This window comes from Wolffia australiana, chromosome 6 (assembly GCF_029677425.1).
Source record: "Wolffia australiana isolate 7733 chromosome 6, ASM2967742v1".
Taxonomy (NCBI): domain Eukaryota; kingdom Viridiplantae; phylum Streptophyta; class Magnoliopsida; order Alismatales; family Araceae; genus Wolffia; species Wolffia australiana.
In genome coordinates, this window is record NC_135840.1 from 16,021,601 (window position 1) to 16,081,498 (window position 59,898).

Here is a 59,898-nt window from a genome sequence, read left to right on the forward strand (position 1 = left end):
ACGACCAGTATAGCCCACTAGCGCCACATGTGCCAAGGACTGTGGATGTGCTGCCCAGACTGGTCGTGCAGGAAGAGTACTAACCCGCCCAACAGGCCGTAGCTTCCAAACCAACATTAGAGCAGCGAGAGCCCTATGGGCCAAATTAAGTCAAGCGACACCAGCCCACCCGTTGTCACTGTGAGAACGACGATAGAGATCACAAACGAGAGGCACACCGTGCCATGATGCAGAAATGTGTTCGAATTGAGGTTCCCGTCAACGAGTGCACGTGGAATCCAACAGATTACATAGACTGAGGGTCTGGCCTAGAGAGTTACTTCCAGTTGTATGGTATGGATGAAGACTTATGTGTCTCATACGCCGAGGTCAGGCTTGGAGGCCAGGCCAATATATTATGGAAAAATGAGAAGTATGCTGCGAGATGACGAGGAAATTCTCCGATCACTTGGGAAGTCATGTTGAGGAAGCTTAACTATGTCTCTAAGTTCTATATGACATGACTCCTCCTGAAGGGGATGGATCTCAAGCATGATAAACACAAGGTAGGTGACTACATTGAGGATTTTGAGGAGTATTGTACGTGTTGCCGCTTCAACGATAGCCCACAGATTCAGATCGCACTTTTCGTGCATGACCTCTGTCCAGAATTAGGGGCTAATGTGTTAGAACAGCATCTGCCGATAGTGGACCAAGCCTATAGTTTAGTGGAGAGCAATAAGTTCTCCTTCGAGGACACGACCTCGGCGGCGACCTCCACCTCTTGGACCTTATCCACTACCACGGCTACAACTATAAGCTTGATGGGGGACAATCTAGCTTTGAAGACCCATTCTCAACCACTCTGTTGAGTGAGGCTGATGTGCGAGCCCTGGCCTTCAAAGTACTCAGTCTCATCAATGGGCCACGAAAGATGCAATACATACCTACAGGTTTGTGCATGTGTGAACCCACGGGTAGACCTGTTAGAGGGTCTTTCTCTCATAGGGGGCCCTAAGCCCTTGTAATTGAGCCTTCTACCCATTATTTCTAAGGGGGAAGGCCCATATTTACCCCTATAAGAGGGGAGGGCGGCCATAGGAAGAAAGAGAAGATTTGGTTTTAAAAATGTGACTTCTACTTTTTTCGTCCGTTGTTATTTTTCGTTTTATTTGTTTTGATGTATGTAAACGGGAGATCTCTCATCACGAAATGGTTTCCCCTCATTTGTCCCAATTGGGCATCCTCCCTACCGTTTATAAAGGAAAGCATGCCCAAGGAAGCTCTCAGCAAGAGTGCATTTTTAAAAAACTGAAAGTTCCTTCTCGTTTGAGTTCCCATTTTCTCCCATAGGGAATTATCGAATTACAGTCCTCTAGACTAGATCATGGAAGCCGCTTGTTGCCAAGATGTCAGATTCACCGTCGTTGAGTCGTAACTCCGCCGGAAGAATGAGGGCCACCCACTTCTTGTTGACTTTATTGCTTCTTGAATTTACTTGGAGTTTTTCTTCCAAGATTTGCTTTCTTGCACGCCAACTCCTTTTCAAGAACCTGTCACAATTGATTCTTGCCAGCCCATGCCAGTCACCATTGTCACCATTGGATAGCTCTATCATTCATACGTCGGCGCCTTCCATCCTCCGCGGCCAGCATAACACGAAGCTGCCTCACAGTTGAGATTCTTCATCTCCTAGGCTGCTATTCTGGTTCGCTAATGGCCGACACCATGGATATCCACCGAGAAGCCTTGACCTTAGAATCATTATCTGGCATATATCATCACCAATCTTTATAGCTCAGAATTACAATTCTATGACGATCAACCTTCAAGAGCATCGCACATTCATGCATACTCCCACCTATGATAGCCATTCGTTAATCTTGGTCACCGACTGCCAAGACAAAGGTTCAGCTACCTGACCTAACCTTTTGATTGGTTACCAATCTGCCTGGATGGATGAATTCTACACACTTGGTTGATCATCATCTTGATGTAAGCCAACGTCCCTGTGCTTGATCGTCGGTTAAAAATTGGTTTTGCAATGTTCTGCACTATTGCCTTTGTCCTCTTGCCTCTAGTGGACCCTTGGTTCAACATACTAGCACATCCTCAATCCAAGCCAGAGTGATATTTCCCACTAGTTGTGTTCGTCCTCCTCCAACATATTCACATCGTCATCACCGACCGGTCATCATTAATAAATTAAGCTTCATCATTATGACTTTGCTCTTCGGTCGTATCGCTTAACCTTACAGGTCGTATCGCTTCCCCTTCTATTGAAGTATCATTAATTCTTTCTGTGATATCCCTTTATAGGCTCCTCTGCCTGGGAATTTGACTCGTTGTTAGGGCTAGCTACTTGTGTCGAGTGAATTAGGATTTATTTTGATAATGCTAAGGTCGCTGCGACCAGCTACGGCCGTTGTGATTAGCCGCAACTACCACAACTAGCGTCCGTTGTGATTAGTGGCAACTGCCATAGCCAATTGTGACCACCACGACCACCGTAGCTAGCGGCCGCAATCATTGCGACTAACCGCCACTACGGTAGTCAGCTGCCATGATCGCCACAGCCACCCGCGGTCGCTGTAATGAACCACGACCACTACAACTAGCCATGCCCCCCTCGACTAGCCATGACCAAAGTGACCAGTTGCAACTGCTAATAGCAATCACTACCGCCACTAGTTGCCACTATTGCAACTGCAAGCCGTAGCCATTGTAGTTGCTAGTGCAGTCGGGCCACAACATGCCCTCCCATCTGGCTCTCTACTAGTTGCACTAGCCATCACACCTCACTCTTGCGCCAGTCCCCACGCTCCCCACCACTTCACCTAGCTGCCACTCTCAACACTATGCCCGCCGCTGCATCCTATGTTGCATCGTCGCTCATGCAAACCTTTAGGCTTAGCATCGGCGATCAAAATGTTTTCTTGTTTCTGCACTTGATTGCACACAATGCATAATTCACAAGTCCTAGCATATGTACACATTTAACTTGTCATTTCACCGTAGGAACCTCGATCCTATACGTAATAGTCGGTTGGACAATGGTTGGACGCGTAGCACCATCCGAGGAGACTACACGTCAGATTCAGAATGGGAAAATGACTCTGATAATCATGATGTTCCTTGGGAAGATCGATTTTACACCCCTTGTCTGGGCGCTTACTCGGATGATGATGACTCAAACACCTATCAGGAGGACAGAGAACTGCACTTTCGTGATTGTACCACTCTTTAGGGACTGAGATTGCCCTGTCGGCATCTATCCCCGCGATGCCACTATTTGCGGAACGAGCCCGACTTGTGGGACGATCTTCACCCTGCCACCCGCACGACACTGCACTGTTGCAAGTGTATCCGCCTCCGTAGGAGTACACTTTGGTTATCCATATTCATTGGGACACCCACCCTACGTGCATTATGCGCCCCCTTACTGATGGGGGACCATTGCGATAACAGCGACACGGGACGAATTCAACCGCACCGAGCCGCCCGTGCCAACGCTCGCGACCCCGACTTCAAGTATCCGGCAGAAACTCATTCGTAAGTTTTCCTTTGTTGTTTGATTGTAATTTTTAATTTCGTTGGACAATCGGATTGGGCCGTTGTATTGGGCCTCGTCCATTACCTTTTTATCATTGTAATGCTTGTTTAGAGGACTTCCTCTCGCAACGGTTTCGTCCTCTAGGAACAGCCACTTGGCACCCATCCTCCCTATATAAGGGGATGGCATGCCCAAGTGAGAGACAGACCTTCTAAAGTTTGAAAGTTGAATGTTCATTTCTTTTGTTCCGTCTAGGAAAGAGATTAGATAGTTTTAGAGTTCAGATCATGGAGATCATGTTCTTCACCAACGCATCGCTACATACGTCGAGATAACTCCGTGTCACGCCACGTTGACAACGGATCTTCTTTGCTCTGTTTCTTTGAAGACTCAAGTTTCAATATTTATTTTCTTGGTGTTTGCTCATCAAGAACCATCAAGAAACTTGTCTGTGGTTTCTTCTTGAAGAATCAACCCCGCCGAAGGCCACGCCGCTCCGCTCAGCATCCCCCCTTCATCCTTCCACGCTGCACACCCGCTGCACTGCATGCTCTTCGCACCGCCGTGCCATCTACAGATACTTGTCGCGCTCGTGCGCGCGCGACCCACGCACGCCGCACAGACCGCACGTGCCATGCCCCATCGCCTCGCACCGCGCAGCCTCTACGTCGTCGCACGCCACAAGCGCCGTCGGCCTCAACTTCCGCCGTTCCACAACCTGTGCCACGCCCTCGCCGTTGCCAACTTGCTCTCCTTGGTGTGCCCCCTTCCCCGCGCTGCTGCACTCCAGATCCTGCACTCTGATGACACCGTTAGTTGCTGCTCTACAGTAACGTCTCTGACCCACGATCTTGAGTCAGTATTATTATCTCTTGTAGTGTCGTCTTCCGCTATCGATTCCTCTTTGGCTTACTAGCGTTCCGGGAGAATAACGTTCCATTAACATTGAATTGTTGAATAGGATAGCCACCATTTGTCGAGAGGTAGGAACTTCTTTGCGATAGACGATTAGAATCCCTGATATAAAAGTTGTGAACTCCAACAGGCCGTAAAACGCCTCTCTCGTCATAGGCGTCCTAGTGGTTCAAAGGGTCATTGGGAGTCTGTCACAATCTTTTCTCATTTTGAGGAGTTATCGTATTTTCCCCTTAGCCGACTGCCCCTTTTATTGCTCAGTTAGAGTCATTTTGAATTTGCATATCTCATTAACAAAATTATCGAACTCCTCTCTTCATTGTGACGTAATACATGCCGCTGATCCCGGAATTCCACATTTTACATCACTTTCTCACGAGTGTTGACACGATCATATCTGCCTCCGACACCTTCCCATGCTTATGACCCACATGGGTATGGATACTCCTATGTGTCGTCATACGCGTACGCCCCGTAGTACCCCATGCGGCACTACCATATGGAGCACCACAAACGCCCTTGGCCCCACCTGAGTACTCATGCCTTAGGTGTAGATGCATCCACAAACACACGAGGGCCACTAGTCCCCTCGGTCCCTCAGACAACAGGGGCCCCGTATTACCAAGCTCAGACCCACGCATTGTCATACAGCTAACAAGGCCTTCCTACACCATATACTTATGGGGTACCTCACGCACCTCAAGTACAACACCCTAGTATGCACTGGCACCAACCCACAAGCCGTGTGATCCTTATGTGGCATACGATATCTCATCATCACCTCATAAATCACCGCCACAACATGCTTATCAGCTATGACCATCGATAGGGCATTATGCTACCCGGCCTCTCTTGTTTATCCTCCAATAGTACCCGCTCCTTACGCGCTGCGCTGTATGCGCCCCCAATCCAATATGGGCAGTATGCCCCACCGGCACCACTAGTGCCTATCACTCAAAGTGCACCTAGGGAACATCATATTATGGTCTCTTCGGATCACAAGATGCCTTTGACCATGACTCGCTTTCCTAGGGCCGCTGAGCTTGCACTAGATACCTTGCAATTTTTGCATGATGCCAAGACTTCAGAGGATATGCGCAAATGTAGGAGGGATGACTCTCGCGCAATGATTCAAATGAGTGTCAGACAGGACAATTCAATCTACCAGACATGATCCCATCATCATCACTCTTCTAGTACATCGGCAGCATAGCTTGCCACCCCTACCAGCCCTACACGGGCTCACTAGACTGCACCATCACATGCTTCTGCGATGAGATCCTCGAGCCCCACTCTTCTGAAAGCTCCCCGGGCCTCTACTTCCCCTCCACATGCCACTAAGACAACCCTATTCAAGCTTCCACAACAGTATTGTCACGTGGCTCTACGACAAGATTCTTGAGTCCCAATCTTGTGGAGGGTCCTCGAGTCCCCCATTGCCCCTCAGCGGGCCATCTAAGGCCACCCCCACATGGGCTTTCCCTATAGTACCTTTGGGTTTTTCGATGACGAGGTCCCCAAGCTCTGCTCATACAGAGGCTCCCCAAGATCCTACTGTCCTATCGAGGGCTCTCGAGACTGCCCCATGTGGGCTACTCCTACTGCACCATCGTTTTCATCTGCGGTGAGGTCTACAAGGTCCACTCCTTTATAATGGGTCCCAACTCCGATTGTTCCATAGTCGGTCCAATAGTCTCATTGTTGCCAACACTATCATTGGCTCCACACCCTGCCACCCCTACAGCCCCACATCGGACCCTTGAGGTCGTCCTCACATGGGCCTCACTGACTGCACCATGACATCACTCTACCGCGATACCCCCCACCTCTGGACCTTTACACAGAGGTTTTGATTGTATTTTTGTGAACTTACTACACTCCATTGTGGGAAGTAACTTCACGACATGGGATTTTATAATCCCAAAGACTGCATTCACCTCCAAGTTGCTGATGAACCACCCTTAATGCAGGACGGCTCACGAACACGGCCTAGAGAGAGAGAGAGGTTTAAAAGGGAGGGAAAGAGGCAGAGAGTAAGAGAGAGAGAAGTAGCACTATTGTGGGAGGAAGAAGGAAGGCGTTAATGAGAGAGGGAAAAATGACAGGAAAGAGAGAGAGAGAGAGGGCTGGTTATATCAAGCGTGGCTGAGGGAGATAACGGGAGAAAGAGAATACAAACGAGAGAAAATAGAATGCGTAGAAAATGGAAAAGAAGAGAGCATGAATTATAGATTGTGTGATTGAGAGAAGGTTTTGGCGATAGGAGAGGGAGCATGCGGCAAAGAGAGGATACTCGATAGAGAGATACCGACAAAGAGGGAGCACGACGGAGAGATAGAGGTATCTGAAGAGAACTAGAAAAAGTGTTAATTGAGATAAAGACTTGGAGAGAGAGATACTATTGAGAGAGAGGGTCCAATAGGCAGAAAAAAAGATTGAGAGAGGGAAAGAGACAGTGCGATAGAGAAAGAAGGGAGAATCCAAATAGAGAGTGTGATTGAGAGAGGAATAGCACGGGCGAGATGGAGAGAGAGCGTTACTAAGAAAGAGATAGAGGGAGACAGAGATCGGGCGAGGGAGAACGCCGCGTAAATACAGAGAGATACGGCGAGAGTGAGCACAGCAGAGAAAGATGTACGAGTTACTAAGAGAGAGAGAGAGAGAGAAAACATGAGAAACATGAATAGAAAAGAGGGAAAATGCCAAAAAGAGTATAATATAGAGAGGGGTAGTACGAGAAAGAGAGAGCAATTTGAGAGAAAGAACAGGAAAGAGAAATGATTGAGATAGAACGGGAAGAGAGAGGGTGAATGAGAGGGAAATCTAGAAAGAGAGACAATTGAGAGAGATAACGAGGAAAGAGAGAGCAATTGAGAAAGAACTAGACAGAGAGACGATTGAGAGAGAGAGAAGGGAAGAGAGAGGACAAGTTAGAGGGAGATCTAGAAAGATAGACGATTGAGAGAGATAATGGGGAAAGAGAGAACGATTGAGAAAGAACTAGAAAGAGAGAGGGGAAAGAGAGCAATTGAGACAGAGAGACAAAGATAGATAGAATGCATCCAATAGAGAGGGGGAGAGAAAGAGAGGGAGAACGTGATACAACAAGAGTGAACAGTAAAAAGTGAAGATTGAGCGAGGGAATGCGGTAGAAAGAGAAAGAGAAGGGGAATGAGAGGATGAATGAAAGGTCGTCAGTGGCTGGTTGACTAAAGGAGATGGCACCAGGTGGGCCTCATCAGCGGCAATGGCGGCAGCAACTTCCGGCGGCGACGGTGGCTGAGGAAAATGCAATGGGCAAAATCTTCTCAAAGAAAATCTTTTCTTCAAAAAAAATTTACCACCTGAAATAATGAAAGTTTTGGGATCTTATAGATCCATATCGGGAAAGAAGAAAGTGGGAAGCATGGAGGGCAAGAGGGTGGCAGTGGTTGCTACTCCAACAACATCGATCATCCACAAACGTGGGGTCATTTGTCATGCAATCTCCACTAACCCTACCAGACACATCCAATGTAAATATGTTATCAGCCAGATACCACATAAGCCCCCAACCCCACACCCTTAATCATGCATATTAAGCTATCAGATTACAGAGTTGCATTCGGCCATCATGAGAGAGAGTCACATCATAACATTTGATGGAGCACGCCAGCTTGCTTCCTCGGAGACGACTTCTGCCCCATCCTTCTCATCATCGATGGCCCACCGGTTAGCGTTCCGCCCGACCGGCATGCCAAAGCGCTAACGAAGACACCCAGCTTCAGACATCCTGGGTGGAAATATCACTCATTTCTTTATCATGTTTTGGTTTCTTTCACCCTTTTCATCTAGTCGCATTTGTGTTTTTCTCGTTCTCGTTTAGTCACCTTCATAATACCGTGCCTGGCATTTATATGCGCACTTTTAAGTTTTTCTTGTAATGGATCCTAGTCATTTTGGGCCTCCTCCCCTACCCTTTTTACGATTTGTTTCTGTGTCTTTTCATTTGGTTGTAATGGGGGCCCACTACATAAGGCCCCCTCACCACCCCCCCCCCCCGCTTAATAGGGTATCATCCCCCCCCTTTTAGGGCCCATTAAATCCCCTTATAAGAGAAGAGTGGCGCCCTAGGAGAAGGTAGACCAGGTTTGTTTTTTTTTTGGTTGAATTCTTGATGGATCTGGTCTCACCGTGAGAGAAAGAATGACGGGGAAGAGAGGAAGGGGAAGAAGAGGAAGGAGGAAGGAGGGGAGAGGAAGGAAAATTGGGGCAAGGACAGTGAGATAGAGGGAGGAACTCAACAATTTCCCCCCTCTGTTCACTTTCCCCCCATTCCCGTTTGCCCATTCAGGTGGATCGCGCTCCCTCCGCCGCCATGACTGATTGTCTTCTAGGCTAGCAAGAGAATCGAGGGGGGGAGGGTCCAGAAGAGAGGAGAAAAAGGTGGGAGAAGAAGAGATGCAAATTATCCCTCTCTTCCCCTCCCCTCTCATCTCTCCACACCCTTATCTTAGTGACCCAGAGCGAGGGCCGTCATCGCTGAGAATTCCACTGCGGAGTTGAAGGAGAAGAATGGGAAAGGAGGAAAAGGGGAAGAGGGAAAAAGGGAGAGGGAAAAAAGGGAGTGGCTATCAAGTTTGTGAATCCCCCTCCCCTTTTACCATTCTCCTTTTCCTCACCTTCGCTGATGACATAGGCGACGCCCGTCAACTACTCTAACCGCAGGTGACTACTCCTATTCTCATTCGCATTCTCATTGCGCTGATCTTGATATATTATCTTTTGCAGTATATTGTCAAATCGGCTCCACCATGCTCGGGCTAGATAGGTGAGAGAAGAAGTGAGAGAAAACTATGATAATTGAGTATCTAAACGGTACGGGTCGAGTCCATACGTTACATGCGAGCCCTTACGGATTGATTCCATTCAGCGTCATAGGCACCCTCATCCCTCTTACAAGGCTTGAGAGGCCAGCGTCACCGTCACTCGGCAACCACTTTGGAGCTTAGAGTTTGGCATTCTCATCGAGCGGGAGCCTGGGAGTATGATCACGTTGGCGCATCATCTCATTGTAGTTACATACCCATTAGGGTTAATCCATCGGACGACAGCATAGACGACGTCCAACTCAACTATCAAGGTAACCGAGCATCATCTTGATACCGACTGGACTATGTCCTAGACGACGTCCGACATCAAGATTCATGCATACATTGCATTCCCACATCAGAAGTATGAACTCGTAGCCGATTTACATTGACACCCAGTTAGTTGTCTGAGAGTGACTTGGATATGGATAGGTTGAGGCCTAAGAGATACTCTCCAAGGGTCGCTACGATGCAACACACTAATAGTGTTGAGCCTTTCTCAATAGTCTAGACGGTTGGAAAGATCGCATGTGTTGCGAGTATTCCCCCCGATATATTCCATCATCAACACGTCCTGCCTTGTGTTGTGCCATCGCATGCTGCCTATTTGCTCCACTAAAAAGCCATTCCCTTGTGGCCCAGTAGTCTGCATTCAATTGTGAGCAAGTTTGCTAGTCCACCCTCCCCATTTTACGCCCACATATGCATGAGAGAGTAGAGGTGGTACTAGGGGAGATAATTAACATTGCAGGGAAAGCTGGCGCACGACAATTGTTCCTGATTTGGTGGGGGGTCACCCCCCTTGATGAACAACACTTGGAAAATTGAAGACAAGCTCTAACAGCCTGTTTGGATTACCTACCCTCAAGACGATGTAGTTGGTCTCAAGCTCGACAGAGCTGAGCTTCCCCACCCTGGGAGGATGATGTGGGAACATCTAGCTTCGAAGAGCCGGTCTCAACTTCTCCGTCGAGCAAGGGCTGACACGGGAGACCTGGCCTTCAAAGTATTCTACCTCGTCAACAAGCCACAAAGGTTGCAATACAGACCTACATGTTTGTGCGAGTGTGAGCCTCTGTGTGAGTATGTTAGTGGGTCTAGCGTCCATTAGGGGGCCTTGAGACCTTTGTAATTAATCCTTTTCTCCTTTATTTCTAAGGAGAAAGGCCCATAATTACCCCTATAACAGGAGAGGGGCATTGGAAGACGGAGAATATTTCGTTTCAAAACAATGTGACTTCCGCTAATTTTACTTCAATTTAGGTGTATTTAATTATTTTTTTAGGTTTTGTGCCATATTAACAAAAATGCAACAGTGCACTAGAATCAACGACGTCACTGCCCCCATTACCGGCAATTGCCCTTCACCATCGTAGCAGCCAGGTGACCCCGTAGTGACTAGCTGCACCCGAAGCAACCAGCCATAGCCGCTAGTCGCAATTGCAGCAATCACAGCCACAATCGGTGCAGCTACCAACCGCGACCGCTATAGCCGCCGATCGCAGCCACTACAATGGCCAGGGCAGTAGAGTGGCAACACCTATCACTGCGCCTTGCCGATGTGCCCACTACCATGCCTTGCCATTGTGCCCACCGGCATGCCTCGCCGCCGCACGCGCCACTACGCCTCATTGCTGTGCTCACCCCTGTTGTGCCCGCCACCATTGCACCCGACGCCGCCGCTCTTTAGTGGTTACATCTGCTGCTCGTTAGCGCCTGCTACTAATGTTCAACAATGCCCCATTATGGTTGATACATATGTTTGGGCCATAATGAGTTCGGTACGCTCAACGTCTTCCTTTGACGTGGCAAGTTATTTCTTTCAATACATCCCGATCGTGTCTCCAAACCTGGGGTTAGGTTAGTGATAGATAGAAATATGTTAACGCGAATAGGTTTCTATCGGTACAATCTTAGTTGGCATATTGAACAGTGTACACACGAACGACAATAGTCGTACTCACACCATCAGCCCTCAACCTATCCTCTGAGTCATCGAAAGCCTAGTGGCATTCCCAGGTCACGCTTATCATAGCCTAGTGCTTGTTGGTGTCCGTTGACGTTGGATTTATAATTCTACGTGATTCTATTATCGCATTATCACTTGCATTACACCCACATCATTCGTCTCCACTGCATGACATGACTGACTTGCCTCTCCTGGTGGAGTAACATGAGCCGTTCGACCCTAGTGTGTATTGTGTTACACCACAGGTCATCACTGACCACCAATTATGAAACGGGTTCCCACTATCCCTAGGAGCACCGCTTCTCCCCCATCGACGATCACTGTGGCTCTCACCACCTCTTCTATCATCTCGACTGCTCGCGCCCCAGCCATAACCCGCGAGCAGCTGTAATGCTTCAAGTGTAATGAATTGGGCATCATAGTCTGATTACCCCTCCCTCCTTTATATGGATATTAGTGGGAACCCGATTAACCCACCACCAGAGGAGGATGTCAAGGTTCACGTCTATATGGGTGAGTGCCCCGGGGACAAACTCTATGAGGAGCATTTAGGATACATCCAGATTACTCCCACTACTCCGCCTTCAACTTCACCAGTAGTGAACCATGGGATCCAATAGGGTGTTACATATTCCAACACCCTAGAGTTTGACTTTTGCTGCACCACACGTGCCACCAGCTAGGACCCCGATGGTCACACCCACCGGCCCTCTTTTGCCCCAAACACACCCATAGTCAGCGACCCCCGGTACCTTCACAGCGTCGTAGACTCCTATCCCCACGGTCATACTACAACCCTCGATGACTCAATCTGCATCTACCCCTGCCAATCTTGTGCATCGTACCTCAATCTTCTGTGTCTACGTCAAGCTCGAAGGATATACATGCAACTAATCATAGATAGTGGGAGCTGCATCAATGTAGTCTCCAAAGATTCGGTGACCAAGCTAGGCTCACTTTGATGCCACACCTAACTCCTTACATCGTATCTTGGATTGACGCTTTCACTCTTCTAGTATGATAACAGTGCCACATACCGTTGAAGATGAGTACTTATGGCAAGCGCATGGTGTGTGACATCCTTCCCGTGAAGATTGGCAGCATCATACTAGGACGATAATGGCTGTACGATAATGACCTCCAAACTGTCAGGTCAAGAAAACATGTGCTTATTCATATATGAAGGACGTGGATTGATATGGTATACATCGGTACGAGTGCCTACTCAGCTAGTGCTGACAGGCCCAACATCAACCCCCATCTAAAGGCACTGTTGAACACTAACGGGTGCATATTTTGATGAGAGCCTGAGTGAAAGCGAAAGAGCTTACCTGTATACTTTGATCTCGTCCTCGACATTCCCTCTGAGGAACTACCTCGCACGAGCAATGCTCCCAAGCTGAAAACACTCGTGGCCAACTTCTTTCTTCCCCGAAGAGCTCCCCGACAAGCTCCCACCCATGCATAGCATTCAACATGCCATTGACCTCATTGCGAACGCCTTGCTTTTACACTAGGCGATAGATAGTATGGAGGAAATACAGCCCATAGCTTCAACCTGAGAGTGTCTAGACTTTTATGAGATTTTTCAGCTCCAATATCCACCTTGTGGTCACCAAATGTACAGGAGAGTTGAGACAATGTCTCTGTTCTCTATTTTCTACTCAATATCCATTTTCCAAATTGAAAGATGTGCCGATCTATGAGCGGATATTTTTCAGGGAAAACACTAACCCTTGTGATGACCATTTCCTCCTATTCCAACATATCAGATGATCTAATCTTTTCAAATCAACCTTCGCTTTTTCAAAGACATCATCTAGTGGGCCTTCTGTGTGGCGTACAATGTTTAGCTCCTTGCACTGCACGGAACAAAGTGTGTCCCTTCCGGGATATGTGCTAAGTCCACCCATCGTTGTATGTATCTCCATAGCCCATGAAAAGAATGCAACGTGGGAGTGAGCCCAAGGATTTAGGCCAAGAATAAGTTTTTCGCCATCGATTACACGCATAAATCTAAATGGATTGGCGTCGTGGAGTCATGCAATGCACATTCTGTCCATTTGAAATCAGGAGACGAGATGTCTGTGCTTAAGTGGATACTCATTTTTAAAGCATTCAGGAGACCGATGTATTTTTTGACAACACTTTTGCATTGTTGGTTTATTTCACTTCTATGGAATGTCCCTCTCAGCAACTCCTCTCTAGTTTTGATGCAACTACCCTATTGCATTGTCTGACTTTCTGTGTGCATGCGCTTCAACATTTAACACGCTTATATCTTATTATTCGCGCAAGCCCGAGGATTTAATCTGCAAAAAAGGTTCGTCACTGTGGCTGTCGCACATAAACATAAATGGGTTGCCATCGTGGATTCATGCAATGGACATTTTATGTCGATGCCAAAATCAGGGGATGAGATGTTTTGCACTTAAATGAGGCTTTCTTTTAGAGCATTTTGGAGCTAGAAGTACGTCTGCAACTATTAGACATTCTTCGATTCTCTGACCTCTCTAGGGTGTCCAAGAAACTATCCTATAGTGTAGTGGGACTTTCCTTACGTGCACACATCGAGATTAAACACATTTATTCTTTATTATTCATCATATCTGCACAAGTGCAGACCCATTCCACATGCAAAGGCAAATCGTGTCAAGCAGATCGCTCGGTAATAGCAGCTCTAGCAGACCATGAGGATGCTCTTAAAGTCATGGTGACCACAGCGTCGGGTCTCTCTGCTGAGGTGGATGGATGGGCCGTTGCAGTGGCGACCGGTGTAAAGACGTGCCCTCTGGCCCTCAGAGAAGACAAAGTGGAAGCCTCCAGAGAAGCCCCTCAAGGGAAAGCAACCGCAGCCATTGACGTCCTTGGTTTGCCCTGCGCAGCCGGGGCCCGAGAAGGCAGTCAGCGTGCTGGCCAAAGCAGGGCCAACAATGGCAGCCGCCACGAGCAGCACAAGGACAATCGCCGCAAAGACAGGGTTGTTGGAGGGGCCCATCTGGATTTGAGGCAAGTGTTTTGAAAGGCGAAGGAAGGCAATAGGGCTGTTTTTTGAAGATCTTGGTCTGGGTTGTTTTGAGGGAATGTTTGAGGGGTATATATAGATTCATAGGAGAGGGGGTGATACATTCTTGATTATACAAACAAGGAACCATCTGCAGAATATTTTCGCAGTGGCGGATCCGCATTGACAAGGAGGGCGCCAATATATAGATATATATATATATATATTTCATCGTCGTTTGTCTTTGAAGTTTTGTTGGTGGGTCAAGGTTAAAACTGCGACACTTATCGAGATTCAGCAAGCAGGAGAAGGTTCTTCTCAGAGTTTGATTTTTTGCGCGAACGTTTTACCAATGTCTCTTCGAGGATGTCTGTATATTTTCTAGAGTCCTTGCAGCAGGCAACGCTGATGAGTCATTGCCCCATGTCAACACGCGCCAGAGGGCTGACCATCCTGTCGGATCAAGACACTCTACGTGACTATGGTTTGCCTTTTTGTTGAAACTCGTTGAAGAAAACAACGACCAGATGGAGTAGATCCAAACCCAAGATGCTACGGTAGAAATACGGAATCAACTCAGACTAGATAAGTATGTCGGTGTATAGAGACAGATAATAAGAACCTCTTTACGTCACTGGTGTGATGTCAACCTGCAAGGCTCTCGGTGCAGGGCACTGGCTTCTCGTGTGGTGTAGTAGAGCAACTCCTTTTTCAACTCCCAAGCCAAGGGTGTAACCACCAAGGAGGGCTGAAGATAAAACAAGGGAGATGGAGAGAGGAGAAGACAAAAAGAGATAAGAAGAATAAACAAGAAACACTTGATGGCTGCAAATTTGGATTAGGGTTCAAGGGGAATGAACACCCCTTTAAATAAGAGAGAAATGAGCCCCCAAATGGGCCATTTCCTCACAAAGGACAAGAGGGGAGGGGGCGCACCTCGATTCTCGTGCCCCCTCCCTTATTGAGGCCTGACAAGTCACGCCCCCCTTCTCTCGCATTCCCGCGGTGGGGGGCTGACAAACCCCAACACTCTTTTATTTTCCGCTAGAGAATACCGTCGACACGGCAAATCTTGTTGATCAAATAAATAGGCCGCGATATTAGAGTTCACTTATCTTTTTAAAGGCCCTTTAAACGACTGCTTTCAAATAAACAGGTCTTTCGTCCGACCCTGCGCAGCCCTTGGGCCACATAATAATGACTCAAGAATTTCCTCGGCATTCTACAGTTTTTAAGGAACCAGCAAATGCCCACGCAGCCGCACCCCTTAGGTCGTCACTCTATGCGGACCGAGTGGTTTTATTTGGCGTAAAGGTCAAATGATTTGGCAGTAAAACTCACTATTTTTGAAAACTTTACTCTTCGTCCGACCTGAAAGTGCAAATGAATATCGAAGCAGATATACGATTGGCCGCCGATTTCTCCGTTTGGGTTTGTCGTGGTATACGGATCAACGTCAGGTAGAAGATCCCTGTTGTACTGAATGCCCTGCAGCCAGCCTCCACTTCATGATAAGACGGTAACAAATTGCCAGTTATTCGTTGTTTTGGCGGCCGAAAATAAGGCACCTCTGGCACAGTTATTTCTAGCAGACGAGCTGGTGGCAACAGCATCAAAGCATCGACACCGGAAGCGCCACCACCATCATCCGAAAGTCAACGCCACTGCTAAGGACACGCCACCATCGTCACTGGACCAAGTCTGCACGCCAGCATCAGGCACGTCTCCACCCAAGCACGCCCCTTCACACGTCCTGACACGTCACCAAAGGCAAATCTAGAACTACCCCCTGACGTGACAAGAAACCACGTCGCTTGTCTTTATTTTTATTTATATTAACTGTATTTTCTCTTTCCTCCAAGGCCTATATGTATAGGCCAATGTTCCAAGAAACAGTTAGGCAAGTCATAATTCAGGAATTGAGTTTTTGAGATAAAGATTCGATTCTAGAGCAAGAAATCAGGGGAAATGAGTGTTTAGAGTGTAAAAGTGAGGGATTTTAAGGGTAAATGGATGGACATGATTGGGAAAATATAAATCTGGGTTCCTAAAACGTCAATGCAATTATGTGAGCCATCAATGCTTCCTCTCAAGTCCGGATCCTCATATTTCTCTAGGATCAGGCATTTTCAATGCAAAAAAGAGACGAGATTGAATGAAAACTGCAACAAACATACATTAAGCAAGTTGAACAACCTGGATTCTGAAATATGCCTTGTCCAGCTGGCCAGCCACTTGCTAGAGCATGTCCAGAATGATGGTAAATGAGGGAGAAGAAAATATTTATATATTTTAAGAATTAGGAAAATACATGGTGGCGACACCGTCAATGCACCATCTTCGGACGTGCCGGCATCGTCATCTAAGATGTCCCGCATCATGACTCATCGCCAACATCAACTGCAGAACTGCCCTCATAATGACCAAGTCAACGCACCGGCATTAAACGTGTCCCCACCTACACACAGCACGTCACGAATCATGACACGTCGTCAATCCCAAATCCAAAACTGCCCTTTGATGTGACATGATAACACGTCATCCATTTTATCTTAATTCTCGTATTTTGTCTTTCCTCCAAGGCGTATATGTAGGCCAATGTTGCACGATACACTTGGAAATTTTATTTTCAAGAATTAAAGTTTTATTCTTCTTGAAAGACTTTCCCTAACTCTCTCTCCTCTCGGGTCGCCACTGTCGCCGCTCGTCGTTGCCATCACCACCCGTCCTTGTGCACACCACCACCCGCGCAAACCGCCGCCTACACAGGCAAGTCGCCCGCGCAGGCCGCTGTCCGCACAGGCAAGTCAACTGCACAGATCGCCACCCACGCAGGCCGACCACCCTCGCAGCAACTTGCCACCACGATACCGTTTAGGTTCAGGGAGCTGCCCCAAACCTCGCAAAGGGGTGATTCCTCCCTTGACCCCCCATCAACCAACCGCCCAGTTGGATCCGTGACATCCTATCGAAGCGCACATCAATCGCCAGTGCCAACAATGTGTCAAGAATCTCTCACATCGCCACGACGCAATACTCTAGTGCCGAGGTACTCTCTACACTCTTTGGTGATGGTGTTCTTCATCCAGTATTCTTCGAGTATTTATCCACTGCCGTCGGATTTGATTTGGATTTTGAATCTTCAAGCGACTTGTTGAATAGGCCTTTGAATCTTCAAGCAAACGCCGTCCGTATTTGTTGAACGTGTTGCTTTGTTTTCACCGCGGTGGTTGAGGACAGTACTCCGGCCCTCGACGAGGAAAGGGGCTGCACCATCACTATTGCATCGGATTTAATTCTTTGGAATCGATCGTGTGATTTGTGGTATAGTTTTATCCTACCCATTCCTTAGTCGTCCAATATCCTACACCCGTTGTCATCCTGCCGTCTCCTCTAGTCATCATGCATCAACCTGTCCCGTCTCCTCTAGTCATCCTGCATCAATACCCCTTTGGGCATTTTTTATTCTCTTTTCTTGCCATTTTGTCTCTTTTTCTCCATTGGTTGAGAGCTTTGCCTTGTAGTTTTCAGTTTTTTTCTTTTTAAGGTGTTTGAAGGCCCAATAGGTAGGTCATGGCCCAAGCCCCTCTGATTTATCTTTTAAAAGCCCAGAACACCATTTCATCATTTCAACCCATTTTGATAATCACTAAGCTCCAAAAATTCTCAAATTCCCCAAGAACTGTATCTTCTAATTCCTGTAAATTTCTGCACATTTGTAACTATAAAATACTCATCAGTAATTAAACTTCTTCACTTCATAGATTTCAATGAAGTTAGTGAAAAATAACAATAATATCCAAAATTTGGAATTTCTAGCAAATGCATAAATATTTGGCTAATTCAAATAATAACAAGATAAATTATAAATTAGGAATATCAAAAACATCTAAAACTTATGGAAATATATATGCATTTATCATGTTATCGCATATCTCCAAGGTGGCAATCTGCCCGAGAGGCATATGAAACTCGATAGCCCCATGTTCATATCTAATGCAGGACGAACGTCGTCGACATCCTGCGGCAGGAGTGGTGATCTGTTCATCCTTCTCGGGGATGGTCGTCTCAGATTGCACGTCCCGCTCGAGGTGGGATGTCCCAGAAAGATAAGTCCTGGGCGGGGTCCTCAATTCATTGGGGCCGAAGGTGTGTCGCTATCTCCATGTGATCTGCACTCCACGGATAGTCGTCGGGGCATTGGTTGGCCCGACGTCCGGTGGGCAGGGCTGTTCAGCCGGCCGGATGACGAAGATGGCGGCGAACTGTGAAGCGGCATACAACTACCGAGGGCGGCATCGTGCGGCGGTCATGGGTGGCGACGTGCGGCAGGCCCGGGGCGGTGGTGTACAGCGGCGGCGACAGCGATAGTGGCGAGCGGCGGTGGCCGGAGCGTGGCGGCGGTGGCCGGAGAGTGGCGGCGACAGTGGCGGCGGCAGTGGCGGCGATGGCGGCGGCGGCGGCGAGAGCAATGGCGTGGCGGCAGCGGTGGCGGCGACGACGGCGGCGACGGCCAGCGGCGTGGGCGACGGCGCGGCGGCGGTCGGGCGCGGCAGCGGTCGGCGGCGAAGTGCCGAGTCGGCGCCGGCGCCCGAGCGCGGCGAGGCGGCAGTGGGCGGCAGTGGCGAGGCGAGTGGCGGAGGCAGCGGCGGATATGGCGGCGTGGCGGTGGCGAGCGGTGGCGGCAGCGGTGGCAGCGGCGCAGTGGGCAGCGGCGGTGGCGGAGCCGAGCGCGATGACGCGACCGGGGCTCACATCGACTCGTCCGGGCTCAGCGGCGGTGGCGTGACGCGCGGAAGGGCCAGGCAAGGTGGCGGCCGACGGGCGGCGGCAGCGTGAGCAGCTGCACGGGACACCGTGCGACGGGGCGGGGCACGGTGGCGGTCATGCGGAACTGCGGCAGCGTGAGCGGCTGCGCGGGGCGGCGGCAGTGCGGATGTCGTGTGGCAGTGCGGGGCGGTGTTAGCGCGAGCGCGGTGGCGGTCGCGGTGCGGACGCCGTCGGGATGTGCTGTGTGGCTGAGTGGCGCAGCACTATGGACGCGCGCGTGACGACAGCGCATGGCGCGTCGGGCGACGCTGCACAGCTGGGCAGCGAGCGCGGTGCGCGGCTTAGCGGCGTGTCGTCTTTCGGCCGGACGGGCCGGTGGCGGCGGCGCTACCAGTGGAGGCGACACCTCTTCAAGGTCTCTCAAAACCTCTTCTCTTTTCCAAAAATTTGTATCTCAAAGGGATGATCTATTCTTTCTATAACCTAGGGGTCCTTTATATAGAACCCATGAGGAAAAACAAGGGAAAACCCTAACCTAAAAGATGAAAATTTAACTAAACCTAGGAAAATTTCTTTTTGAAGAAGAAGACTTCAATTCAAAATAAAATTCACTAAGTATTTCTTATAACTTTGGCCTACATATAGGCCTTGGAGGAAAGAGAAAATGCGAGAAATAAAATAAAGTAGACGACGTGTTATCGTGTCACGTCAAGGGGCAATTCTGGATCTGGCGTTGACGACGTGTCATGAAACGGGACATGTCATGTGTAAGTGGAGACGCGCCTGATGCCGATGGGTCTAATGAAGATGCGTTGACTTGGTCATTATCACGTCAGTTCTTCAGTTGATGTTGGTGACGAGTCAGGATGCGGGGCATCTCGGTTGACAGTGGCGGTGCATCTCGGTTGTCGCCACCAGGGGGCTTTTTAATAAAAATCAATTAGAATCACATATTCTCACGTGCGGTTAAAATTTAGAGTTGCACCGCAAAGTGCACTAAATCCATACTAGTCACAGAGTTTTACATTCCTAGGTATGCCTTTAGGGGTGGGCCAAACCTCCATTCTAGTTGTTTTCTATTGTCAGAACAAATCAAAAACCAAATGTAAAATATTTATTATTACATTTTATGAATTTACTTAATGTACACTATGTTCTCTCTAGCCCTCTTTCTCTCTCTCTCACTCCCTCTCGCGCCTTTTCTCTTACACTTTCTCTCTTATTCCCTCTTTCTTTCCCTAATTTTGGTTCTCTCTCTCTATGGATCTCTATCTCTTTCTCATTCTCTCTTTATTTGTCTCTCTATCACTCTATCTCTCTTGTTCTTGCCCTCCCCCCTCTCATTGACTCCCTCTGGTTCTTTCTAGCTAGCTCTCTCCCTCCCTCTCTATCTTTTCCTCTCTCTCTCACATATCTAACTCTATCTCTCCCCTTCTCACTCATCCTAACACTCCTCCCCTTGTCTAACTCTATATATTTCACTCTTACTCTCTCTCCCTCTCTAACTATTTATCTTCTTGTTCTAGTCTCTCCCCCCTCTCTATCTCTATAATATTTCCCTCTCACTATCTCTCACCTTGTAATTCTTATGTATTTTCTTATTACTCTCTTTCCTGATGGATATTTTTCTGTAAATCCAATCACACAACCATGTTTCTTTAAGTTTATTGATTAAAATATTATGTTCATTATTATTCCAATGTGATGATTATAATGAAGTCCATGAATTCGTGCAATGACCTAATGAATTATGATGAGATCATAATAAAGTGATCACTAGTTTTTAAACATGTACTCTAAATATTCCTATTCGATGGATAGTTGATATGCACATCGAATTATATGGATAGAATAGCACTGATTGATCATACTTATACTATAAGAATAGATGATCATGTCATTATTAGTGTGGCGACACTAAGAACATATAGTGGGTGTTCTTTGGGGAAAGAATGGTACTATACCTAAACGCCATTCAAGTTGATTCATGTAATGGTTGTATAAGTGATCCACTGACCTAAGACACCAAGGACATCTCGTGAATGGACGACTACATTTTGACTACAACTTATGAGCCTTTAATCATGGGATTCAAACAAATTCATAGCTCGGATGTAATGAGAAGCTCACGGACATGATTGAGTGGTCAAGAGGGGATCCTCTGCCCTCAGTATAAGAGGAGATTGACTCAAGGAAGATGATGAAGAAAATATTTGGCCACGGTTGTGACGATATTGGAGAAGGCTATCTCCAATGATCCACGTTACGCATTAGTACTAATCAAATGACAGATTAGGGTTTGATGATAAACCGTACCCTAAGTTGGTCGAGAGTCTTGCATGGATGATGAATTATACATATACAGTAACGGATGATGGTAAGGTTACGTGAGAGAGTTCAAACACTAGTCAATATCTTCTAGAGCATGAGGTGTGGCTTAGAACCCCACAAGCTGGAAACTTAACCTATCGATTGAGTTAAATTAATCTGTAGTTACTTAATTTATATGTTGATATTTAATTACTAATTTTGTTCAAAATTATCATTGGGCCACTAAAGTTATTAACTAGAATGATATTGTGGGCCTAGAGGGTCACACACATAAGATCATACGGACATTGGTAAATGTATTTTACTTTATGGGTTTTTGAGAAAAACTTAAGTAAAATGTAAATAGGGACTCATATCAAGCACCATGCCAACCTAATTTGAGAGCCCCTCCCTTTCAACACTCTTCTCTCTTCTCCTCTCAACTGATGAGAGTGTCTTCTTGGTGAAAAGATCTTCATGATTTTCAAGGAAAGTTGAAGAAGAAGAAGTGGAGATCCAAGTGCCAAGTGATCGTGTGGATACTTCTTGAGGCCGGGCATGTGAATGGCTTCAGAACGATCTCAATGGGATCGGATCAAGGCTGGAAAAAGTTCCCCAAAAGTTACATTTGATGTATTGATTTTAAAGATCGATTATGAATCAATTAACACACTTCTGCTTCATGGAATCATATTTTCCATGGACAAACCAAGGCATAGAACCTAACATTTCCTTCACTAAATCCATCCATTTCCATCTCAAACTCTCTCCCCTCTCTAATTCTATCTTCCCCATCTTTCTCTCCCTCTCTAACTCTATATATTTCCCTCTTACTCTCTCCCTCTCCCTCTCTGATCAGAACCCATGATCTTGAGGCCCTTACAATCCATAGATGTATATTCTTTATATTAAGGTTAAGAAATGTAATACACTTGAAAGGTATAACAAGTTTAGTGGAATCCATTAAAGGGTGAATATTATATTTTTTTACCAATCAAATAACATAGTGAAAATAATTTCTGCTTTGAGGATTAAACATCTTAAAAGTTTCCATTTCTGTTCAAATTGTACCTTTTAACTTTGACTTTGACTTTGACTTTAAATTGATAAGTCAACCTTACCGAACTGAAAGCAAACTGGACCTGTCCAAGGGTATGGACAAGATTCAGGACAAAATTCGCCGAGGGACCATCGGACAGGACGGTTTTCCTCTTGTGGGTAGAAAAAAAAACGTCCGTCTGGAGGTCTCGGATGATGGACGGACGATGGACGGACAAATGTGGATGAAAAACCGCCGGATTCACATCCGACGGTTGAGATGTAGCCACGTGGCCTCGCTATGACAATTTGCATCAAAGTCCCTATATTTTTTCGCGCATGCAAACTGACGCCGCTCAGAAATAATTTTACATATGTCCATTTGGATTCTCTCTCGTCCATATTTATCTAAAAACTTTGAAAATTTTTTACTAATATATTAAAAATATCAAATGTTTTTTCGTCCAGGACAAGGGACGGGACGGTTTTCCCCGGACGGGACGAAAATTCGTCATGGGACAACTGGACGGGACGAAAATTCGTCATGGGACAACTGGACGGGACGGTTTTTGTACCGTCAGACGAAATTCCTCCCGTCCTTCGTCCATGCTCTGAATCGAGACGACGGGCGGGACGAAATTCGTCCTGTCCGGGACGGTTTTTCTATTCCTTTCCAAAGAGGATCGAAATTCGTCCCGTCCCGGTCCATCTTAATGCATAAAATAGTAATGCTTCTTTTCCACACAGTATAGATAGCTTTACTGTGCTTTAAATTTCACTCCAGTTGCTATCACTGAGGTCCAGATATCTCTTCAATGGCCTGTCGTTCTCTGCTTCTGACGGCAATATCTTCAAGATTGTGGTCTGGTCGTCGATTTCTACTTCTATCCCAGGTCAGATCGAAGTCATCTTTCCTTTGTAATCCGCGCAGGATTCCAATTTGGGCTTCAAAGAACTCTTTTGCCGTCCGTTGTTCAACGAAATCGGATTCAATTGGGACAATGACGACCGCCGCCGAGCAGAAAAATGAGGTAGATGATCCCGTTGTGTCTGCCGAATGGCTTCATGCGAATCTGCGGGTATCCGATGTTAAGGTGCGTTTTATCGGATGTTAAAAAGTTTTATTTTGCAAGTTGTTGAAACAGTATATTTGTTACGGATGAATCGAAATGATGTCCTCGATAATTATTAGGGAAGAAGATGTAAGAACCATCCCCCTGACGGGAAAGCTATGTATCATTGATTGGCTCTTTATCTTAGAAGTAAATTTCTACATTATTTGTTTGTTGACAACATAATAAATGGAAAATTAAAATTTTGAGTTTTCTACTTCCCCCGTGTATTCGATCCTCTTTTGAAAGGAATAGTTTTGAATTCAGAATGAATTTACGAATCGAAATGGTCTATATGATATTCGATGTTTTAGGTGCCTATTCATCTCGATGATTTGGCCGTTATATCCCTTGAAGCATATATGTGATGGATAGAAGTCTCCGATCCTTGATTCTGGAAAATAATTTTTAGAAACAGGAAACTCTGCTGGATCTACTATGTTCGTCAGATCATCGAAATCAATTTTTGGGTCTTCCGCCTCCTCATCGAAATCATTCGCATTGCATGATTCAAGATTGTTTCATTCATATTTTTTATAAAATCGTTCGATACGTTTTTGTATTAGACGTCGCATCAACTAGCTTAAAAAAGATCTTATATATAGAACCACTTCACTATGTTCCGTTGGCGGCTAAATTATGTTCCTGACTATAAATATACCCTTAAATTGAATAAGATACTTTGGGTATTGGACCTTTGTAATTCTTGAGAGAGATGAGGAAATGATGAGATGAAGAGGAGGATGGACAGAGAGGACCACCAGAAAATAGGGCACAAAAGGTTGGAATCTTCCATTACTAATCCTTTGCCCTTTTATACAAATATGCACTGAGAGATAGAGAAAAAAGTCCCTCCAATGGTCATATTTTTGAAAAATATGACCGTTGGGACCTATCACATCCAGCTGCCCTTTTTTGCAACTGGATGTCCAACGACTAGTTTTCTAGCCGTTGGAGTCTGGGCCTGATGTAAATCAGGCCCAGTATATATTAGGCCCTTAATGGACCTAATATATGGCCCTAATGGGCCCCTCACTATTGGGCCCTTAATGGGCCCTTAGTGGGCTCTTAATGGGCCCTTAACGGGCCCTTATTTAGATTGATTTTACTTAGGTTTTTTTATTCATTTTCCTAGGGTTATTCTATTACATGTACATGGCCTTTGGCCCATAACTCAGTCCAATCTGCCCTAAATGGGCCTTGATGATCTAACAACCTTGAATACTGATGGTTCACTGTGCCATTGATTATGTTTTACGTAGGGGAAATAAAGGATCATTACTTTGGCCGTCGGATTTCAAGATGCGTTTTGAATTTTAGATTATTTTTTCAATTAATCTGATGTATTTAACTCTCAGATTCTGGATGCATCATGGTATATGCCACATGAAAAGAGAAACCCTCTCCAAGAATTCCAGGTACCTCTTTTACTTGCTTCTTTCTAGCCTCTTTTGGAAACTTTTCATCTTTTGGAAAGACGCACCTTTGATAATATAGAAACCACTTCACTATGTTCTCCAAAATCGAAGGTCATCAGTTTTTTCATTGGATTTTTTTGTGGAATAGTGTCTTTGAATCAATGGGATTTTCATGTACTCAGGGTTTTTCTTTTAAAAGTCAGAAATCGTTTTGAAGTTATATCAATGGGTTCCAACATTATTTCCCAGTAACTGCAGATTTTCTCCAGAGCTGAATGTCTGATCAGCCAGAGGAAGGGGGGGAAGAGAGAGAGATCGGGTGAAAAGATCATTTCCAGGAAGGTTAAGGATGTGGCCAATTGTGATGGGAAGAATGTCTGTGAGGCGAGAGCATAGTGTTACGATCCTCTACCCCCAAGGGTATCTTAGGAAGTTTAAGCCACTAAGGGCATTTTAGTCATTTCATTTTTTAGGGTAGATTGCTTCCTTTTCTTATAAATATGTGTAGCCCTCCCTTTGAGGAGGGCAGTCAAGACTTATGGTAAGATCGTCCTCATGGCTCACTATCTCGATCCTCCCTGTCTCGGTCCCGTCCCCTTGACCGTCCAGCGATCCTCTATCCCTTTGATCGTCTCACCGGATCTTCAGCCAGCTCCCGTCCAATCCAATCCCTACCCTTGCCGTTCGGTTCTCTTCTCGTCTCCGACAGTCCCCATTCCCGCGAACGTCAACCCTTCACTGCGTCCTCAGGCGGCTCGTCCCTGGTCGATCCCTGATCGTCAACCCTTCACTGGGTCCCTGTTCGGCCCCTCCTATCATTCCCATTTGGACTCTCCTACCCTGGGAACGTCTACCTGGCCTCGCCCTCTACTCTCCTTCCAATACGGACCTAGACTGAGGTTCTTATCACATAGCTAGGTGAAAGGGAAGAGAGGAAACTCAATATTCAAATGACAATTCCTTTCCCTCCTTAGGGAACCAATTGGCTGGGAACCTGACCTCTCTTGAATGATAAAATTGCCCTTAGTGGACGGAAAGAAGGAAATGCCCTCAGTACAATGTAGATTTTGATAAGAACCTAGAGTTCTTATCTGGAAGAGGACGGGAAGAGAGGGAGGGAGAGGATGAAACAATGATCGTCGGGGGAGGATGTTGGCTAGAATGGAGAGGATCTGTCAGAATGGACGTTCTCAAGGAAGGGACACTGGGAATGGACTCTGATACGATTTTACCTCCCATGGGGTTTTGGAGAAGGAAGCAAAAGGAGAAAGAGGATAATAACATATCGGGCCAGGCCAGTCATGGGCTGGTCAGAGTTTGAAAAAGGAGAATCCAGGAGTACTGGTTTAAGGATGGGAGGAGGCCTAGAGGAGTTCAGGTTTTTTTTGGCTGGATCTGGCAGCGTCCTCTGGAGGGTGCGGGTTCGAGCGACTGATAACAACCTGACACTAATCTCCGATTAATGAAAAGATAGCCTCCAACTCTTGGCTTCGTCGATGTCAAGTTTAGTCACAAGAGAGGTGAGAACAGGGGAAGAGGGGGGAGAGGGGAGACTGAGGGCGATCGCCGCTCCGAGGATAAGCGTCCGTCTCGGCAGGGAAGAACGTCTGCAGGTGCGGAAGCTAGGTCAGGGGAAAGGAACACTGAGGAGAGGAGAAAGAGAGAAACTGGAAGAGGGGGAGAAACCCTTACGTCTGATTGCCTCCCCCCTTCTCCTGCTTTGTCCTCCTTATGTTAACTTCGATTATGGGCCGGTGGGTTGGCTCAGATGCCTGGACTGCCGACGCTCATATACCCGGCCCGGAATCATATCAGCGACCTTGAATTCTTCCAGGAGAGTGTGGCCTGGCGGAGTACGAGCAGAAGCTAGAAGGAACCATTCATGGATACATAGTTGAGTTTTCTTGTTGTCCGTTGATACGCAAGATGTATCGGACTCCTTGTCTTCTCTCCTGAGAGGCCCTAAAATATTAATGATAACTGTATAAAGGGAAAAGCCCTAAACATAAATGATGAAAACACCCCTGGGAGCAAAATTTTATGATAATACCCCTCGATATTATGCATATCATATCAGATTTATTCAGTTTGTAATTGTGTCATTTGTTGAACTTCAGATTTTGCAACGGGGTACTACCAGTATCTGTAGTTTTTTCTTCTTATTGTGCTCAAGTTCGGGTATGTTGATATGAAAATGTTTTTCTGTTGTGTTACTGGACTATTTGAATCTTAAAGAGACGATCATATCGGTATGATGTGGATTCCATCAAATGAAACCTTTTCTGTTGACCTCTAATGTCCTAAAAGAAAATTTAATTGTTGAAATTTAGTTATTTACCTTTTAATATCATGATTGATCCATTACTAAGGTGGCAAGTTTTATCTTCTTTAATGAATTATAATTGCATTTGGCTTGTCATTTTTCAGACATCTCGCATTCCTGGTGCCTCTTACTTTGACATAGATGCCATATCAGACAAAAATACTGATGTGAGTAGAGCTACTTTTTCTCGTTTTTTCGCTTTCGTTCCAGTTTGGATGATAATTATTTGTGAGAGGCCGTTATTTGAATTGCATTGGAAGATTGTCTATTCGTTACTAATTATTATTACCGAAGTAATACATAATACTTCTATCTCGATGATTTTTTTTTTTGAAAGAAACGTAGGGCAGACCACCCAGAAACCGGTGGTCCACCTATTCCATTAAAAATGCAAAGAATATATACACATCTGATACGATCCTTGATCTAGGGTCGACGGGAGGCCGGGCGGAGGAGAAAGGGATCGGCCGGGGACGAGCCGCCTTAAGACACAGTGATGTAGAGACGATCGCAGGGACGAGGATCGTGGAGGGAGACGGAGCATAGATGTAGGGGAGACGAGAGAGGAAGAGAAGCCACTAATCACTTAGAACCAACATTCAAGTCTGCCCTCCTCCAAGGAGGGCTGTGTTATTTGAAGGGATAGAAAGAGAGAGAAAGGAAACATAGTAAAATAACGATTACGCCCCCGATGCCGAGGAAACCTATCAATACTCCCCCTTTCGACAACCAGCTTGTCCTCAAGCTGGGTAATAAGCTGCTTAGGGGCCTCGAAGGTCCTCGTCCGACATGGCTGCAGGATCATTGTCCGGTGGTCGTGGGTCATCCGGTGGGTATGTGACAATGTGGATATGGAGATCCTTCCTGTGGTGATGACCCAGCATGAACTGATCATTGCATTGGAAACAAAGACCTTGTGCCCGGCGGTGAAGAAACTCATCCTCCGTGAGTTGCAGGCGGCGTGTTGGAGGGGCCCGTTCTCGCCCAGCTCAAGGGCCATTTGGAATGGCTGGAGGTACTGGAGGAGGCGCCTCATTCTGTATGAGCTGCAGTGGTTGGTCTCCTTGATCTTGTAACTCGGCTAGGGTTGACTCCGCTTAAAAGGCACACGCAATCAACTCGTCAGTAGTTTGAGGTCGTAGTCGGTTTACCTCAGCGCGCACGGCAGGACGGAGGGCAGCATGTAAGGCATGCATTGCGGTGTTGTCGGCAAGAGTGGGTAGGTACCCCACTAGCTCCATGAAAGAAGCGACTAATTCGTCCACAGTCCCAGTCTGCTCAAGACGAACGAGGCGACGGTATGCCACGTGTGGTTGGAGACCAAAGCGTCTGATGAGCTGTCTCTTGAAATCAACCCAATCCTCGAAACTCGTGCGGTCGTCGATGTAGCAAAACCAAGCCGTCGCTTTCCCGTTCAAGTATGACGAGCCAATGTGCAGGCGCTCCACGTCATCAACTGGGGTAGTCGTGAAATATTGCTCAATGCGCCTCAACCAGTGGTCTGGATCCCCATCCAAGAAAATTGGAGGCTCGGCGATGCGGTGGCGGGGACGTTCATGATCGTGATTGATGTCCCGGTTTGGAGAATGACCCTTCGGGAGCCCTCGAGGCGGTGCACGCCACGGGGAGTTTGACCGAAGGTCCCATTCGCCATCCTCCACGCCCCATAAAAGTCCGGCCTCTCTATCGTGGCATGGAAGGACAGCAGGCAGACGACGAGGAGCAAGCCGGAGACGTGGTCCCTCGTCCCGCTCGGCATGGGAGACCCACGGTGGCTGGGGTCGACCAAGTTCATTCTGTCTTAGGGCGTAGTTCCTTCCACCCAAGGGCGGAGCAGGTCCTAAATCTCTACAAAAGGGCCTTGAGTGGGGAGGCCCCCCGACCCTCCACGGAGGGGGTGACCTGGGCCCCTCGCAAAGCCATTCAGGCCCGACCCAGAGAGGGGTGGGCCTGGTGTGTAACGGCCCGCCCTCTTCTGGCCGACAAGAGGGGTTGGGTCCGTTTCAGAAAGTGGTGGGCCGGGGGTGGGATGGCCCACCTTCCTCTGGTGGATAAGAGAATTCGGGCCCGTCCAAGTAGGTGGTGTGCCCATTCTCGTTACCTCTGGGCCTGGGGCAAACTGGGCCTCGCTCTCCCTTGGGAGGGGAAAGGTCCACGACCATCGCCCTGGGCCAGGGGTCAAGGGGCCCTTTGCCCTGTAGTGGCGGCCCATCAGGGTTTGCTGGCGCGGGTTTCTCCCTCCCGTCCGGATCGCGCAGCCGCGGAGGAAACCCTAGGTTGGCCGGCGCTAGGTTCCCCCGCCCGTTTGGACCGATCAGCAGAGGTGGAGGCCCTTGGTCGGTCAGTGCAGGGTATTCTCGCCCTTCTGGACCGTGCAGACACGGTGGGGAATGGTCAGGGTGGGCGGCTAGGATGGTCGGGGTTGCGACCGCCACGGAAGACGCGGCTGCGCCGCCCGTCGTGGTCGAGGATCCCACGACCTAGTGGCGGCGGTATGGCGGCCATGAGGGCAGAGGGAGGAGGCCTGCATCTTCATCATCGGACACAGAGTCCGGCACGACCAGCTCCCTTGTGGAGGCGGTGTGCACCGCGTCCCGATCGATGTCATGGAGCGGGGGGGGTGCCGGCATTGCTTGACGTTGCTCGTGCGCCGCCATCAGAATCTTCACCTGCTCAGCGATAGGCGAGAGCTGGATCTCTAACGCCGCGGCCATGGCTTTTGCTAATGTGTCGGCGTCTATGCCCCCCGTGGAGGATGAGCGTTCCGATTTCGTCTCCATGGGGACGATGGCAGAAGCAGAAGCAAGATTGAGTTTGGCTCTGATACCAATTAATACGAACCTTGATCTAGGGTCGTATCGGGGGAGGGTAGAGGACGAGGTAGGGTAGAAGTTCCCGTTGTAGAGAGGTGAAACGGGAATGGTTGGGGGAAGGCCGAGCTGAGGGGATAGGGATTGGCCGGGGACGAGCCGCCTGGAGACGCGGTGAAGTGGAGACGATCGCGAGGACGAGGATCGTAGAAGGGGAGAGAGAGACCAGACCTAGACGAGGGGAGGGGCAGGACAAGAACCACTTCTTCTAATTTCTTCTTCTTTCTTGGTTGCCCTCCTAAAGGGAGGGCATCCCTATTTAAAGGGAAATACATAATAGCAAATGACTTAAATGCCCCTATGAGCTAAATGACAAAACTACCCCTAGATAGGTTCAGGATCCTCTCAAGGATCCTATCATTGATAGGATATGTACACATCATATACAGATACAGATCAAGGATCCTATTCCATTAAAAATGCAAAGAATATGTACATATCATATACAGATATGGCCATTTAAGACCTTCACTCTATCCCCCCAACCCCCAAAAAGATAATAAAGCCGCAATGTCCGAGATGACGTTTTCAACTAATGCCGTCCTTCCCTCGAACACCACATCATGTCGATGCATCCATATTGCCCAAAGTGTTGCTAGTATTCTCCCCCATTCCGCTCTGCTCCACTATCTACCAGTCGTGAGTGATGCCCAAAAATCGGTGTCTGAGGAAATATTCACCCCAGAGATCTGTTGTGATGCCCATACTCCCTTGGCAATAAGACATGCGAAAAAAAGGTGTGAGCAGTCTTCATCGGCCCCGCCACACAGAGGACACGAGACGGGCTCTGTCGGTGCCCATTGTCTGCGGTAGACCCGTGTGACCAGTCTTCTCCTCCTCAGCAACCGACCAAAAAGTCTCACTTTTAGGGGGAGTTTTTGCTTCATTATGATATGGCATATATTACTGGTTGAGATGTTGTCCCTCACTTTCCCTCGGATTTTCAAGTATGCGTCCTTTACTGAGAAAGGCGGGCCCTGCCATACCCACCCATCTCGGGAGACTCCCGAGGGGCTGAGAGGTAGGATGGTCTCATGCATCCCCAACAACTCTCATGTAGCCCAGAGGCTCATTTTTTGAGGCCCAATAACAAGTTGTGGCCCAAGAAGGAGATTCTTCTAGAACTGACAGAATCTGCAGAAATATACCTAGAGCCCCTCAAAATCCTCTGACAGGATTTTCTCTGACAAGATCTTCTGACAGGATTTTCCCTGATAAGATCTTCTGGCAGGATTATCTCTGAGTGGATTTCGTCTGACAAGATCTTCTGATAGAATCGTCTGCCAGATTCTTCTTCTGCCAGGATCTATGCTCTAACTTGTCAGATCTGCATATCTTTTGTTTTGTCCCATCAGGATCTTCTTGAGCCACACAAATATCTCCTGACAGCTTCTAAAGGGCCCAGAATCTGCAGGATATCTCTGCTCAAGCCTGACAAGCTGCTTATCCTCTGTTTTAGCTTGTCAGATTTGTTTTTCTCAATGTTTTGAGTTGTCTTATCATGGGTACAGTCTTTATGGACGACCTTGCACTTCTTGTGGCCTATATAAGGCCCCCATGTACCCTGAATGAGCATTATTGAAATCTATTGTCTTGTTGAAACTGTTGTTTCTCCCCTCGGAGTGTTCTCTTTGTTAGAGAGTGCTTGTGTGCTTGTGGATTCAAGTATAACCCCTTGTGGACTCAAGGATTGGAGAAGCTAGTTCTATGGATTCAGGACTTAGCTACTTCAAGTAGAGCAAGGCTTGTGGATTCAAGTCGTGTTCCTACATCGTTCCTGTGATAAGGCTGCGTCAAACTCCAAGAAACGATCCTCCGATAAAGTCCCAGGAAGGTTAGGGACCCAAGCCCCTTCCCAACATTCGCTGACGGCGACATTGGGGTTCCTTGCCAGCGCAAAAAGTCTTAGAAACTTCATCTTCAGGGGGCAGTGCTTTGTCCAGTTATCAGTACAAAATCGGAATCCTCCCCCGTCCCCCAACTTGGGGTCAAACAAATCCCGGATGTGAGGAATGGCTTGACGCAGACTATGCCAAAAAGGGGTTTCCCCCCTCCTTCGTGCCCACCCTCTCTCCCAATTCAACAGCAGATCATATACGTCTCTTAGCACCTTGAAGGCTAGCCCATCCGTCGATGACACCATCAGTTCAACCCACTTAGCAAGCAATGCCAGGTTTATAGATTCCAAGTGAAGAATACCCAGTCCTCCCTGTTTCATGGGTCTACAAACCGCGTCCCAGGCTACCAGGGGTATCCCTCTACCTCCTCCATTCCCTCCCTAAAAACACCGTCTCATTAATCCTTTGAGTCGTTTGGCCACCCCTACCGGCATCTTAAACATCGAAAGGTAGAAAATAGGGATAGCGGAGAGCATCAATCTCAAGAGTACCATGCGACCCCCTCGTGATAGTACCCTGCTTTGCCAGCCCTCCAACCTCCGCTCCACCTTATCGATCACTGGTTTCTATTCTGCGGTTAAGATCCGTCTTCTCGTGAGAGGGAGCCCCAAATACCTCATCGGAAGAGAGCCTCGGGGTGTACCAAGCGCGCGGGCGCATAGAGTCTTTTCTTCCGAGGATAGGCCGAACCCCACAAATGCTGACTTTTCCCGATTGAGACATAGTCCCGAGATATCTGCAAACAACTCCAGCAGGGACGATACGGTGTGAGCTTCTGTTACCAAACCTTCCATAAAGAATGTTGTGTCATCTGCATACTAGAACAATGGGATGCCCCCCGGATAGCTTGCCGTGTGAAAGCCTCGTAAAAAGCCTCGCTCGCACGCCTTAAGGTGCCAGTGGCCAATATGTCTACGGCAAGGACAAACAACAATGGTGCTAAAGGGCAACCTTGCCTGAATCCTCTCTGTGGGTGGATCTACCCTCCTTTCGCCCGGCCATTGACCAAGACTGAGAAAGAGTGGGATGTAACACACCGTCGTACCCAGGTCACCCACACCTTAGGAAATCCCCTCTTTTTGATGACAGACCATAGGAATTTCCAATCGAGGGAGTCATAAGCTTTCGCAAAGTCCGCCTTCCAAATGAAGCCCTCTGTCCCCGTACTCTTCCATGTTGCTACGATCTCCCCTGCGTTCTCCTGCAATTGCCTACCCGAGATGAAGGCCGATTGGAATGGACCGATTAGACCCCCAATTATCACCCTCAAATGGTTAGCCATCACCTTGGCAATGATGAGATAGTTGGAGTTCGACAAAGCAATGGGTCTGAAATCCCCCACATTCACCGCCCCCGTGCACTTGTGCAGTAGAAATAAGTATGACCGATTAAGTTTTTCCAGGCCAAAATTGCCCCTCTGGAATTCGTCCAAGGTATCCATCACGTCAAAGCCGACAACTTCCTAGAATTCATTGAAGAAAAAGACGAGGAAGCCGTCGGGGCCTGGAGCTCCCTCTCCATTCAATCCTTTGATCGCCGGCCTCACCTCCTCTGCACTAAAAATCCTCACTAGCTCATCTTGTTGTGCTTGTGATAAACTGGGTACCCTCCGACCCTTCCATGGCCACTGGTTTCGGGGTCCTAGCTTAGTTACTGTTTGGAAATGACCCGCTAGTGCTTCTCCCCCCGCTTGTGCCCCCACGAACTCTTGATTCCCCACTTTCACTATAGAGATGTGATTTGACCTCCGCCTTCCATTTGCCACCATATGGAAGAACTGAGTGTGGGCGTCTCCCTCCTTCAGCCAAAGCTGTCGCAATCTTTGCCTCCAATCCATCTTGAGTTTCTTATCCTCCTCCACCACCTCTCGACATGTTTTCCTTTCCTTGTGTTCGTCTTCTAACGGGCATCTTGTATCTTCAATGGCATCCAAATGCTGGACCCTCGATATGGCTTCATCCCGTCTTCGATGTCTTCCCTCTCAAATATGTCTCTTCACCTTGATGAGGTAATGACGCAAGGCCGCCAGCTTGGTGGCTAGCCTCATCGTGGCTGAGCCCTGTGGAGAGTAACCTGTCCACCATGCTATCGCCTTCTCTCTAAAGCCCCTCTCACGTAGCCATGATCGGTCCAATTTGAAGTAGGTGGGTCTAACTTGAACAATGTTATCCTGCCATATAATTGGGGCGTGATCAGATAAAGGTCTGGGGAGTGCTCGTACATCTGCTAATGGGTGTGCCTCCAATAGGTCAACCGAACACAGGAATCGGTCCAAGCGGGAGAGTGTGGTAGGACCTCTCGTTCTACGCCATGTGTAGTTACAATTCATCGGTCCCATTTCTTGCAGTCTCGCCCCCGAGATGAATGCCCAGAATGTCTCTGATCCTGGGTCCTGCCTCCCAAGCCATTTGGTCTATCGCTCAACTCTAGAGTGACGTTAAAATCCCTGCCAAACAGCATTGGGGACCCCTGAAAGAGGGAGGTGACTACCTCCAATTCCTCCCACAATCCGTGACGTCGGGCTGCAATGATTGGACCATATACCGATGCCACCATGCATTGAAATCCGTCGCTTCTTCTCCTTATTTTAACGGCCGCCACGTAGTGTCCTGTCCACGACCCTTCCTTAGCAAAGGTCGCCCGGTTCCATGTCACTGGTAAGCTCCCCGATCTGCCCGTGGCATTAACGGCCACAACACCCTCGAGAGAACCCCTTCCCACCGAGTTGCATGCCTTAGTGTCCCATCTGTCCAACATCGTCTCTTGTAGGCAAACCACATCCGCTCCCCATTGACGCAAATAGCTTCCCGTTCGTCTTCTAACGGGCATCTTGTATCTTCAATGGCATCCAAATGCTGGACCCTCGATATGGCTTCATCCCGTCTTCGATGTCTTCCCTCTCAAATATGTCTCTTCACCTTGATGAGGTAATGACGCAAGGCCGCCAGCTTGGTGGCTAGCCTCATCGTGGCTGAGCCCTGTGGAGAGTAACCTGTCCACCATGCTATCGCCTTCTCTCTAAAGCCCCTCTCACGTAGCCATGATCGGTCCAATTTGAAGTAGGTGGGTCTAACTTGAACAATGTTATCCTGCCATATAATTGGGGCGTGATCAGATAAAGGTCTGGGGAGTGCTCGTACATCTGCTAATGGGTGTGCCTCCAATAGGTCAACCGAACACAGGAATCGGTCCAAGCGGGAGAGTGTGGTAGGACCTCTCGTTCTACGCCATGTGTAGTTACAATTCATCGGTCCCATTTCTTGCAGTCTCGCCCCCGAGATGAATGCCCAGAATGTCTCTGATCCTGGGTCCTGCCTCCCAAGCCATTTGGTCTATCGCTCAACTCTAGAGTGACGTTAAAATCCCTGCCAAACAGCATTGGGGACCCCTGAAAGAGGGAGGTGACTACCTCCAATTCCTCCCACAATCCGTGACGTCGGGCTGCAATGATTGGACCATATACCGATGCCACCATGCATTGAAATCCGTCGCTTCTTCTCCTTATTTTAACGGCCGCCACGTAGTGTCCTGTCCACGACCCTTCCTTAGCAAAGGTCGCCCGGTTCCATGTCACTGGTAAGCTCCCCGATCTGCCCGTGGCATTAACGGCCACAACACCCTCGAGAGAACCCCTTCCCACCGAGTTGCATGCCTTAGTGTCCCATCTGTCCAACATCGTCTCTTGTAGGCAAACCACATCCGCTCCCCATTGACGCAAATAGCTTCCCACAACTCCCCGCCTCCCTTCGTCCCGTAGTCTGTGTATATTCCATGATAGACACCTCTCCGTAGTCCGTGTATATTCCGTGATGATTCAATGCTTGCCCCCCCTTGCACCCTCTCCAGGGTTACTCCCACCTCCTCGGCCAACTCAGCCATCATCGGATGTGCGCCATGGACCTCCTCTGTCGCAGCGTCCTCTGTGCGGCTAGAGGACTCTACAGCCTCTTCCCCGCTGTTTCGCTGATCCCATGTCACAGCGTCCTCTGCGCGGAGCCATGTGGCTTTCGACGAGCTGCCATCTTCTTGGATCGTCCGTCGGCGATTAGGCGTATCTGACCGTTGTGCCCAGACGCCACCTAGGTCTTCTTCCCGTTTGCCTCTGTACGCGCCAACTTCCCCCCCCGATAAACCACTCCCATAAACCGGCAGAGATCGTCATTAGTTATCTGTCTCGCCCTTTTCCTCCCTGGGTTTTTGATCTTCGAGTTTTTCTTAGTCATTGTCCTCCATGGTCGAGGCCGGCGGGATGGTCGATAATGTGCCCTCCCCGTGGACCGAGGCCCCACTCGCCCGTCGTGTACATCTTCCTCCATGGACACTCCGACCTCCGGTACTCCCATAGGGGAATCACCCTTCCCCTCCACGGTCTCCTGATGGGCATCCGGTCTTCCAAACTCTCCTGGCGTAGCTGGAGGGGTCTTGGCCCTTATCCTGGCTTTGAATGCCCATGTGTATCCCTGAGCCCAGACTGACTCAGGCAACTCCTCCCCTTCTATCACTTCGATCTCTAGCAGCACCACATTTGGGTCCCCGAATTCTAACCCCGCCGAGATGATGCTTTTAAGTTGGCCGAAAGAGGCAACCAGGTTTGCTAACGTCATCTCTCGATGGTTCACTAATGGGACCCTGTGCACCTCCACTAGTATCCCCATCTTTTTAACGCTTTCAGCCCATCAGAAGGGAGGACTCGCCGCCACCTCAGCTCCGTGGTATCAAGTGACCCATTGCTTCCATCCACATACCATGACATATACGGCCAATGAGGCCCCTCGAAGGAGCAAGGAATGTGCATCTATCCTTTGCACCTCCGCCTGTTCCAGCTGAGGAAATTTCTGCCATAAGCCGGCGCAAAGATTCTCGACATCGGGATGGTCCCCGAACACATTGCCCACCAAGCACTTTTGGAGGATGCTGGAACATGTGTCTTCTCCGTCTACTTCTCCTTGGGCCGTATGATGACCTGGGCTTCGGACCGGATGTCCCACTTGCGCCTGGCGATTGCTCCCTTCTCCTCCCCTTGATGGCACTCATATTGGCGGTGCTTTGTCCTTCTACAACGGCGGCAAACCACCGGATCCCGACAGAGGCGCACGTGGTGGCCCGACGATAAACACCAGAAGTATATGTTCTTCTCCCCGGATGGCCTTTGAGGGACATGCTGACCCCTCTTTGCCCAACGGGATCTCACCTCCACCCAGCGGTTGTCATCACCTACCTCCGCGTCCCTGGCTTCCTTTCCCGTCTTGCAATTCCGGCTTGCTCCAGGCGTGGCTCTATCCGCGTGGGGAACGGTGCCCTCTTGGCGGCGCCCCCCTCTTCTCCATTTCGTGTGGTGTGGGGCCTCCTTCCGCTTGTCCCTTCTGGATGACCCTGCTCCCCTTATCCCGGAGCTCTAGCCCTTCCCCAAGATGTGCATACATGGGTCTCTTACCCTTATCCTTCTCCATTCCCGTCGTCCGAGTGCTGCAATCTTGCCCATCCCGGCAGATCAGGTTCTGTTCCGGCTCTGCTAAGACTTGGGACGACCCCCTCCTAGCGCCCCCCTGGCCCCCAAGTCCTCTCCCCACCCCTCCCTCCATGTGGAGGTGTGTGGGCCCCTTTCACCTTGGGCACTGTTAGTGAGATACTAATCCTCATGGGCTAACGGGCCCTATTCTATAAGCCCATTAGCCCTATTATCATTCTCTCTCTCTCTTAGGGTACATACACCCTCACATGTACTCTCTTAGAGCTTATGTCATTATCTTCCTTCTTCCTTCCTTAACATGGTATCATAGCTCCAGAGCTCTTCCAGCTAGGGTTTGACATCACCCTCTCGCTGTTTAGCGAACCCCGGGACGTGACCGACAGATCAGCCACAGCCCGATCATAGCCAGGCCAACAAACCAGCTAAACCCTAGGTTTGGCCAGCCCCTCGTCCCTGTGCAGGACGAGCCGTAGCCAGCCCGCGGAACTCCCGGAGAAACCAGCCGCAGCTGCAGCCGCACGCGTAACCGCAGCCGCACGCGCAGCCGCAAGCCGCAGCAGCACGCGCAGCCGCAAGCCGCACCTGCACGCGCAGCCACAGCCGCACGCGTAGCCGCAGCCGCAAGCCGCACCCACACGCGCAGCCACAGCCGCACGCGTAGCCGCACCCGCAAGCCGCACCCGCACGCGCAGCCGCAAGCCGCAGCCGCATGCACAGCCGCAAACGCAGCCGCAAGCCGCAGCCGCATGCGCAGCCGCACACGCAGCCGCAGCCGCACGCGCAGCCGCAAGCCGCAGCCGCACGCGCAGCCGCAGCTACAGCCGCAGCTGCAGCCACACCCGCAACCGCAGCCACAACTGCAGCCGCAGCGGGGTACGATGTCGGAGGAGCTTTACTCCACGGGCCAGACACGTCAGCCGGTCTCAACAGCCGGGGGCTTCACGGATGCAGATTTCCAGAAAGAACCGTTGTCACACAAGGTCACTCATCCACTGCCCTTGGTTCCCGACTCGACGTGTCTTCAGGGCCCGAACTTGCTACAGTGGCGTCACTTTGTCGAGACCACTCTCGAGGCCCGCCAACTGTTCAAGCATTGTACGCAGGATCCTCTCCCACCGACTCATCCGCATTATGCTGCGTGGGAAGCCAAAGAACATTTTGTCCTCGGCTGGCTCTACACGAACTCCCTGGCGCCCTCGTTCCATGAACGGTTCCCTTGCCGCTCCACAGTGAAAGGCTTTTGGGGCCAGGCGAACACATTCTGCGGACGAGAAGGGGAGAACTGGCGTCTCTTTATGCTGGTAGCAAGGGCCAACAACCTTCGCCAGGGAGCAATGTCCATCTCGGACTACGCATTGGAACACAAGAAGCTTTGGGACGAGGTGGATTATTACTTGCCGACGGATGATCCGACGTGCAAGGCGTTCCAGAACACCCTTCGCCTTCGCCTTTTGGGGTTCCTCCATGGTCTCAACAAGGAGTACGATGACACTCGTTGACGTGCTCTACACCGCAAGGAAGGCCTTCCCACAATTGCTGATCTGGTGAAGGAACTCCAAGAGGAGGAGAGCCACCTTCAGATCCTTGGCACTCTCTCCCCGGAGGCGGCTCGTGACTCGACCGCCCTTCTCACCCGGCCTCCCTCTCCAAACCCTGCTCCCACGGCGGAGCCAGCAACCTCCGGGCTGGTTTGCTCCTACTGCAACAAGCCTGGACATCTTCGCAAGTGGTGTAAGAAGCGCCAGTACGACAACCGGAAGAAGGAGGCCGCCGAAGGGAAAGCTATGGTCGCCTCCACCTCCACCAGCACCAATTCGGCCGCGACTTTAGAGCAGCTCCAAGCTGATTTGGCCCGTCTCCGCGACCAGGTGGCTACCATGCAAACTCCGGCCCAGTCAACGGCACATTTCGGCGGGTTTGGTATGTCTCATTCATCTCCGTCTGATCAGTGGTATTGTGGTCACACAGCCCTCAACTCGCCTCTCGTGTCGGATACGAGCTGGGTTCTTGATTCGGGGGCAACCGAACACATGACCCCATTCAATGACAGGTTTGTATCCTACAAGAGGCATAGTGGGAACCGTACACTCCTCACCGCTGGTGGTGGACATCTGCGTGTGGCTGGTATTGGGGCAGTCTTTGTTGATGGCTTCGGTGTGGTCAGCAAGGTCCTCCATGTCCCAGCCCTGCGAGCTATCCTTATGTCTCCTCAGCGTTTGGTTGACAGTCTTTCCTGCTCATTTCACCTTCAGCCTGATGGGATGTTTCTGTCTGACAAAGTGGACCGGACTACACCGATTAGGCGGGAGAACGGGCTGCTGTTGTTGGACGATGGGGGTTGCTCTCGATGCTTTCTGGTGCACCGCCACCTCATGTCGGTCGATGCGCAGCGCATAGGACGTCTTCAGTTGGCTCACCAACGGCTGGGTCACCTGCCCTTTCCTTTTTTACAGCGTCTCTTTCCTTCGATGTGTACTGGATTGGACCTTCATACAATTGTGTGTGATGCTTGTCAGCTGGCCAAGCATCGCCGTTCTTCTTTCTCTCCGTCCATCTCGCACTCATCGACTCCACTGTTTCGCATCCACAGTGATGTTTGGGGACCAGCCCCGCAGGCCAGCCTCAAGGGACACCGCTACTTTCAGATCTTTGTTGACGAGGCTACCCGCTACACCTGGGTATACTTGTTGACTGCAAAGTCCGAGGTCGCACCGACAGTCCGTCACTTCTGCACTATGGTTCACACTCAGTTTGGCTGGGGTATCCAGCGCTTCCGCTCCGATAACGCCCGGGACTTCGTCAATGCCGATTTGGCCACTAACTTTGCCGTTCATGGGATTATACACAAGTCCTCCTGTGTAGCTACACCTGAACAGAACGGGATGGCAGAACGTCGGATCGGTTATGTCACGTCAACAGCCCGTACACTTCTGCTCAACTATAGTGTTCCGTGGACTTATTGGGGTGAGGCGGTCTTGACGAGTACCCATCACGTAAACCGTCTCCCCTCCCAGCCCCTCGGGTTCAGCAGCCCCTTGGATTGGCTGAACACAGCTTTCCTACAACTTTCGCTGCGGACTGGGCTTCTACCTCGCATCTTCGGGTGCACGGCGTATGTTCACGACATGGCTCCCTCCCGCACGAAGCTTGATGCTTGAGCTCTTCGGTGCGCCTTTGTCGGGTACGCTTCTCTCCAGAAAGGGTATCGTTGCTATCATCCTCCGTCTAGGCGGTTCTTCATCTCGGCAAATGTCACCTTTGCCGAGCATGAGCCTTATTTCGGTGACTCTACCTCGTCCTGCCTTCCGCTGGATGAGGTTTCCTCGACCCCTTCCTTGGAACCCTACCCGTTTGTGGAGACCGTTACCCCAACGTCGCCGTCCACCTCTCCCGTGCCTTCCCCTGAGAGGTCCTTTGAACCACCTTCACCTTCACCTTCCCTTCCGGCCCCCTTGCCCCCTACCACCTCTCCTCCCGGTGCATCATCTCCTTCTCCTGGTGCACCATCTCCTTCCCCCGGGGAGCCCACTTCTAACCCCGGGGAGATACCCTCTCCTCCGACTTTTGCTTCCGCTCCTCCGTCGGACGATCCCTCCCCCTCGTCTACTGATGACAATGCTCAGTTGGGATGGCCTATCGCCCTACGGAAAGGGGTTTGTCAGTGCACTCACACACCCCTCTACCCCTTATCTCACTATCTCTCCTTCGACCAGCTGAGTCCTCCCTACCGGCTATTTCTTACTCTCATCACGTCGGATCCTCTTCCGCGTCGCCTAGCCGATGCCCTCGCTTCTCCTCATTGGAAAGCGGCGATGGATGAGGAGATGCAGTCCTTGCTCAAGAACCACACTTGGGATGTCGTCCCCCTTCCTCCTGGCAAGAGGGCGGTGGATTGCAAGTGGATCCATGCCAAGAAGCATCATGCAAATGGTACTCTCGAGCGCCTCAAGTCTCGCCTTGTGGCTCGGGGGTTCACTCAGTCTTATGGCGTGGACTACTTCGAGACGTTCTCTCCTGTGGCGAAGATGGAGACAGTTCGTCTGCTCTTGGCACTTGCGGCTCACTCTCAGTGGCAGATCCAGCAGTTTGATGTGAAGAACGCCTTTCTCCATGGTGACTTGACGGAGGAGGTGTACATGCAGCAGCCTCCCGGGTATACCCTTGGCCCCCCGGGTACCGTCTGCCGACTGCGGAAGTCCCTTTATGGACTGAAACAGTCGCCGCAGATGTGGTTCGGCCGGTTCTCCTCGGTCATGAAGGCCGAGGGCTACACTCAGAGCAATGGGGATGCCTCCCTATTCTTCCGTCCCCGTCCTGCTGGTGTCTCTATCTTGGCCGTGTACGTCGACGACATTCTCATTACGGGGTCCGATTCTGCCGAGACCAGCCACCTCAGCTCTGCGTTGGCCAAGGAGTTTGAAATCAAGGCCCTCGGGCCTCTTCGCTACTTCCTCGGCCTTGAGGTGGCCTACTCCCCCCGGGGGATCTTTGTGTCGCAGCAGAAGTATGCCGTCGACTTACTGACCTTGACCGGCATGACCGAGTGTGCGCCGGTGAGTACTCCCATTGACCCTAACGTCAAGTTGGGTAAGGGGGAGGGTTCAGCCCCGGTGAACGCCTCTCAGTACCAGCAGGTGGTGGGGAAACTCCTCTACTTGACGCACACCCGGCCCGATATCAGTTTCGCCGTCAATCTCCTCAGTCAGTTCATGCACTCTCCGCGGGAGATTCATCGCCAGGCTGCCAACCGGGTACTCGCGTACCTAAAGGGCTGCCCCGGGAAAGGCTTGCTCTTTCCTCGGAGTATGGAACGGACGGTGAAAATCTACACCGATGCAGACTTTGCTGGCTCCATTGTGGACTGTCGTTCTGCCACGGGGTACTGCACTTTTGCCTTCGGCAGCCTCGTCAGCTGGAAGAGCAGCAAGCAGGACAAAGTGTCCCGCTCCAGTGCTGAAGCTGAATATCAAGCACTTGCCGATGGGGCCTCTGAAGGCCAGTGGATTTACGGGATTCTCCATGATCTTCGTGTGGAGTACTCTGACCCGATCCACTTCTACTGCGACAACAAGTCGGCAATTGCTTTGGCAAAGAACCCTGGTCAACAGGGTCGGATCAAGCACATGGAACTCCACTGCTACTTCTTCGAGGAGCGCATGGACGAGGGAATCTTTGACCTGAATTTTGTTCCTTCAGCTGATCAAGCCGCCAATGTCCTCACCAAGGGACTCTCTCGACCTCTTCTCCAACGTGCAGTGTCCAAGCTCGGCATGATGACATCCATACTTCGCTTGCGGGGGGGTGTTAGTGAGATACTAATCCTCATGGGCTAATGGGCCCTATTCTATAAGCCCATTAGCCCTATTATCATTCTCTCTCTCTCTTAGGGTACATATACCCTCACATGTACTCTCTTAGAGCTTATGTCATTATCTTCCTTCTTCCTTCCTTAACAGGCACGGTGGGACCCTCCCCCATGGTCGCGGTGGAGCCTGCCGTCTGGATGCAACCGTGACGATCGGTAGCCATAACTCCGAGAACTTCGTCGCAGTGGTCCCCGGGTGTCCTGTCGGAGGTCCTCCAACCGGAAATCGCCGCCTGGACGATCCTGCCGGAATCTTGCCCTGTCGAGGATATGGGGTGATCTTCTTTGCTGGTCCAGAGGAGATCTCCCGCCTGCTTGGTTGAGGCCTGAAATTCGTAACGGTGCCCTCCAACACGTCGGGATGTGAGGCCACTGACCCCCCCAGAAAAACCTTTACGGTATGTTTCCCACGATCTATTTCCTCCCAGATGAATGCGTCGGGGTCCCCTTTCGACACATCTGCGCTGCGCAGTGGCGTGTCTTTTCCCATCGACTCGTTCATCTCGTCCGACACAACCGTATCGTTCCTCGTCTTACAACCCCTTGGTGTAGAACTTGGTGTCGCAGCTTCGCCAACGCGTATCGCCGGCGTGGCATTCGTGTCGCCTGAAATCGCCACTTCAGTCGCCGCCAAGGTCGCTGGCCTGGATCCATGACGTGATCTGTTCTCTGTATCTCTGAAGTTTCATGATCTCCATCTTCAACTCCGCCTCGATATTTTCCTTCTGGTTAGCATAATTCGTGGCATAAACCTTGCTCTGAATACTGTCGATGATGTCAACTCCTTCCTGCACCCTCTTCAGGACGCGATCGATCTCTCCTGGTCTCTTCCTGCTAGCGCCCATGGTAGCTAAAACGACTGACGTAGGGAGATTTTTTTCCTTTTTTTTCCCCTCGTTCGACAGGATGGTCGAGCTCCAATGAGCCCCTTTAATATTCCCTGGATAGTCTGACGATCGCCTACGATCACGCTCCGGCGATCTCCGACGGTCTAGCTACCCTTGCTCCGACGATCCCCGACGGCCAAGTTTCTCCGATGGTCGAGCTCCCCATGCTCCGACGATCCCCGACGGCCAAGTTTCTCCGATGGTCGAGCTCCCCATGCTCCGACGATCTCCGATGGTCGACCTTTGACGGTCGGAACTTCTCCCCTGTCAAGACAACCTCTGACGGTCGATCTTTTCCCCTTCTCCCCTCTCCGACCTTCTCCGACCTTCTTTGACAGTTGGACCTTCTCCCCTGTCGAGCTCCGACCTGCCCCGACAGGTCGACCTTCTCCCAATGCCGTTCTCCCCACCGTTCGCCGCCGTTCTCCCTCACCGCTGTTCTTCCTCCCCACCGTTCGCCAATCACCATTCTCCCTCACCGCTGTTCTTCCTCGCTGCCGTTCGTCATTCACCGTCCAACCGGTCAGTATAAAGATGAGGATCAACAGCCATGAAAGTATATGCTGGTACGTCCAACCGTTCACCGGCCAACCGCACTTCTATCTCGATGATAACTTGGTGAGAAAATAACAGCCACTGGAATGAGATACACTATGAAAGTATACGCTGGTACGTTTCTTCTGATTCTATGCTTCTGTGGTGAAGCAAAAAAATCAAGATTCACAACTTCTAGGTCTGAACAAGCCCTTGTCAAGCGCCACCAGGCCCTTGAGCTCGGATTTGAGTTTCAATAGAAAGAAAACCTCCTAGGTCTGGGTTAGATACTATGTTACAAGTGGTCCAAGGCCCACTTGAAAATTGAGAATAAGTGACTTAAAGAGAAGTCTCGCGAGCCACTTATTATGACCCACTTGCATGATGGAAATAAAACAAAAAAATCTTTATATGGAAATAAGAAAATTGAGACGTCTCGCAAGGAAACCCTACCAGAGATAGATATAGAGGTAATGGAGGAAGAGAGATGAAGAAAATAGAAGGGAAGTCCTTAACCTGCCAGATGCCACCGGCATCTCCTAGCTGGATACAGCTCAGGAGATCCCAAAACAATCCAAAATCTTTATACTCCAACCCTAAGCATTTTTACAGGATACTTATAGCAACCCTCAATGTAAAGATAAGAAAGATACTTAATGGGCACTTGGTAGGGCTGGGCCCAATTGTCATGCTGCTAAACTTGCAAGTGCTGAATTTGCAGTTTAGCAGTGCACTGGCCTTTATATTTTGCTCAACGTCAGGCCACCTTCACCAGCGCAACGGAACTTTATAGGAAGACTAGTTGGGTCGGGCCCTGAGTGTGGTCAAAGTCAGAGAGTTGTGTGCAGGACACTGCACCATTCAGGCAAAGGCATGCGGCAGCACATCTGCCGCCATTGGCACTTACTGGGCGCACATGCAGGCCCACCTTGCTTGCTCCGCAATGTTGGCAGCTCTTGCTGCTGAGAATGCGTACAGAGTTGACGCTCCTTTCTAACTTTTAATTAGATGTTGACAGAACCAGAGGAAGAATTCCACTCGAGTATCAACAATGAGATCGGTCCACAATATTGATATAGGAATTCCGAAGTAGTGGAATGTGACGATATCAGGATAGATCGGATAGTCGATGAAGACCGAGACAACTCTCTCCGGGACGAGTTCCTTCTCGAGCACGGGCGTCTCCTCCTCTCCGGACGAGCTCCTCCGTCCAGGCGAATGAAGATCGTGTCTCCCTCCCGCTCTGGCCCTCTCTCATCCTTCCAAGGTCACGTTATTTCAAGAATTCACAAAAACTGACATACCTTTCTGGAGGTCTTTATTTATAGGGTAGCGGCCTTGGCAGTGTCACGGTTAACTCACCTGGTCAACCGTGCGTTGACCAGGTCCTCTTTTCTTCTTCCTTTGATACTTTCGTGAATAAAATCTATCAGATGTCCTGTCCATGCAGGACACTGCCGGGAGCATGCCTGGATGACGCCTCATTTCCATGCAGAATGCACCCATGGGTGCCTGAGCCTCCGCGTAACAAGCGCATCACTGAGGTAGGATTGGGCGCACAACCACTGCGGCAGCAAGCCAACAGATTGGGGGCCTCCCACCAATGGTCACAGGGTTTCAGTCTGGTGGGCCTAGACAAGCTCTTTTGCCTCTTTAATGATAAGTCCTCCAACGGATCTTATCAGTAGTCCACTTACATAAAGAAGAAAAATAATGCAAAGGAAATAAAGAACAGAGGAGAAAAAGACCCTAGCTAACAAATTGGTAATTTCCTCTCCTCAGGGATTCAACTATTTATGTTGGAATTAGATACTTATCTTCAGTTCTCTTAGAATATGGTATGAAGTCAAATGAGGTGGAAGGGCTTTCGCACTCGTTCATGCAGGCAATAAAAAGGGCCATAATGGGCGTTGCCTTGGCCGGTCGACTTGAGGATGCTCAAGTCATTAGGAGAGGAGTGGGAAAGTCACAAATTCCATCTTGCTTATTTATGTTCTTTATCTTCTAAAAATTTACCGGAATTCTTTTTGTCTCACTTAATGAGAGGATCCTATCTGGATTACAAAATATTTTTTTACTTGGTTATTTCTTCTCTTTGATGGTTCATTCTTGGACAATGCCAAAAGAGAATTTTGATCTTCAGTAGAAGACATGAGTTATCAAAACTATTAACTGTTTGAAGAATCAGGAATGTAAACAGTGGAAGTGTGTCAGGAAGATGGGAAGAGATGGAGGAGAATGAAGAGATAAACTGGTAGAAGAGACGAGACGACAGGCTGAGACGAACCAGATCAACCTTCTCTCCCCTGAATTGGAAGAATCTACAAGCTCCAGTCCTCAATCGCCCTCAGCAACTGACATTCAGAAAAAAAGTATCTACAAGCTCCAGTCCTCAATCTGATGTCCTTTCTTTATAGGTGGAGTCCCGCCAATCCTTCCGCTCACACAAGGCTCAAAGAGCCACATGTAAGACATTTCCTCTTCCTTCGTCTTTTAAACTATGTGCGGGTAAGTTTCATATGAAAAACCTCCCATTGAAGACATACTATAAGGGCTTACGGCTCCTCTAAATTTAATAAGTGTTAAACACACTTGTCTACTCTATAAATACTTTGTATAATAGCCCATTAGAATACTCCGTTAAGACTATCTCTCCCCATCTATAAATACTTTATAGCTGCACTCAAGACTCTGCACCTCTATAAACTGGCTATTATAATGGACTATATGGGTGCAACTGCGCCTGTGGTCATTTCTCCAGAGGCATCTTCTACTGAATCAGGCTCTGACCTCAAGGGCAATGTTGGACTTGGTTTGGTATTTAGCCGACAGAGTAGGTTACACCTGGATATTTGTACCGCTGCTTTTTTTAAGAAAGATAGGGGAGATCACACAAAATCAGTGCCCCTCCAGATGCAATAAATAAAAATGATCGTTAAGTGCCCATAGGGTTTGAAGGGCCCTCCCTGGTCGCGGTCCTTTAAACCATGCAGAGCCAAAACTCGTCACAGCTTGTATAACAACATCCATCGATGCTTCCCATCCGTTGAAGATGACCTCATTCCTGTCCATCCATATTGCCTAGGGCACCGCAAAAGGTCGACCAGGCTCATCTCACCTCTTGAGTGCACCACCCTGTATAGAATCCCATAAGGCCTCCACTGAGGAGACATCCAACCTGTGGTTGGCTAGTGGATCCATACTGCTCGGGCGAAGGAGCATTCGAAGAAGAGATGGGCCCAGTTTTCTTCGCCCATACCACACTCGGCTGAGGCTTCTGGGAGTCACTTCCTCCTAAAACTTTTGTCACTAGGTTTCGTCGAAGTAACAGCCAATAGAAGAACTTCACCTTAAGGGGGATCTTTTATCTCCATATGGTGTGGCATGTGGGGAGGATCCTCAGTATGTCCCCTATGTGTCTGCGGCTGAGCCTTGCATAAGCATCATGAACGGAGAAGGATCTGCCTATCCACTCACATTCATCCTGTGGCCCTCCCAGCAGGATTAGGTTCTGCTGCATTCTTATATATTCCTCCACTCTTTGGTCAGATAGGGTGTGTTGACCAAGCAAGGATTCCATGTGCCATCCCAACTCTCAGAAACAGTGGCATGAGGGGTTCATGTGAGGGCAAATAGGCATGGGAATTCTGACCTTAAGAGTGCCTAGAGCCAACCATGCACCTAGCCAAAATCGGAATGATGTGCCATCTCCCAGGTTGGCTTGGAAGGACTTGAGGAAACACCTGCCTCAGCCTTGCTAAAATGGAAATGGAGCACGGACCGGAGTGGCTCGGGGCTCCCAGTCCAAGCTAGCTCCATAGATGTCCTTAAGAACCTGTGTAGACATATCTGTATTCAGTCGCATAAGTCTACTCCCCCACTTGCCCATTAATGCTATGTTCAAATCTTGTATCGATGCTGATTATGTCAGCTACCTTTTTGATCGCCAGTAAACAACTGCGTACTCACTCCTTTCTGTCAGAAATTTTATCATATGGCTCAGCAAGAAACAAGATACGCTTTCTCTCTAGAGCTTTTTGGCCCTTGCTCAGGGCATCTGTGAAGTTTGTGGCTCAGAAGTCTTCTTGTAAAGCTGAAGCTGTCCTATGATCAACCTATCCAACTTTTTGTGAAAACAGATCTGTTATTAATATTGCCCACAGCTCGATGAGACATGATCACACCTAACAAGTAGTGCTGGATTGTCTCTTCATCAAAGAGAACCTGGATAATGACAGTTCTTCAACTTGTACATACCCTCAGATCAACAGTGGTTTCAAGAGCTTTGTGGCAAGCTGGGCATGGATAATATGCATTCATTGGCTTGAGGGGGGTATAAAAACACTTGTCTTATTTCCTTAATTTTTCTTCTTCTCTCTGTACAATAGCCCATTAGAATGGCTCACTAAGTTATAAATACTTTGTTGCTAACCCTAATATTGAGTTGAGGTAAAACCTGTTTCTTTTTTGTGGAGTCTCTGTACTATTCCAAATCCAAAGTTCTTCAAAAAGTATCGTCTTTCATTCCTAAACGTTTTTCATAGATTTCCTTCCAAAATTTTGAATGTTGGATGTAGAATGCCAATAGTTACAGTTTCTTGGTCTGATCTAGTTTGATGACGAAGCTTTTTTTCACTTTGACCTGCATTATTTCACACCATCGTACCTATTTTAGCATGTTGATTGATGTATGCCTTTTTATCGAAACATAAATTGCATAAAATTAGTCATTATCATTGTCTGGTGGTTTTCCCGATTGAAAATCTCTCTAATAATACGTGATGTGAATCAGTTGCCTCATATGTTGCCATCCAAGGAGGTTTTTGCTGCTGCAGTTTCTTCGCTCGGAATCCAGAATGATGACAGAGTTGTTGTCTATGATGGGAAAGGGATTTTCAGTGCACCAAGAGTTTGGTGGTTAGCTTCCTTCATTTCTGCTTTGTTCCTTTTGTACTGTAGAATTTGGAAGCGTGACTTCTTCTGTCATTAAAACTTGTCAGCAAGTGTATTCTTTATTTGTATTATTTTATTTTCTTGCTAAAGCCTGTATTTCATCTGATAAGATGCCGGCCAGGATCGTGTCGAGAACAGGGTGGACCCTGGCAGAGTGGACGATGCCGAGGGGGCAAGAGCAGTGGAGAAGCAGTGGAGTGGGCATCGCCGGAGAGACGAGGCTCAACAGATTGGACCTCGTCGAGAGAGAGAGACTGCCGAAGGGAAATAACAAGTAGCAACTCATGTTCTGCCCTCCATCAAGGAGGGCTACATATTTAAAAGGAACCGCACAAGGGAATTCGAAAAGACGACAATGCCTCTAGTGGGCTTAGTAGATCATAACATCATCCTCATTGTAAGATACAAAAGTTCCTGAGATATACTTGAAAAGGACACTTGTCAGGGAGGAGGCTCGTTCAGGGCCCTATTAAGAACGGGCTGTTGACCCTACAAATAAGAGGTTAATAACCCTCAACAAGTGACAATTCGAATTGTTGCCAGATCGGGCAAGATTGGGCAGGAGCAGTGGAGATCCACCACAATTTGGGCAGAGGGAGCCAATCTGGCTGACTCTTGGTTCGAGGACAAACCAGATTTGGTGGCATCCGGTTATTCTACCTTCTAGCAACGACTTTCTTGCAATCTCCAAGAGTAGAAACATTGATTGTAATTTGTGAAATTCTTTCTGTGATTCCATTGGATGCTGTTTTCTTCCAAGAGTTGATTCAATTCAATTAGATCCTTTGGGAATCCTCATCAATGTATAACTATCCTTATGAGATCGGTTTACTTCGGATCCACCATATAAGGTCCTCGGAGACCCGAATCAATGTAACCCAGTACAAGTACTGGGTAACCCGTGTTAATCATTTTATTCTTTTTCTTGAGTCTCCTCTGCGGCTAAAAAATCCAGACTCCTCCGAATCATCCAGTTCACCTGCCTTCTCTCTCTCTCTCTCCCCCTCCCTCTCCTTCTGATCAGCCGTTTATCAGGATAATTTTGGATATTGTGTTAGTTTTAATTTATGTATTTGCCTTAATATTTATTTCATCAATGTAAATAAAATATCTACGTGAAACCCAGAAGTGAACATGGAAGTTTAATCTTAAATTTTTCATCTCTTGTTCTTCCCTCTCACTTCCATACTGTGTGTCCTTCCCTATGAAGTTCAACATATATAATATAGGAAAACTCGTTCTTGCTCTGGTTTCAATTTTTTAGTCTTCAAATATCCATTTTCATTTTCATTCTACTTCCCTCTTGTTGACGTGTGCAAATTTGGCCACATGGGACTTTCAAATTTGAATTTTATCAACAATCAATTATCTACTCTCTTTCTTATTCTAAGGTTTGATGCAAAATGTATGGTCAGGATGTTCAGAGTGTTTGGTCATAGAAAGGTTTGGGTCTTGGATGGAGGCATGCCACTTTGGCGTGCTTGTGGGTATGATATTGAATCCAGCGATTCTGTTGATGCTATTCTTAAAAGCACCGCTGCATCTGATGCTGCGGAAAAGGTCCACAAAGGCATCTTGGTACGTTTCCATACATTGATAAATATTTCTCTGGTTGAATTTGCCATTTCTAATTGTTTGGCAATTTATATAGTATGGAATGAAGGCCCGTAGGTAAAGAATAGAGCACTGTTGTACATTTCATTTGTTTGTCTAAAGAATTCGCTTCGAAAAGTTACTAGTGGCAAATCCCAAAAAATACCAGACACTTTTTCTTTTATTATTCATCATCATCTGTATAGTCTGTTTCCAGGTTCATTTCAATTTATTTTATTTTATAAATTATTGCTATAAATGAGACAAATGAAGTGTGGTCATGGCTGAAGGTGATGGAATGAAGCAGTTGCTTCAACTTATGAGTTATTAATCTTAGCTGCTAGAGTCTCAGGGAAACAAAGGAAGCAAAATATTTCGTCTAATTGATTACAACTATGAGGTGCATTATGAGTTCATTTATGATAAGGCTATAATTTCCTCACCTGCCAAATAGAATAATGGAATAAATGGTTTACACATATTCCCTTAAATTGATCCGGTCCGGTCTATAAATGTATTGCATATTTACTGCTGGCGTGTGCTGGTAAAATCCATTTTCATTTTAACTTGAAGTGTTCTTTCCTTTTATTCAGGTCGGTCCGACAGCATTTGAAGCAAAGTTACAGCATCATTTACTATGGAATCTAGAACAGGCATGGTTTCCTTCCCTTTTCTTATCCTTTTGATGGGACAGTCCACGTTCGTTGCATTTCTTTTAACAATATTTGTTTCAGAGTGTTGATGTGGCATTGATGGTTGAAGATATGATGCTGGAGAGAGAGATGTATACAGACAGACAGGGGGACTGGACGAGGGAGAGAAAGAGATGAATGTAAAAGAATAAAAGGATGCCTTATAAAATCATCAAAGGGTCAGTATCATTTATACAATGGAGGAAGCTAGAAACCTCTCCATGCTATTATACCTATTTGCAGATTTTTTGGGTTTGCAGATCAGTCCATAAAAATATGCTTTGTGAGTTTTGGCTTAACATAAGAGGAACAGGACAATGCTCCGAGGATTTAGGGGTGCCCATTGGGACATTACCAATGCACTATTTTGAATTGCCATTGATGAGGGAAGTCATTACCAGTGATCGAGAAGGTGGAGAAGAAGCAGGAGAGATGGAGGAGCCGCATACTCTCTAGTATTGCTGTGATTGGTGCTTTTTGCAGTTTTGATAGAGTTTACCTATCAATCTTTAAATTACTTAAAGGGATCAGAAAGTTCTGAGTTGGGGAACAACAAGGGATTGGCTACACCTGTGGAGATGGTCTCTTAGGAGGTGATTTGCCCACCAGTGGAACAAGATGAGCTGGGGGTGCTACACGTGCACGCCCTGAACATGGAGTTGTTGACAAAACGGGTGGGCAAGATAATGGGGCATCTACTATCTTGTATGGCATGAGACATTTTTTTCTTGAATCCAGGTGTTCTTTGAAGGCAGACTGGAGGGTGGATCATTATTCCACAATCAGATGGAGGACTCCTCGGCTCGAGGGACATTGCGGGAGGAGCTCCCACGCCTATTCCCTCTTGCATGAAACCATCAAATTGATTATAGAATGTTGGGACAACACATGGAATCTGATTTTGGGGGGCATTCTTCAGACCAGAGTGTGATTTGTTGAAACATGCAGCAGTCTCTATTTACATTTGCGACCTTCAAAAGAGACATAGGCTGCTGGGGGGTGAGAGGCCTACTCTTTTCGGATCGGAATGCCTACAAGAAGATCCCAGAGGGCCCAATGGAGGAGTCAATCATCCTGACCTGTAGACTTTAATAGAAACAGTAGGTTCCATTAAACAGTACCTTTGCATAGAGGTCTAGGACGCAATAAAAGGCCTCAATGGTGAAGGGGCGCCAGGCCCAGGCGGATTGTCAGTATTCTTCTATAATGTTTTCTGGGAGTTGATGAAACCAAATGTGATGGCCACGTTTGAAGAGTTCCGACAAGGGATATGCAGTATGGAGATACTAAGTCGGGCACATTTGGTTCTACTCCCCAAGCAGCAAGGTGCGGAACAAATCGAGGACCTAAGACTAATCTCCTTGTCTAACTCCATATACCTTACCATTGCAAAGGTATTGGCAAACAGATTGAGAGAGGTGATTGGGGCACTTGTGGGACCCTCCCAATCAGCTTTCATACCGGGCCGTTTACTGGTCGACAGTGCCATAGCAGCAGGCGAGATCCTAGCGACATGGAAACGAGACGGAACTAAAGGTCTCATGTGGAAGGTTGATTTTGCCAAGGCATATGACACGCTTGACTGGGGATTCCTCTGGGCGTCAATGAAAAGGAGGGGCTTCCCGAAAGAATGGGTCACATGGATGAAACAATGTATCACAACACATTCCTTCTTAGTGTTGGTGAATGGAAGGCCGGAAGGCGGGCGTATGCAACCGCAAAGGGGGGTGAGGCATGGGTGCCCGCTTACACCCCTTTTGTTTGTGCTAGCGGTTGACGCATTTGCCACATGCACTAATCTAGCATGTACACATGGTCTTCTGAAGGGTTATCAAACCACTAGTGTCCCTGGGGGTATCCCATCACTGCAGTACTCGGATGACACTACTTTTTTTGTAGAAGACTCTGTGGAGGAGGCAAAATACCTGTCCACATTACTCGACCTATTCGCGGACTTGTTTGGCCTACGCCTCAATCAGGCTAAGTGTGCATTTGTGAGATGTGGCCTATCCTTGGAGGAGGAGGCTCAATGTGCAGAGGCATTGGGAACACCGATTAGTAGCCTCCCTATGAGATATATGGGTCTGCCGTTAACTAGAGGACAGATGACTAAGGCGGATTGGCTGCCAATGATAGAGAAGGTTGAGAGGCGGTGGAAGGATGGCAAGCCAAAGTGTTGTCCAGAGGCGGTAAGTTGGTGCTATTGAGGGCAGTCCTGTCAGCAATCCCTATATTCTCTCTCTGTATTCAAGATGCCTACTGGAATCGGCCAGAGACTCGAAGGCTTGATGAGACGTTTCCTCTAGAAAGGCAATGGTACCGATAAGAGTTGAGGGCTTGCACTGGTTGCATGGGATGCCGTATGTAGACCCACCAAACATGGCGAACTAGGAGTATTGCATATCCAAAGCATGAATATGGCATTATTAGCAAAGTGGGTGACTAGGATCATGCAACCAAGCAATGACCTCACCGTACGGATGTTGAGAGACAAGTATGGTCGGGGATTGAACTGGGATAAGAAAATAGCCCGAATAAACGGGGCGTCAGAATTTTGGGAAGGCCTTAGACAATCTTCCCAAGGTTCGGTAGTTCTACTTGGTCCAAATAGGCGATGGCTCTCTCTTTCAATTCTGGACAGACCCCTGGTCGTCGCGCGATCCCTTGCAAGAAGCATTCCCTCGGCTATTTGCACTCGCGCAATGTCGTATAGTTGGTGAATGCTGGGATAGTACCTGGAATCCGAGGGTTTAAGGTGCCTTGTCAGACCAATGACTAACTGATTTCTTGGGCTTGCAACAAGTTCTAAATCAGATCCACCCTAACCCGGGGGAATGAGACGGTTGGGATTGGATAAGAGCTCCTTTCTCAGTGGGGAAAGCCTATGTACGGATCCGACAAGGCAACGAGGAAGACAAAAATATGATCCAAGCGTGTCGAGCCATCTGGCATCTTAAGGTTCCGCTTAAGGCCAAGATTTTGGGTGGCTCTTGCTCCGAAAGAGATTGATGACCTGCGTCTTTCTCAAGAGGATGTATCCAGATGCCTCGACGGTATGCATGTGTTGCACGAGAGATGACGAAGATTGTAATCATTTATTTTTTGGATGTCCTTTTGCACGCACAGATTAGTTCACCCAAGCACAGTTGGCGGTGAACACGTCATCATAAGATGCCTTTTGGGAGTCCATGCGAAGGATCAGTCCCCGACATAGAGAAGTGGGAGGGAGAGTGCTGACAGTGCTCTGGGGAATCTGGCTACACAGAAATGAGGTGATCTTCCGAGGAAGGAAGGCCTCTACCGACGGGCTCGCCCATGAGATAGAAGGACTCATAGCATCATGGTTTTCCTCGTGACAGGGATGGAGAGGGAAGAGGAAAAGGTATACATGTAAAAGAGTCCTAGGGCTCGAACCATGTACTTGTCAGGTGGTTACCGATTTGTTCGGGCGACCGCCTCATATGTTTTCAAAAAAAAAAGTGAAGATTTTTTATGGCTGCTCTTAAGAAGGTGCATTATGACACCAGTCCCCCAGAAACGCTTGTTCCCAGGTACCTCGACAATGTAGCCCATGTGTACACAGGGTGAGGAAGAAGACTCACCTTTTCTTCCAATGTTCGTTTGCCCGGGAGATATGGAAATTGCAGAAGTTCATCGGGATGGATGTGGATTCCGACGAGGCATATGGGACTCAAGATGGGGAGGTGCATCCAGGGGCATATTGTGGAAAAGGGAAAGGAAAAAAGAGTAGAAGAGAGTGAACTTTTTTTGTCGGGCAACATAGCATATGAAATTTTACATTCACTGCATCATGAAACATACACATGAGCTCTAAACAATGGATGCTAAGTGAGAGACCACGAAACCCTTATCTTAATTAGAGTTCTATATTGCATCTGCTCATCCGTTATGATTCTGGCATTCTTGGATTAAGGGTAGAATTGTGTAATCCTTGACAATGGCATAGGGATTTCAGGATTTTTTCATGGGTAATATTTTGAAATTAAGATTCTTCATAAATAATATTCCATGATCAAGTAAACCACTGTCTTACCTACATGAAACCCATTCCTTGATAATTCATGACATGGTTTTTTTGCAAATAATCTCTTTTATAGGTGATTATCTATATTTAATTGAGCGCCTTCTTTTCCTATGCATCAGATTCATAGAAACATTGAGGAGAAATCATTCCAACACGTTGATGCCCGGGCAAAGGGAAGGTCTGCTAATTTTTCAAAAAACTGGATTCCAGTGTGGGTCTAATTTAATATTTTGATGTTTAATACAAACTTTAATTTCCAGGTTTGACGGCGTGGCTCCGGAGCCTCGTCAAGGAATAAGAAGCGGTCACATCCCGGGGAGCAAATGCGTTCCTTTTCCAGAGGTAATTTATAATCGAGGAAACTATATACAGATACCATTATAAACAAAAAAAAATCAAAAATGAAAATAAAATTCTCACGTTTCTCCAGGTCCTGGCTGATTCTCAAACTCTCCTGCCCAGTGCTGACCTTGCGAGAAGATTCAAAGCTGAAGGTTTGAATAAAAAAAATAAATAAAAACTTTCTCCTTCCTCTAACCCTTGATTCGGAGTCTCCCTATCGATGACTTTTGGATGTTTCAGGGATCGATCTGGACCGTCCGATTGTTGCATCTTGTGGGACAGGGGTCACCGCTTGCATCCTTGCCCTGGTAAGATTACCCACCATGACTGTAGAAGTCAATTGGGTTGACTTTCAAAATGGGTCAACTTTACTGATTCTGTTTTTAACTTAGATGACTCTATGATTGCTTTGGTTTGAGTCTTAATGTTGACTTTTCAACTGGGTTGACTTTTATTGGGGCTCTCGCAACTGTCTTTACCCTTGATGGTAGAGTGTTTTTTGGTTGATTTTACTAGGGACTCTTTACTTTGTCGTATTGCTTGCTTTTACTTTAGCCGATTTGACTATTTAACTGTCTATTATTTACCATTGACTTTTCAACTAGGTTTGACTCTTAATGTTTGACTTTTTAAGTAAGTTGACTCGTGATGGATGGATTGTTCGTTTTAGGGTTTGTTTCGGCTTGGAAGAGGAGACGTGCCAGTCTATGATGGGTCGTGGACGGAGTGGGTGTTGACTCCTGGAGTTCCAGTCAGGCCTCTTTAATAAAGTAGTTTGAATGTTTAATGTAGAGAGAATAAGTATGTTTAGTAAGGAACTGTGCAAGATTTGGACTGCATTCATGGGCTATACTGTGTCAATAAACTCATTTCTGCTGACCTAATCTGAACACTCAGAGTGAATAAGTGAAAGGAAGTATACAGACTAATGATTCGACACCTGATATACATAGAGTTGGGTTTGTTTATTGATCCTAAATTTGATATAACTCCTGAATATTACAAAAACATGAAGCTAGATAGTGGTAGGGAGAATGAAATGAAAAGAAAAGAAGACTGAATTGTAGGAGAACATACATCTGTTGCATTCCATAGCTAATGAGGAAATTCAATATCAATACTTGGCAGTTAATGGTAGTTGGTCAAATTCATTTCCGCTGTTTCCACTTTGACTGGTTGATATCTGACATAGTTCCCAGTGGACTAGATTATATGAATCCCTTTTGCCAATTTAGCACTAGTACTTACATGGTGTTAAATTTTATTAATCTGGACCCCCTATCGTCAGAATAAGATGAAATGGGGATGGAGCTTAAATGGTGATTTTTAACTTTTGGAAGATGTGTTTTAGATTTGTGATTTCTTTTGGAAAATATTTATACAATTGACTTAGTTTTCAGCATAAAATCTTGAGAAATTTCAAAGATGATGTCCCAAAAAAAAACATTGAGAGATTGGAAATTTTAATTAGTGAAAGAAAGAGATGAAAGGAAATCACTACTCCATGGTTGGTAATGATTGTGATTTACTTGGAATCAGAGTCTACTACATTGCAGATATCAAACTACATATGCAATTTGGTGATTTGAAAGCTATTTTCATGAATAATGTTTCTGATTTTTTAATAAATGGAGATTTTTATGAAAATTGATTATGTTGACTGGGCTAAGAAATATATATGTATCATAGTACGTTACAACCAAAGAGACTTCTTGGAAGTACAAAAGCCATTAGCCTAAATCATGAGCACAACGAAACGTCTGGTTATTCATGGAGATAGATTCAATGTGCAGCATTGATGTTACGCTATAAAAAGTTAATTCACATTTATCAACATGATGAATGAACGGATCAAATGTTCATATAGAGCTATTATAACACTAACAATGTACATTGAAAAATAACTCCTCTTTAATTTTACTGAAATTACTTTAAAACTAGATATTGGTTTCCCCAGAAAAATTAATAATTCTTCAATGAGATCTCTACATTCAAGATTTTGTTTAACTCAAATATGATGTCATAGTAAACTATTCTTATAATAAACTAATACATATGTAAGATAAAATAATATCTACCATTTTTTACATTAAATAATATTTAAATAGGATAACATATAATACTCCAGTCAATAGAGCATATTTACGTGATAGTAAAAATAATATCTCATATTTCTACATGAAAATATTTACCATAGACAAAATCTAGGATTTTTTTCTCATCCAATTTATTCTATATTATGTTTAAAGTAGCTAGTTAACCCTTAAAATATCATAAATGACATATATATATTGATTAATATTTTTTAAATATTTAAATATATTGTACATATTTTGATTGGAGTCATCATGTTGTAACCAATTAAGTTATATATAGATCCTCAAGATAAAAAAATGCACATTTCTTCATAAAATTCGCCATGTATTACCTCTGTGTTTATGATCTAGTAGACTTTTATGTGTTTATCTACAAATCTTATTTCTGAAGTATGTCTCTCTATGAATTATTAGTAACATGAAATAAACATGTATGACACATCTTACATATTTTTTTTGCACGACAAAAATTTTGGCAATGAACATGTGGCCTCATTTTATGTTCGAAAAAAAATATACCAATATACTAATTAAATTAAATAATTTATTTTCGCTTATTGTTATAAAAATTTTCCATATTTTTAGAAGAATAGTTTATTAAATGACTAAAAAGAAGAAAATAATATGACTTTGTGATAAAGTATAAAACCATTTGAAATACTGATTGACTTTGTAGCTATTTATTAAGATGATTTTTAGATCCCTTATGAAATCCTGATCAAAATATGCCTGGATGGTAATTTTACAATTTTTGTGCTTTAGAAAATAGTAGAATTGTAATTAAATGATGAATTAAATGTTTGAAGCACTAATTTTTAAAAATATATTCAAAGTGATATTGATTACATCAAGTTGACATAAAAAATACTTCATTATTTTCTCATAAAAATTTTCACAGCAACATTAAGAATATGTGGACGTCATATTTCACTGTTGAAAATGTTGTTTTTCATTCTTAGGTCCAAATTTGAAATTTTAATATGTTTATTTTTGTTGCTACTATATAGTTTTCTGTAACATTCTTACAAAATGAAGAACAATCAAATGATATTTAAGGGGATAATTATTAATGATTTAAACTATAACTATTATGATTAGTAATCATAGCAACTTGGCGGAATGGTAGGAAATGGTTTGGATTCTTCAAGATTGTAACTTTAATTTAGGAGTAAATGCCAATCCTGATCTTAAATTAATAGTTTCATGGATTCATTGATGGAGAATTGAATTAGTAATAATAATTTTACACCTTAACACTTGAAAATGATAAATGGTTGGATAATATAATTAGAACAGAAAGAAAATATTTCCAGGTGAACTCTATAAATTATTGTGCACTTATAATTTTGTATATTAGTCCCATGAGGATGTCTCACTGGAATAAATTTCACACGTGCAATATTCCTTGGTTTCTATATGAACCTTCATAATCACCAAGTACTTGGAGCTTGGAAGGATTAAGGCGATCCAATTATTCATATAAGTTTATCCCAAATTTACAGATATGAAGATCTCAGGGCATTTTATTATATCATTTCGAAATACAAATATATTATATATTTATCTTTGTTTCTTTAAAGTTGATTGGAAAAGTAGATGGATCTAACTGAGAATAACATATGAGTAGGTCAACTTTAACCGTGGAGACATGCAGCTTGACGGCTCTTCGTACGCGTCGCACACTACCGAAGAAGGGCCCATGGGACAAGTGTATTTCATGGAGTGCTGGAGGTGGGAGAGCTCGCCCTCTTGCCTGATAGGCCTACCTGTCGTGCACCACAAAGTTGACATCTGCACATGGCGGGGGGGACTGTGCACACTCCATGCATTACCATGCTGCGGGCTCCAGCACACTAACGACGACAAGCAACCTTCTCTTGGCTACTTATAGGTACCACTAATGTATTTATTT

The 59,898-nt window shown here is 47.3% G+C and overlaps 1 protein-coding gene across 2 annotated transcripts; it reads left to right on the top strand.

The window, feature by feature from the left end:
- Positions 1–23,141: 23,141 nt before the first annotated feature.
- Positions 23,142–56,769, top strand: LOC144704174 (thiosulfate/3-mercaptopyruvate sulfurtransferase 1, mitochondrial-like). Of its 2 annotated transcripts, XM_078576467.1 has the most exons (12): positions 23,142–23,250; positions 23,320–23,482; positions 24,859–24,918; positions 27,346–27,408; positions 49,058–49,182; positions 50,634–50,796; positions 51,405–51,464; positions 55,668–55,726; positions 55,809–55,890; positions 55,979–56,042; positions 56,131–56,198; positions 56,561–56,769. In XM_078576467.1, exons 1-12 carry the CDS (start codon positions 23,204–23,206, stop codon positions 56,654–56,656), a joined length of 1,050 nt encoding a protein of 349 aa, XP_078432593.1. In that variant the 5' UTR covers positions 23,142–23,203; the 3' UTR covers positions 56,657–56,769. The 2 variants fall into 2 exon arrangements, with proteins under 2 accessions (XP_078432593.1, XP_078432592.1); XM_078576466.1 differs by having other exon boundaries at positions 23,163–23,482.
- Positions 56,770–59,898: the final 3,129 nt, after the last annotated feature.

Coding starts and splice junctions, on each gene's coding strand:
- LOC144704174 (XM_078576466.1), top strand. CDS start 23,204: ATGGCCTGTCGTTCTCTGCTTCTGACGGCAATATCTTCAAGATTGTGG. Junction 27,409..49,057: donor TATCAGACAAAAATACTGAT/GTGAGTAGAGCT, acceptor GATGTGAATCAG/TTGCCTCATATGTTGCCATC. Junction 56,043..56,130: donor GAGAAGATTCAAAGCTGAAG/GTTTGAATAAAA, acceptor TGGATGTTTCAG/GGATCGATCTGGACCGTCCG.